The following is a 72,089-nucleotide window of genomic DNA, read 5'->3' as shown; positions in this document are numbered from 1 at the left end:
AGGTGGGAGAAACTTCTTACGAGAAGGGGCATTAATCCGGGAAATTGCCGGGTTGATGTTGCAGGAAAATATCCAAGGGTTTGGTTTACTCCAGGAGCCAATCCAAATGATGTTAAAGAATGGTATGAATTCGGGGCATTAGCTTCAGTTTATACCACTTCTCCGGCCTTCACCGAGATCAAGGGTCTACCCAAATGGATCCAGAAAACGGTGTTCGACACATGGGAGAACAACGAGTCCCTCAAAAGGGGAGATGTTCTGGAATTGTACTTCTTCAGTGCAGCTCCAGAGCCAGTAGGCAAAGGAGTCTACGAAGCCTTCCATTTCATTAAGCTTCGGAGACCAGATACAGGAGCCTTGAACCGAATCAAAGTTCCTGAGTTTAATGCCGCAATCGTCTCAACATTCACGGAGGATCAAATCTCCACGAGGCGAGCATGGGGTCTATGGGTCTGTCTCACAGAGATGGACAAAATGAAGTCCAGATTTAAGTTCTTTCAAAGCTCAGATCTGGGAACGTTCCTAGTTAACACAATGACAGGAACAACAACTCAGTTTGCTGAAAATTCTTTCGAGAATAAGAGGCAAACTATTTGGGAAAACAAGATCGCGGGGAGCAAAGAGACTCGTCGCAAATTCTGCAATATGGCTCATGTGAGCCATTGGATCGAGAGAATCTGCGACCAATGTTCGTCGCAGAAGGAGCCAGAATTCGGCAAAGGTTTCCTCCCGAAACCTGACAGAAGAAGGTTCCGGTCTGATGAACATGACGAGCGTCAGATACCAAAGGGAAGAACACCTCGGGCACCAAAAAAGTAAGGTGGCCGACAAAGCTTGGTGAATCATGTGATTCACAGCAAGGATCGCACCCACAAAAGAAACGACAAAAGTGGGTGGAAGAACAGGAGGACCACTCACCAAAAGCTTCAGGACAAAAGTGAGTGGAGAAGAAAAGTAGCCGGCCCCTACCAGCATTATCACAAGACGATAAAGCAAGGGTCCAGCACCATGTGAAGCCACTAACAAGTGTCGGCAATCAAGGCCGACAAAAGAAGGTGGATGTCATATTCAAGCAAGCTGGCCACAAAGAAGGAATCCGAGGCCAACAACCAAGCAATAATAGAGGGGTTCAAACCTCTATATAAACACAAGAGCTGGAGAGAAGAGAGTATCGGAAAATTCACAACATTTTCACACACCACTTCCTCTCTCTAGAATTATCTTTTGTAATTTTAAATTTTGTTTTCAAAGTTTTTCATTTTAAGTTTTAGTTCCTTTTTATTTTTATGTACACAAGAATTAGCTACTATGAGTAGCTAAAACAAGTTAGTCTCCTCCATTGGGGAGTTTTTATGAAATAAAATTAATTATTATATAATTCCTCTATAAACACTTAGTTTTTGTCCAACTATTCCGGTTTAGTAAAAATATTTTCTTTTCATTTTTCAACAAAAATATTTGGAGTCGACACACAGTGAAGGAGGGAAACTGATTCCTGAAGGTGACCATTCGGCGAAAGCCGGAACACAGTGAAGGGAGAAGGTTGCAACCACCACTTGCGAGCGTGTGGTTGGACGAAGGCCGAGGAGGCAAGAAGTCCGTAAAACGCGATTTAAGCTCCGGAAGGTGACCCGTCGACAAAAGGTATACTGTTGATTTATGATTTGAGCTATTTAGAAGTTGTACGGAAGCATGTTGGGCCTGATTATGTCTTAATTGAATTTTGATAATTTGAACATAAAATGGTTTAATGATGGATTTGTTGAGGATTTGTTGAGGGGTAGTTTTGGCATGAATGATGAGTTGGATATGGTTGATAGGGGTTTTGTGAAAGTGGGTATTTTTGATAGATAAGTTATGAAGGTGGGTATTTTAAATTTTGACCCTTTTTATATTGAATAATAAAAAAACAAACTATATAAAAAAGCCACAGGTTGCTGTGCTTCTGTGCTGAGGATCATTACCCAGTAGTCTAGTCACGTCGAGGGGGGCAGGTTTTGCAGAAAATGGGAAAAAGTGGAAGAGTGAGAAAATTAAAGGGGAGCAGTGAAATATCACCCCCCCGCTCCCAACCCCACCCCACCCCACCCAGCCTATACCTTGATGATGATAGTTGCAAAGACCTAGGCTATTGTACGCTGAGAAGAATTTCCCCATTATTGCTCTCTCTCTCTCTCGTTGACCCCTTGCTCTCTCTCTCTCTCCTCTTTTCTTTACTCAGAGAAAGGTGTATTCTTTTTTTATTTATTGAATTGAATTGTATTGTATTGTACAGAACAAAAAAAGAATTGGTATTGGTAGGTAGTGTAGTGTGATAAGAATTGGTATTGGTAGAATAGGTAGTGTAGTGTAGTGTAGTGTAGTGTGTTAAGCTTATAATTGTGTGCGTCTCTTTGTTATATGTGTAGCTATTTTAGCTCAGACATAACTACGTCAGGATCACAACTTTTGGAAAGAAAAAGAAGCCACTTGCTTTCAATATATATCTTGGTTTTATTTATTTATCTCTCTCGTGAATCTTGTTTGTTTTTTCTTGCTACTGATTTTACTTTGCCAGATCTCCATTGTTCGCGAGGGGAAAAGGGTCTGTTTCTCTCCCTCCTTCTCTTCTTCTTGTAGTAAAGATTGAATTTTTTGGGGTCTGAAATCAAGAAATGGGCTGTGGAGAAAACAGGGTTTCTTGAACACTAGTGTAAGCTCTGTTTTTGCTTCAAGGTTTTACTCTTTTTTTGTTCTTCATTGAATTTGTGATTAATTTGTTTTTCTTTGCATGATGTGTGCTCATGCAAAGGAATTTTATTGGATGCTGGCAAAAGATTGAATAGTTTTTAGTAAATTTTGATGATGTGAACTTGTGGTGCTTCTTGAAATTATTTTCGTGGATTTCTTTATCTCATAGTATTTCATTTTTTTCTTCTTCTTCAAATTAAGATTTTTTATATATATTTTCTCAGATTGATGCCGATTCACTTATGTTGTAATAGATGACAGTTTATATAAGCAGAAGTGGTTATGTCTAATTCTTTATACAAGAGCTTCGAAGAATAGGAGAATATTAATTGAATATAGAGCATGTGGAAGTTATGTCTTATTTAGATTAATGTATTTAATTAACAGAATTCTGCATTTCCTTTTTTTTTTAGTAACAAATAGTAAATGTTTTGTTTTTTCTTTCTCATTTTTGTATTAATTTCTTTCATATGTGAAGAGCCTCATTTCTGCAAAAGTTTGTTGGGATTTTCTGAAAAAAGACTGATCACGCATGTGATTTTTTTTTTTTCCGGAGCATTTGAGCTGTATATATATTTGATTCAGAATTTTCTTGATCATTCCTAAATTTTCAAATATGGTGGGTGCACATGAATTTTTATTCCACTCTACTTGGAAAGAAACTAAATTAGAAGCTTCACATATCTGAATCGGACTCATAATGTATGGAGAAATTGCTGAATTTAAGAGCTATAGTTGTTATTTTCATGTTTGTCACTTTTGTTGTCTTTAACTTGCTTCAAGATTGGCATATAAGTTTCAAGAATTCGTGATATTGAGATATCACATCGAACATTTTAGTTTAAAGCTGTGTTTGAGACCGAGAAAGAGCAAAATCCGTGTCATGAACAATTTAGTGATTCCATTTATTTCATTGATCGAATGAGATTGATGAACAGCTGCTTCAAGATTGACCTAATAGTTTCAATAAATCGCGTGCTGAGTAATTTACATTGAGTTTAAATGTGCGTTTGAGCTTGTTAAATGGTTTAGTGATTGTTTTGAAGAATATGTTGCCAGAAAGCATGTAGTGTAGTAAATTGTGATGTTTGTTATTTTTGATGATGCAGATAAGTATGAAGAATTTGTGGTCATGGGCAAAGTGTGTGTGGGGAGATGAAGGAAAGGCAGCGGTGGCGAGGTGAAGAGGATGCTCTGCTGCGTGCGTACGTGAAGCAATACGGGCCGAGAGAGTGGCACCTCGTCTCGGAGCGCATGAACCAGCCCCTCAACCGGGACGCGAAATCCTGTCTCGAGAGGTGGAAGAACTATCTCAAGCCGGGCATCAAGAAAGGCTCCCTCACCCAAGAGGAGCAGTCTCTCGTCATCCATCTTCAGGCGAAGCACGGCAACAAATGGAAGAAGATCGCGGCTGAGGTCCCCGGCCGCACTGCCAAGCGTCTAGGGAAGTGGTGGGAGGTCTTCAAGGACAAGCAGCAACGCGAGCACAAGGACAACAACAAGGAGGCCCTCGACCCCATACACGACTCCAAATACGACCACCTCTTGGAGACTTTTGCGGAGAAGCTCGTGAATCCCATCACAATGCCGCCAACTACCAATGGTGGTGGCGCATTCCTCCAACACACCGATCCGTCTCCTGCTCCCTCGTCTCTACCTCCGTGGCTGGCTAGTTCCAGCGCTTCATCTCCATCAGTCACACTCACCCTCTCGCCCCCGCCACCATCATCAATCCCGTGGCTGCAGACGTCTGATAACAACGCCTCTCAAGGGCTACTCCCCTTCGGGGGGATTGGTGCCCTACCCGGAGACAGCAACTTGCTCGTTCCCGATCTCATTGAATGCTGTCGGGAGCTTGAGGAAGGCCACCGGGCCTGGTCTGCACACAGAAAAGAGGCTGCTTGGAGGCTCAAGAGGGTGGAGCTGCAGCTTGAAGCAGAGAAGGCTAGTCGGAAGAGGGAGAAGATAGAAGACATCGAAGCTAAAGTGAACGCTCTAAGGGAAGAACAGAAGGCGACAATAGAGCGCATTGAGGCCGAGTACAGAGAACAGCTAGCCGGTTTGAGACGGGAGGCGGAGTTGAAGGAGCAGAAGCTGGCTGAGCAATGGACTGCCAAGCACGTCCGCCTCACAAAGTTTGTTGAGCAGATCGGCTGCCGCTCCGTTGCCTCTTCCGACACCCCCAACGCAAGATGAAGGTTTGCTTTAATACATATACTAGGAAAACCATTTCTCGGAAGAATTCAATGACTTTGTTTATTCATGTGAAAACTCAAAACTGCATAGGATATTTGGATTGGTTTATATTTGTGATCCAAATTGCTTTAACTTGGTTGAGATATTATTATGTTTCTCTACAACATTAATTGTTGCGAAATTTGCTGCCATGTTACTTATGTATCTTGAGCATTTGTTTACTATACGTTGGAATTTTCTCGCAAATGAAAAAATAGCTAGGTACTTTGGATCTACTGTACAATTATGTAACATGAGATCTCTTATAAGTATTAATGAGTATCATGCATTTGTGTGCATATTTGTGCATATGATAGTATATTATTGAGCTAATCTTTGAAAGTTTGTTTTGAAATAGTCACGATAAAAGCATAAAATGTGCCCTTCTTGTATGAAATTCATGATTTTCTTTATTTTTTCTCTTTCTCCCCCTTTGTCATTCTTGTCTCCTTTTACTCCTATCTCTCTCCTTCCTAGGCCACTCAACACTTGTAGGCTAGCCTCCTTTTCCTCCTATCTCTTACTCCCTTCGTCATGGCCTGTATTCATTTTTGAGCCGTCTCACGTAACATGGCCTGTTTCCTCTTTTGGACATAATTAAAACTTAATTACACTAACTATTTACACCTAAACCCTATTTTGTTTTCATTCTCTCTTTCTTCTCCACCGCCTCTATTTCTTCTCCCACATTTCTTCTCTCGCATTTCTTCTCCACCGCTTCCCTAGGTCGGACGGCGAGCAGCCGCAGGCACCAGGCACGCCATCAACCACCTCCTAATCTCACTAGCATTGTCCTCTTCTTTCTCCCAATTCCATGGAACCCCTAAATTCCCAATTTTTTTAAAAAAAATCCCAAGCTTTTTGCTTACCTCTCATCCGCCGCCGCCTTCCTGCGACGAAGTCGCCGCCACCAGCTACAAGAGGTTGTCGCCGATCTCTCCCTCAACTCTGGCTGATTTGCAGTATTAAAAATCGTCGTAGCCTAGTCTGCCTCCTCCACCCTCCACTTGCGCACCACCTCCACCGCTTCCACAACCTCCACCCTCACGATTCCTCGAGTAATTTTGAAACCCACGAGTAATTGTTGTTTATGTTGAGATTTTCTGCTGAAGATTGATAGGATTTGTAAAAGAAATCAGTAGATTATTGTAATTTTTGTTGCGATTTTCTGCTTGAGTGTTCCATGTTTTGCTGAGGTTTTCGCTTTCCTCAGTTTAATTTTTGTGGTTTTATTATTAGTTTATGCGTGAGATTCATAGGATTTACAAAGATTGTTGGTTTAATTTGCAATTTGTGGAATACTTGGGAAAATCATATGACGTTTGTGGAATACTTGGGAATAATTGAAATATTTGTTGGTTTAATTTGCATTTTTTGATCTCCTTAAACAATTCATTAAACTCCTCCATTCCTCTCATTTGATTCTGTGCTTTCGAGAAGTGTTGGAACAGCTTAATTAAATGAAAACAAGTAAGCAAGCACCTTTATCTTAATTCCTTAAACAAATAACTAAGCAAGCACCTTTATCTTAATTATATTCTCCTTAATCTCCGTGCCGAAAAGGCATATGCCATAAAATACTGGGACGGAGGGAGTACATTTGAGAGCCGAGCCGTTGACGTCGGCTAAGATCATAGGCCCTCCGGCTCTGCTTCCTCTCAATCAACCATGCTGCTCACAACTCCATCCTTGGTGGATTATAAAACATTGAGCTAGCACTTCTCTCCCCTTTATGATTTGCAAAGAAGACGACTGTTTTTCTTTATATAAAAGACAGTGAGTTTGGGAGATTTGTGATGTTAATATTCTTTTATTCACAATTAGATGAAAACTCGCAATTAAATCATAATTTAGATGTGAGTAACTCGTGAATGAAGATATAAAATACTTCATTCGTCCACTAAAATTACATAGTGGAGTGAAGGACACGAGTGAGTTGTAGTAATAAATAATTGGAAGATGTGTATAAAGTGTAAAAGATGGTTCACTAAAATTGAGTGGACGAAGGGATTCACTAAAATTGAGTATACCCCTGGTTTAACAAGTTCTCCCACTTAAACTTGAAGAAGGTCCTCAATGCACTTTACTCTCATCTATTCCACATAACGATTGAATGTCAGGCCTGGTAAGGCCTTCATTTAAAGATCTTCTAAGTTGTGCTCAGATGCAATCTTGGTCACCACTATGTTGCTCTTCTAACAATTTTTCTGATTATATGATACTTCCTTTCTATGTGTTTAGAAGCCTTGCGAGTTTGTGGTATCTTCGAATTTACCACTGCACATAGTTATCACAATAGATTGTAATACTCCTAGGCATATTTTGCACCCATTAAGATCCATTAACACGTTCCTGAGACAAACAACTTCTTTAGCAGCATCCGAAGCAGTCACATATTCGACCTCGATGATGGAGTCCGCGATGCTTTTCTGCATCACACTCTGCCATGTCACAACTCCACCTCTTATGGAAAATACACAGCCAAAGGTTATTTTTCTTTAGTCTTGATCAGTTTGAAAATCAGAGTCTATATAACCCAACAAACAAAGGTTGTTTAATTGATAAACCAACATCACTCCTTAGTTCTCTTAAAGTACCTTAGTATATTCTTTATGTAGTCCAATGTCCTTGACCAGGGTTAGCTTGTTATCTTGCTACCATGCCATCGACAAAGCAAATATCAGGTCTCATGCACAACACAACATACATGAGACTCTCAACTGCCAAAACATAAGGAATCTGTCTAATTTCTTCTATCTTGTTTTATATTTTAGGACACACACACACACGCACACACACACACACACATATATATATATATATATATATATATATATATAGGGGAAGGCTAAAATAAGAACGCTTCTTAAAATATAAATTAGGAACCATTTTCAGCCCTTAGATCATCAAGATCTACGGTTGATTCATCACTTTGTTGGATAAATTCATGGTCCTGAGTTCGAATCCAAAATGTAGCAAAAAATTATTTTTCGCAATTCATGCCTTTATACAGTTTATTCATGCGTGTTATACATAAAATTCATGTATTTTTGCTGGTTCGTAATTCTTAAAATAAGGGTGGTTTATTGAATAACCGCCCTATATATATATATATATATATATATATATATATATATATATATATATATATATATATAATTTTCTACAGTCATCTTCTAAGAATCTAGCATTAGAGTTAATAATAATCTTAAGATCCTTATAACTGTAAAAACTCCATCCTTTTGATCCCTTGGGATATCCTACGAGCAAACACACTTCGGTATGAGTTCATCCAGTGGACCATATGCTACCAACTTTTGAATTTTCTTGAGCCTAATATAAGGTGTCACAAATATGTTTCATTCTTGGAACTAGGAGCTTTCCTCTTTCTAGAGTCGATTGACAAGTTATATGTCAAGTTTTTTTGTTGTGTGTAGTATATAGATTATTTAACATTGTGCCAGAACAGATAACTAAGTTACTTGATAACACAATGGGTACCAAAAGAAACTGAATATTCATTCAAAACGAGTTCAGAAACTAAAATTAAATTCTTTTTAAACCTAGGTACAAATAAAACATCTCTTAAAACTAAAACTCTATCACTAAAAGATAATTGCATGTCTCCTATTGCAACGACCGTCACTCTTGTAGCATCGCCAAATGTGATGGCAATTTCGCCTTCACTAACCACCATTGTTTATAGAAATTCCTACAAGATATAACAAACATGATCAGTTGCCAATATCTACAATCCAATAATGAATTTGCATTTGTTGCAAAATATGTTTACTAAAACTAAAGGCATACCTTGACCATTTCCTCATTTTTTTAGATTTGGACCGATGGTCTTCCAATATCCTTTTTGGTCGCGCTTGACAGTTTGCTTTTTTATTTTTTAGCTCCATCTCTTTGCTTTTGTGGCACCTTTCCTTTCTTCTTACCCTGCGTCCCCTTAGGGACAAAGTTAGACGAGTCTGCCACAATCAAGGTGTTTGGTTGTATTTTGTTATAATTTTTTGGGCTTTTGCTTGTGCTATTGGATGATTTTTTGATTTGGTGCAATTATTTTACGTATTAAGTGCACTTATTTTATAAATTAGGTGTAAGATTAGTAACTTTTCATTTAAATGAGGTCTTTACTATAATTTGAAAAAGAGAACAAAAAAAAAAGATCTTTACTATAATTAATCCAAACCTAAGAGAAATGATTTACAATTATAAATTTCTTTACAAATTGGTAAATAATTGGTAAAGAATAACTAAACAAAATAAAGTATTGCGGTTACACCATAATTTAACTTCAAAAATAAATACAATTCAAAATTTTATCAATCGAGATGGGTGACATTCGTTCTATATATATTCTTAAACTTATAAATAAGCCCACGTTTGATTGGATGTTTTTAGAAGTTGGAAAGGGAATCGAGTAATTGAATCTATTACTTGTTGTTTGGTTTGGGTAATGAGATAATCATTACCCTTACTTGAGGGTAACCCAATCACCCAATTTGTTACCCCTCAAAATAGAGGGGAAACAAAAGAAATGGAATTCCTTGCTAATGTTTCCTTTCCATTATTAAACCAAACACTCAATAAAAGTAATGGTTATTGTTACCATTTCACTCCTTTATTTGATTATATTCCCTTTTCATTCTTCTACTTGAACCAAACGAGCACTAAGAGAGTATGTACTCATATAGCCATATTGGGGATTGAAACTCAATATTTGACCCTCCATCTTAAAAACACAAACTTGGGCAAATTTTTTGCAATTTCGAACTGTATTGCTCTAAATTTGGGTGGACCAGATCGCGTTGGGTGTGGATTCGGATGATACTTTTGACACTAAGGGCTCGTATGGTTTTCAGTAAAGGATTATGTAGGATAATTTGTAACCAAGATATTTAGCGTGGATAATGATAAAATATTAATACTGAGTTGGTGTTTGCTAGCATGGCTAAATACAGAATATCCTGGTTTAAGTTAATCTTAGGGGGGAGGTGGTATTATTAATCCTAAGAAATCTGGATTAATAATATTGGGTCGTGGGATTAAACTGGGTCATCCGCATTATTACTAAATAATATCAAACACTAGACTGATCTGTAATAAATTAGCTAATACAGTGTATTAACCAATATCAAACACGCCCTAATGCTATGATTTGTGCTAAAATGACCAAATTACTTAGAACAAAAAAATACCAAGTAATTTAATCCCTCCGTCCGTCAAAAGTGGATCACTTTGGCTGGACACGGAATTTAATAAAATTGGTGATAATTTTGATGTAGTGGAAAAAGGGTCCTACCACTTTATGAAATGTGTAGGGCTGTCAAACCTCGCGGGCCGGGCCGGCCCGGCCCAACCCAACGGGCCTAGGCAATTTTTTGGGCCGGGCCGGGCCGGCCCAAAATTTCAGCGGGCCTTGAACAATGAAGCCCAGCCCGGCCCTATACGGGCCGCCGGGCGGGCCGGGCCAAAACGGGCCATAAATTATAATATTTTTTCTTTTTATTTTTAGTTCCAAAAATTAATAAATTAAATCAAATTTAAAGAAAAAAATGAAGACAAATTCGATGAAACAAAAAGGGCCTTAAACAATCTACATCTAAATTACATAATTAACTAAAATTAAATGTAAACAAATATGATTAAAACTAAATGTAAATAATATGAATACAAGTAAAAAAACAAAAACTAATTGCAAAAACAACAAAAACTGAAAACGATTTATTCACAAATTAATTAATACAGTAATCAAATCAACTGGAATCAAATAACAACCACAAAAAATAATAAAAAATAAATAAATCTTTCAAGTAAAAATAATTTAATATTGATCGTTGATTGCTAATTTAAATCCTAAGTTAGACTTCGGCTCGTCATTGTCGTCAATTGAAGAAATTAACTTAGATTGGGTTGGTTTCATTGGGATTGGCCGATTGGAATTTGGGAGGAGATATAAATTTTTGAAATTTTCACCTTCTATACTGACGGGCCGATTTAGGCCCGAAAGCCCGGCGGGCTTTTTGGCCCGCGGGCTGAGTGACCCGGCGGGCCGCATGGGCCGGGCCAGGGAGGCCCGGTTTTTTTTGGGCCTTGGAAATCCTAGCCCAGCCCGGCCAAAACTACGGGCGGGCCGGGCGGGCCCATCGGGCTGGGCCATTTTCGGCCCATTTTGACAGCCCTAGAAATGTGTGGTTGAGATTGAATTTGAGGTGGTTTTTTTTGTAAATAAAGAGTGTTTGTAAGGATAAAAGATTAAAGTGGATGGTGTGACCATTTCTATAAAAGGAAAGTGGTATACTCTTTGCAGACGCCCGATATAGTAAAAATGGTCAACTTTTGGTCGACGGAGGGAGTAGTACTTTTGGCACTAATATTGTAATTTGTGCCAAAAGTACTAAATTACTCGTTTTTTTTTTTTCCATTGGTACTTTTGGCACTAATATTCTGATTTGTTCTAAGTAATTTGGTACTTTTGGCACAAATTATAACATTAGTGTCAAAAGTACTAAATTACTTAGTATTTTTTTTGTTTTACTTTATGTTGGCACTTTTGGCACAAATTATAACATTAGTGCCAAAAGTATCACCGAACCCACGCGTCCAACCTGATCTGGTCAGCCCAAATTAAGGGCAATACAGTCCAAAATTGCAAAAAATAACTAAAATTTGTGTTTTTAAGATGGATGGCCAAATATTGAGTTTCATTGCTCAATATGACTATCTTAAAAGTTGGCTCTATAAATAATATTTCATTCGTCCCCTAAATAACTTCTTATCTTTTCTTTTTGGGTCATCTTCCAAATAACTTTCTGTTCATTTTGAGACACTACACCATCACTAATAATACTTTATTTTTTTTTTTCTTATTTTTCACTTTTTCACTCTCAATACTAATTGTAACATTTTTTCACTACTTCCAATAATAATTATAACATTTTTTAACCATTTGCAATATACTCAACAATTTTGTCTTAAAATTCGTGCCCCTCCCTACTAGAAAGTTATTTGGGGAACAAAGGGAGTATATGAGAAAAGATTTTGCGAAAATGGTCAAATATGGTGAAAAATAAGAATGAATCTTCAAACGTGAGATATTCATATTTTATGACTAATATCGATTCAAATTAATCGTATGAAATGATAATACCGAATAAGTGAATATAAATATACGAATAAACAATTAGAAATGCATGAATAACGCATTTAAACTTGTATCTGATTCTTGGAGGAGGCGAAAATTTCATAATATTAAGTGAATACATCTAATCATGCATTACAAGCTAGCACTTTATATTATGTATATCAAATTTGTAGCTAACCACAAAAATTGGAAAATATGTACATACAAAATTAAATAACTCACCTAATTTTAATAAACCACATTAAATAAGATGAATGTGGCTACATCGTTCAGCGATCTGAAAGTTCGGTCTATCCTTTCATGTGAATAAAACTGAAACAAAACATATCATTAGAAAATATATTTCTATATCAACACGAAAATTTTAAACTCGTATTTATCTCAAGTGCGTAACGAGTAATGTGAAATTACCCTTTCGGTTTTCATGGACTCATTACGCTGGCGAAGCTCGACGCTCCATTTCCCTTCCAATCTTTCCTCTATTGAAAGATTACACCTATTGTCTAAATTAGGGTACATATTTCCAACCACACGAGAAATTACTCTATTCCCAATAAATATTTCTCTGGCCTCTAATTTTACTCTTCCTCGTCTCACATGCGGTAATAAAACGTAAAATGTTGTATTTATCGTGCCAACCTACAATCAAACAAAACAACACTAATTAGACTATAATTAATCATGTATGAAGACTAATAATCTTTATTCTTCATGAAGACCAATTATTAAATGTATACACTCTTATTGATCCGATGTTTTTGTGAAAAACATACTCTCAATAATAAAATTTTATTCTTTGAGTTCTAGATTAATGTGAAGTGTTCTAAACTAATTCATTTTTCTTTATATTTGCCAATTAATTTTTGGGTTAATTGCAAAAAAAAGTCCCAATATTTGTACCAAATTGCAAATTCAAATGACTTTTTAATTTATGAAACTTAATTAGCACATATTTCCACTTTTGGAAAAAATCTAATCATGCCCGATTAGATTATGATTAACAAAAAATTGGATCAACAATTTTAGTGTTCATATTGAAAATAAATCGTTACGTCAAAATTGGATCAACAAAAAATGGACATATTTAATTGGCACCATAATCAAAAGGTGGTGATAAATCATATGAAATTTAAGAGTTACGTCAAAATTTGCGATTTGGTGCAAGGTTGTGATTTTGGGTGCGGCTGGTTTTATTTTTTGTAATTGTTTTTTAACCCATATTTTTTCTAATTGTTATATACTCCCTCTGGCCAAGATATAGTTTCCACATTTATCATTTTAATATGTCCACAATATCATTTACACTTCCATTTATAGCAGTATGGTCTACAAACTCCACTCACAATAATAGTGAGATCCAAACTCTACTCACACTAATACTCATTATTATCAATTATTATCCACCATTTTCTTAAAACGCGTGTCGTCGATATCGTGGACGGAGATAGTATAATATATATCTGACATTTTAATTAGGCATAAAAGACGTGTAATTTAATTTTTTAGTTTTAGAACAAAATAATCATGAGTTCGTTGACTAGTGACTTTTTAATTATGAAATACAACTAACCTTATTCATCGCTAAAATATTCTCTTTTCTATCTTGACAATGGAAGAGATGGAAAGAAAATGTTCGTATATCTAATATCCGTGATGAAATGAGGCTTCTTCTTTTTCGTCCACGATATTGGTATACGAGGTGTGGCGGTTCCTGTAAAATAAAGGAATGATACAATAATTTATGTACGTATTTCATAAAACAAAACATGTTACTCATCTACTGAATAAAGATAAATAGATACTACTGTCTTTAGATTAAATATAATCAAAATATAATAGGTAAATCAAATTTTATAAGCAAGACTAATTATATATAAATTTAGATAGAAACGAACATGATAATGGTGCGTAGAAGGTTGCGGAGGGTGATAAGTGGTTATGGGGTCGGGGTCGAGGACGCCGTTTACCCTAAAACATTCGTATTCATGGTCCCATACATTTGCTCCTGCCTGTCAACATCAATTTCCAAAATAATTAAACTAACCCCCAACAAAATACTAGTATAATATTTCAAAGAGAATTATATTAATTAAGAGAGAAATTTCTACATATCCATTATGTGATGTTGATGCCATTTTCCTGCAAAATTAGATTGAGTTAAAGATTGTTGTTTTCAGAGAGAGAGAAAGAGATGACAGAATTATGAAAGTAGTTTCCGCTGATCATACGTAGTGTGTGTAAATGTATATCTTTATTTATAGAGAAATGGGTGAGCATTAAGACTCATTTTGTGTCGAGTGCTGAAAAAAAAAAAAAAAAAAAAAAAAAGCTTGGTGTTGAGAGTTTTGAATATGTTAGAAAGCATCGAAAGTTCAACTCTGAATATGTCTTGTGATTATGAAGAATCAAGTGGACTTGCCTCGTGTGAAAAGAAAAAGATATGCCTCGTATTCATTCTCCCCCCATCTCTCCCTCTAATTTTAAAAAAAGATAAAATAAATTTCAATGGTTTTAAAATTTCTTATGTTTTATGTGTATAATACCTGAATCGTTATTATGAGTGTTGCATGAGTGGCGGATCTAAGGCCTACCAATTTGTTTTAATATATTGTTATTATGTATCTATATGTTGTACTCCCTCCGCCCCACGAATCTTGACACGTTTGATTTCGGCACGAGAATTAAAGAGTTGTAGATTAGTGTTTTAAATGTGTAGTTAATAAAGTATAAAAGTGATAAAGTAGAAGAGAGAATGTAATAATTATTACTGTACTTTATTTAGAAATATGTCAAGATTCGTGGGACGGCCCAAAAAGGAAAAACGTGTCAAAATTCGTGGGACGGATGAAGTATATTTTGTAAGTATTTTTCTTATTTTATACATATATAAAGGGTTAATTACATCAAAATACCTAACATTTTCCCAAAATTTGGTTTTTTGACAAACTTTTTAATTGTAGCAAAATTTTTAGCTACGTTTCAATTTATTGCAATGTCCGTCCCGCGTATATTTTTGGTCAAATCCATGCTGAGGTGGACCTCCGTAAAGCTTAGGTGGCATGTCGTGCCGGGTAATGAAACATTGTCGTCTCAAATCCGTTGCAATAAATTGAAACGTAGCTAAAATAAATTGGCCGGAAATGAATGGATTTGGCCGGAAATATACGCGGGACGAACATTGCAATAAATTGAAACGTAGCTAAAATTTTTGCTACAATTAAAAAGTTTGTCAAAAAACCAAATTTTGGGAAAAAAGTCATGTATTTTGATGCAATTAACCATATATAAATATAATTTCTTCCGTCCTCTATTTGTTTACGTGAAAAAAGAAACCCGTAAATTACATGATACATATAAATTTTAAATTTTTATAACGTTAAATTTCCATTGAGTGAAAAATTTAGTTTTCATTGATGATAAAACACATATTTCCATTCCATGCAAATGCAACATCTAATGTGGAGAGTGTGAAACCGACCAAATACAAAAATCAAATCGACCCCACAATGGATTATTATTATTATTATTATTACGAGAGTCAACTTACACTTAAACTTATTCTTTATTCAAAGTAAATTTTTTTGTAATCTCATGTGTATAGACAATATATACAAAAGTGAAGACGACAATTAACATTAATTGTTTAGATTAAATTGAGTATTTGCTTAAATTTCATGTACAAGTTTTTCGTAATTTCGTAGGTGAATTATACCTTAAGAGCGTTTACTTTGAAAGATTAGACTTGATAGATTTCTTGTTTAATTATTTTATTGGATTGAAACTTTGGGATATTTCAAGGCCCTTGATTATTTTTATATATTATTTAAGATAGTTTTGCTTGATTATGATCCCCATCAAAAGAAAGAATGGAGTAATCCTACTATTAAGGATAAAATACCCAATCATCTATTTTATCAATCATACAAAGTAAATGCCCCAAATGATATTAGTAGATAATCTTGTAATAGAATTGAAGTTAATGGTTGCTTTTGTGACACAATTTTGAACACATTTTTTTGTGCTGTAATAATCATGATCAGAAAATCTAGTGAAATTAACGAAACTTTCCGTCAGATTTATGAATACATATACATGATCACATAAGTAAGATTGTGTTTAAGATTCTTTATAATTTGCTATCCATAATAGTGCAGATTACGCGGCTATTATTATTTTCTAGATTACATACTTTAATTTGCAAAATTTCTGATGAAATATTAAGTGCATATTACATCTCGTACTGCACTTTTGTCATTTAGAGTAGGATATTTTCAATCTCACATTTTCTATGGAATAAGAATCAAAGAAAAATTAGCTTGAATGATAAAAATAATCAAGAACCTTAGAATATCCAAAGTTACAATCCATCAAAATAAATAAGGGATTAGCCTTACTATTTTTATCTATCAAGCTCTAATCCTCCAATATAAACGCACGTTGAGCATGTTGAGCAAATGATATGTCACGCCAATACACCAGCATATGTTAACCATTGGAAAAAAAAATATTAAACCAATGAACATTTCTTAATTAGAAATACACGAACTTTGAGCCCATTTTGATTTTTTCCATGAATTTTGAAAATTGTCAAAAAAATACGAACTTTAATTCGTTTTATTTTTTTCCACGAACTTTAAGAATTACAAAAAATACACAAATTTTGGCTCATTTTAATTTTTTCCCACGAAATATATATAAAAAAATGATTCAGATAATTCTTTCATAATTAACAATTAATACCACTTCACATGAGATTATACATTGAAAATTTTCTCATGATTAATCACACACTCATTATATCTGGTTATCTTTTAATTAGCTAGCTTAATTAATTTAACTAATGATAGATGACAATTATTCATGGGTGACATGAATGTTTTTTTAAAGAATTAAAATATATTTCATAATCAAACGACTCAGGGACGAATCTTTAGGCCAGGCACCCTCGGCCGTCGCCGGGTCAATTTTTTTTTTAACCTATATATATATATATATATATATATATATATATATATATATATATATATATATATATAGGGTGTGGTTCTAGAGAGAACTACATTATTTGTGAGAACGGGAGAACCATCAAATCTAATGCATTCACTGTAAAAATTAATGCATCCGCTGTTAAAATTAATGCACTCAAAAAAATTAAAAAAAATGCTCCCTTCAGGATTCGAACCCAGGATCTGCATTCATCCAACAAGATGATGCATCCACCATAGATCTTGATGATCGAATGGCTGAAAATGGTTCTCCGGTCTTCTTTTATTTATGGTTCTTTCCTGAACCTCTCCCTATATATATATATATATATATATATATGAAACGACGTCGTTTTGATTAGAGTTGTGTCACGTTGACGTTATTTTAGATTCAATTTTAACTTAAATTTTATGACTACCTATCGTCAAATTGTAAAATTCTAATTAGCATTTCCCCCAATCCAATTAATGATGTGAAATTTTCATCACATAATCATATGATTGGGAATCTTTCCAATATATAATCTCAAGTGAAATGGTATTTATTGTTAATTATGAAAGAATTATTTGGATAATTTTTTATAATAGTATATTTTGTGAGAAAAAATAAAATGAGTCAAAGTTCGTGTATTTTTTAATAATTCTCAAAGTTTTTGGGAAAAATCAAAATGAGTCAAAGTTTGTGTATTTTTTGACAACTTTCAAAGTTTGTGAGAAAAATCAAAATAGGCCTAAAGTTCGTGTATTTAGGCGTCAATAACCCTTTATTTAATTTTTTTTTAAAAACTTTTTTGGCAATTTTTTTAAAAACTAGCTAGTGAGTTGTGTGGTTTGTTTTTCCGATTCTAATATTTTTATTTATTTTATTTTTATTTTTTAACTTCTTTTTGGCATTTTTTTTAAAACTAGCTAGTGAGTTGTGTGGCTTGTTTTTTCCAATTCCAATATTTTGGATGTTTAATCTAATAAACTAGGTAGGGGCTATTGCAATTGATTTCTCGCAAGATTTCAATAACTTTGTTTATTCATGTCATGATGTCAAAAACTCAAAACTGCAATATATGGAGTTTGGACTGCTTTGTATTGATGATCCAAACTGCTTTGGTTAACTTGATATTGAGGTGTTACTCCCTTCGTTCCATGAAGCATGACCTAGTTCTTTTTGGCACGAAAATTAAAAAAATGGTATTTTGTGTGTTAAGTGTGGTAGGTGAAAAAGTGAAAAGGTGAATAAATGATAATTTTTTTGCCATTTTTAGAAGCAGATCAAGCTTCGTGGGACAAACCAAAAAGAAAACTAGGTCATGCTTCGTGGGACGGAGGGAGTATTACTCTACGACATTAAGGGCGTGTCTGCTGCCCATTATTAGGCAGTATTAGCATAATAATGCAACGCTTTCTGATAGTTTGGTAGTTTTTTTTCATAACACCGACAACTCTGCATCAAGGGACGGCCATGACCAGATTTCATGGATAAATCTTGTTTACTAATCTCTCACCCCCCATCTGATACGCAATCCATCAACGTAACTAGGGCTGTCGATCGGTTCGGGTTTGGTTACTCGTACCCGAATTTTCGGTTACCCGAACCCAAAATTGTCATATTTTACTAACCGTTCCCGAACCGTTTTAGGTGTTCGGGTAACCGAAGCGGTTATTTGAGTATCCGAAATACCCATTTAAAAAATTAAAATTCAAATAATTTGCTAGATAGAGGATTTGAAGCCTAATCTCCATAAAATACATAAAGCAACTTATCCACTAAACTAAAGCTTATTCTTATACTTTAAATATATCATAATTTTATTTTACCTAAGAATCAATTTATTTAAAAAAAACAAATTAATGAATTAATAATTAAAAAGTATATAATATATATATATATATATTAAATAATTTATTAAATAATTTTCGGTTATTTCGGTTAACCCGTTTCGGTTATCGGTTTAACCGATACCCGAAATTTTTCTAAAAATGATACCTGAAACCGAATCGATAACCGAAAAATTCGGTTATTGGACACCCAAACCCGGGAATTTCGGTCCAGTTAACGAATTATCCAAAACCCGATAACCAATTAGACAGCCCTGAACATAACCTTGATTCCTAAACTTATTTTTGCCCTTGAAATTCAAATATTATCAGACCCAAAAAAAGGGCGGTCGCGTCAACTCACAAACTCACCAAAATAAATGCAAGAACTGCTGCTGTTCGGCAGATATTTGACTAGAATCGGCGAAACGGTAATGGGCAATATTTTATATCGATTTTGTTCCACAATCTATTTTTGATTTGTATTTGAGTTTGTCACATGAGATACATCGATTTTGTGTATTAGGTTCATTTAGAAAATTTGTATTTATCATCACACAATTGTGTTCTGGGATGCTATTTTGAATTGAAATCAACAAATTTCACTGTTGCATATGTTTCCATTGCTCATGCGACTGTATTCCTTTGGCACTCAATCCAATTCCATCAATTAAATTTCAAAAAATCGCAAAAACTCAGTAGACAGATCTTTTGGTGAGGCAGGATTTGGATTTTGATGCGACTTTATGTTGATTTTCACGATTTTGTTAATTCTTTTCTTCGACTTTGTGGAGATGATAAGTTCTGCAAATTTATGTCGTGCCTACAATTTCTGCAAGTGAAGCAGCTGTTGAGCACCAAAGCTTGATTTTCGAAGCTATATCAACAAAGGATTCTGCTTGGTGAGCATTCATTTATGTTCATAGAAATCTATTTTTCCACCATCTTTCTCTTATACATTGACGAGGAACCAATGTTTTTATTCCAGATGTTTTTTTCGCTCTGAAATTTGAATATGGATTTTTTCACATGCTCTTATTAATTAGTTAAATATATACTACTCCCTCCGTCTCAGCTTTTTGTATCCACTTTTAGTTGTAAATACTACTAAAAGTGGATACAAAAAGCTGGGACGGAGGGAGTATTTGTTTTGTGGAGAGCATACTGATATTGTTGAAAACATGCTCTTTTTTATATGGTTTTTGGCTCATTTGATTCATTTTAATTGTGCTGCATCGAGACATTATTCACACAGAGAAGAACTAGTTGGGATGTTCATCCATCCCATTTGACCATTTATACAGAGAGTTCCACTTTCTAATGATTTAAATGTGTTCACAAGCATTTTGTTATAAGTTTGTAAGCACTTCTTATAGCTCAAAGAATATTTGTTTGAACCCTTTTTGCATCCCTCAAGAGAATCCACAAGTGTTCTTGGCACCCCACATAATATATTAATCATAACTCCTCTCTTTAGATGTTGCTATAATTGCCCCCATTTTATTATGTATCAGGATGAATGGTGGTGATATTATCATTTATTTGTATAATATATATTCTTTCCTGAGTGGGGGTATGAAGTTGTTTGGAGATTAATATACATTGTCATGGTTAAATCTGAGTTTGTCATGCTGATGCATATTACAAACCATTAGTAGACATCATGTTAATTGTCCTTTGTTCTAGAAAATGGAAAAGGAAATTATATCACGGTTATATGAATCTTGGCAGCAATGTATTGCAGCATTTTCCTGTTGTTTTCGCTGCATCTTTCACATATTCCTTTCTTTGCCACACTATATTTTTGAAAGTTCTTTACCTTGAGAATATATTTATTTCAGCTTTTTGATAGTCCAATTTCATCTATTTTTATATTATAAAATTTTTGCTGAATTTTGTTGCTTAAACCTTTGTTGATGAAGGAGTTTCAGTGTGAGATTCAAAAATAGGTACTTGTTGTAGCGTACAAAAGGATTTAGTCTTGTGCGTGCTGCCAGATAACTATTCATGGTTTGTTGCAGATTATTCATATCAACTCAGTTTTTGGATTAAATGCCTGGAGGAGAACGAGCACGTAAATGTGATATTTTGTTTTTGCTATTGCAAGAAATAATGCTTCATCACATTCTCCAGCTGGCCATTGTAGTTGCTTATTTTGCTAAGTCTAGATCAAAAAAAGAAAAAAGAAAAAAAAAAGCGTGCGAATGGTGTATTAAAATATGACATGATTAATAGAGTGTCTGATCAAATAAAGCATTTAGGGCGGATGATAGGTACCAATGACATAGACTGCATTGTCAATTTGCGTATGGACCGTAACACATTTGGGCATTTATGCCAAATATTACGGGATCTAGGAGATTTAGTTGAGGGTCGTCATGTAAGTGTTGAAGAACAAGTAGCTATGTTCTTGTCCGTCCTACCACATCATCAAAAAAATAGGGTTGTAAGATTTGATTTTTGGAGGTCCGAGCAGACCATATCGCATTACGTACATGCGGTATTAGGGGCTATTTTGAAGTTACACCAATTTTTTTTATCAAAATCCGAGGCTGTACCCGATGACTGCACAGAGCCGCGGTGGCAATGGTTTAAGGTATGTACCACATAAAGATAGTCATATTAATGTAGGCTTCTTCCACGTCGTTTTATGTATTACTAAATCATTTTTCAATGTATATTATTCTTAGGGCTATCTAGGGGCGTTAGATGGTACCAACATTAATGTAATGGTGAGCAATTCTGACAAAGCACGTTATAGAACAAGGAAAGGACAGATTTCCACAAATATTTTAGGCGTATGTGACCGGAATATGATGTTTGTTTACACTCTATCCGGTTGGGAAGGTTCCGCCGCGGATTCTAGAATATTAAGGGACGCCCTCAACAGACCCTACGGTCTTAAAATTCCTAAGGGTAAATATACATTTATAATAATTTTTTCTTTATTTATAAAAATGTCCGTTTATAATTGGGTTTTACTAATATAGTTGTGTAATTATATCTTTTCTTTTGTTTTATTAGGACCGCTCTAGGAAATTACTATTTGTGTGACAATGGTTACGCAAAAAGTGATGGTTTTCTAACTCCTTATAAAGGTGTTAGATACCACCTGAAAGAGTGGGGTCCCAATGCTGGCAGGCCCCAAAACAAAGAAGAGCTCTTTAATTTGAGGCATAGTAAGGCACGTAATGTGATTGAAAGGGTGTTTGGAATAATGAAGATACGGTGGGGCATTCTCCGATCCACCACGTTTTATCCAATTAAACCAGAATAGATTAATAATTGCTACATTTTTACTTAATAATTTTATTTGCACTGAAATGCCAATCGATCCTCTAGAGGCACAGTTTGAAGAGACGGAAAATACTAATGCAACTAATTTTGAATTGGAACCTGATGAGTTCATTGACACAGTTGAGAATTCCCCCCAATGGAATGCCTCGAGAGACGCATTGGCTGAGGGAATGTGGCTCCAGTACGTCAATGCACACTAGGTAACAATTTAATCACTCCTTTAATCTATTTCTTTGATTTTATCTGACGGGCAGACTATTATTACGTATCTATGAGATGTTGCATGAGGTTCTGGTAACATCTTTTTTTAACACATGATTTATGAGTTGTGTATAAAATGTTGGTTCGCTACAATGAATTTGCCCTTGAAATGATGCCTGCTACACATTCGCTATTGTTAGAGACATTTTTGTCACATAAATTTTCATGTGAATTATGAATACGTATTTTCTCTAAAATGTAGGTTGTATGAGTAGGTGTATGAAATATTAGTCTCGAACAGGATGCGTTCTGTATGAGTAGGTGTAGGATTCAATTCACACATATGCATACCAAAATGAGCCTTTCAAATTTTGCTGATTGCTCCCTCATTTGATTGTTTCATCCCTCTTTTTCTTCATTTGTTTATAGGCTCATGTTAAATAGGAAATCTCCTTGAATTTTTTTCAAGTATAAATTTGACACATCTAAATGGTTGGTTTACTTCCAGTTGTTTGTGGCGTCTAGACTGAATATTCCTAGAGCATGGCAGATGCCTCAGGTAAAGCCTCACTTAATTGGTTTGAACTTTATTTCAAAGCATTAACTGTGGCCATTTTTATTTGTATTTGCACCTCATATATACTTATGTACATGACTTTGATAGGGTGGTATTGAAGAAAGAGAAGAACCAAGGTCTGCATTAGTCAGAAAATTGAGGGAAGAAACTGGAGTGGTGTTGGAAATAAGTATTGGTTGTGTATAGTATTAAACTCTTTTTTCGATATATTATCATTAGGAATCACCTCTATTATTGAATATTAACTTTGTATGAAATATTAATTTGTGGATTTTTCGCAATTAATTGTGAAACAATATTAGAAATTATTGTGAAGTGCAGTAGCTATGTATGTGTGGTATAAAATCTCTTGGGCCGGCAAAAAAAAAATTAATGTGGCTGTCAACATTTGGAATGAGCACTTTTGAGCACTTGTTGTTGTGAAATCTGTTTTATGCTTTTCAATTGCCATTTTATGACGTTGCAGCAACTTACTTAATTCTAGATGAAAATGGAAGCATAAGCACATGAAATATGATTAAGAAGCAAAAGGGAAGAATAACAACACGTAATATCTCAAACTGTTCGATGCAATCTGTTTTACCTACATTAACAAAGCTCAAAATCACCAAGCTCCTCGGCAGAGAGTGATGAAGAAACATAAGGGAAAAATAACAACACCAAGCTCAAAGTGAAGCAATATGCAAGAAGAATGACTAGATCATGCTAAGTCAAAATTCGACAAAAACATTTATGTTCAAAAAAATAAGTCTTATCTAAATTCAACCAACAAAGACATATTAAAGCAAACAAAGATGTTCCAGCGAAATACGAAATAAGTCTCTGCATGCGATACTCAATGTCATATAAAAAAACACCATGAATCCAAAATTCTTGTTCCGTTCTACTTATACTTCTCATCGAGTAAGTAGTGAACATATTTCGTCTTCGCATCAGCCGGCAGACTAGTGAACACATCTAGGCGCTCAACTTCTTTTGCTAGCAAATCTGAAATCTCGAACTTCTCTTTTTGGACCAAATCAGGGATTGAGCAAAGTTGTGCATAGACCTCCTTCCTCGCCTTGGATATATTGAAATCATACCCCATTCTGCTTGCGATTGTGTCAAGTCTTTGGTTCGTGCCGTGACTGACTTCAGCCATCATATCATACATCCTATCAGCCCCCTGGACGTTTTTTCTCTTCTTGCTCGATACACGTTTTTCAGTCTCGGGTTTTTAGTTTTGGCTGACACTGTCATCAGCATGTTTGTTCTCATACACATCATCCAGCTGGACATGATAATCACCATCGTCCTACTGTGGTTGGGTGAGATCGATGTTGTGATTGTTGGATTTGTATACTGAAAGTAAGAACGTTTTACGCTTGTATACAATGTTTCCTGTGTTCACTATTTTATCTCCTGTCTGATTGTGTTCATGATTGCATATGTATGTCCTTTATCTCTATATAAGTAGATTATATGGTGATTAACAGATCACAGAAGGTCATATAATTGGAATAAACTTAAGAGATATAAATAGATCACAGCCGAGATGACTCTAGGATGAGTCGTTGGTCTAGGCTGCAGTATATATGGAAATAGTTTGTCTTGACTATTTGTCTATACTGGTACGTCATAACGTATTGATAGGATCACAGTGAGATGTATTCTTCTATCTGACATAAGTGAAGAATCAAGATCTCGGTGACTTAATAAAATCTTAATACTAATAAGATTTCAGATATATATGTTGATTCGTGTATTACTTTGATTTACTATGGGTGAGAGTTATATATTAACTTGAGTACTCTGTATCTTGGGTGATAGCGGTCAATATATGATGTTTGGTTATTTATATTAGTACTCGTATACGTATAGGATAATGACATCCCCTTAAGGAGCTCAATAAGGTTTATTGCGTTAAACTCTGCAGGTTGATTAAGTTCAGGCACAATAATAAGGTTTGAGTGGTACGGCTTGAGGATTACAAATAGATTAATTAATTTAAGCTGTCAGAGCTTTAATTAATTAATGGATGTCGGATATTATAAATACGAAGATTTAATAAGTCTAAATACAAGCCCCGACTCATCATCGGTAATAAAGGGGTAAGTCATTATTGATTCTCTAGTGGAATAAATTAATACTTATGAATTAATTATGATCTGGGCTGGGCTGATCATAAGAATTAATTCATTAGAGGCTCATCTTTATTCCTTGTATCTGATCACCGGACTGGTCCAAAGTCTCCTGAGCCCAGTAAAGAGTAAGGGACGCCTATTATAATTATTGGAGCCTTAGGACTGTGTTTTGTCTATAAATACAGCTATCTGCTCTCAGAATAAGCCACACAAAAATTAGGGTTTTAGAGAAAGCAGTAGGGGGCGTCGATTTCAAGGTGGTCGAATTCTCTATGGGAGTTCTCATAGTTCGTTGTCCATCCAAAGTTAGGAAATGTGCGGGATACAGTTCAGAAGATCATAACTGAAGTCATTCGATTCAGCCGTCAACAACCTCTGCATCCAATTCACAAGTAAATGATTTTAACTCCAATGTGCAGCACTTAAATTCATAGCAGCATGTTAGGAATTAATCGTTGTATGGTGAATTATGATATCTGAGAAACGATCTATAGTGGGCTATATCCTTCAATTGGTATCAGAGCCTGGACTGATTTTCTTGGCTCTATCAATTAATTCGCGTACGATTAATAATATGCGTTGTTTTTTTTTTTCTGCTGCTGTTCTTTGTGGTATGTTGATTCGTGGGATACATCGTTTTGACGTTGTAATCATTTCTTCGCCACGAGAAAATCCGTGGTTAGATTAGAATTTTAATTGTGTTTGTTTTTCCGATTGTAATCTGTAATTACGAAAAACAAGACGGAGACGACGACGATTAGACGGAGAACGGAGAACAATTTTTGGAGTGGATCGTCGGGAGGACGTGCATGCACGGAGAGGTGGCGTGCACCGCAGGCACGCCGGGCTGCACTGTTGCACGCGCCTGTGCGCTGCAGTGCGCGCGCCTCCAGGTTGCTGTTGCTGCACGCCGTGCGGAATTAGTCGGCGGATGAGACGGGTAGCTAGGGCAGAAGAATGATCGGGCGACGGGGGCCGCGTGCGCTGGGGTTGCACGCGCGCACTTGCGCGTTGCATCCCCAGTCTGCGCTACGTGGCCACCGCGCTGTCGGACATTGGCTCGGGCGAGGTGGGCTGTGCGTGCTTGGGCCGCGCACCCAGATCGGCACTGCACGGTCGCCCGCGCCTGCTGCCTTCCGCTACCAAGCTGTTGCTGCTGTGTCTGCCGAAACGGGCTGGGCGCCTGGGGCTGTCGAGGCCTATCGAGCTGCCGAGGCGAGGCTGCCGGCAGGGGGCTGTCGAGGACGCCGAGGAGACGCGACGGGCGCGGGCTGCCGAGCTACGCGCCGCCACCACATGCTGCTGCTGCCGAGTGTTTGTGGTGGCACCGCCTAGGGGCACCACACTCTAGGTGGCGTAGGAATCTCGAGGCAAACCCTAGGGTTCCCAAGCCCTAGTTTCAAAGACGGGCCTGATGGAGCTGTTTCGGGCCGAGTTTTAGTTTTTGAGTGTTTCTTTTATGTTTTTAAATGTAATAGATTAGAATTGGGATTCCACGAATGGGTCACGAAGAACTTTTTTTTCTTTTATTCTATTTTTTGCATGTCGTGGGGTTTATCCGTTATGCTCTTTGCATGCTGATTTATGCCTAATTGTTCTTAATTTGGGGTTTGATTGTGCTAAATTTGAGTTAAATATTCTGGAAATTGGTGCTTTTATGGGTTTGTTGATGTTTTGTAGGAGCTTTTGATAAAATAGGAGGAAGAATGCTAAGTTGGAGTTCTGGGATCAAAAATTGATATTTTGGGCTTAAAGTGGTGCCAGCGCTGACTCTGCATACTCTGCTGCCTCGCCAGAGCTAGAGCTGACAATCCCGTGCCAGAGCCAGAGCTAACAATTCCAGAGTTGGCAGAGCTGAATTCTAAAATCGACAGAGCTAAAGTTCCAGAGCTGACCAAGTGGAGCGCCAGAACTGACCAAGCTCGACAGAGCTGAATTTCATATGCCAGGGCTGAGGCGGATCTTCCATACTTCCTTTGCCAGAGCTGGCATTCATGTGCGCAGAGCTAAATCTACAGAGCTGGCATTTATTCGTCCAAAGCTGATACATCTCCCAGCTCTACCATGACTCGCCAGAGCTGCCAAGACTTGTCGAGCAAGTTATCTAGTGCAATCCTCTGTACGTGCACGCTGCTTTGATGCTTATCTTTTAAGCCCAGTTTTGATGGGCCGTTTTGAGGGTTGTTAGGGTTGATCGGTAGTCTATATATAGGGCTTAATGTTCTTCATGAACAATAATCTTTTAGCCTTCGGATCAAGAGTAGCTTAGACCTTAGGCAATCAAAACAATCTTTAGTTTAATTCTTATTTTTCATAGTTCTTTAGCTTCGAGTTTTAGTTAGTTTTCAATTCAGTTTTAGTTAGATCTTCGTTTAGAGTTGTAATCAAGTAATCAAGCATAAAGCACGCATCAAAACAAGTCACCCCCCACACTTCAAGGATGCCATGTCCTCAGGGCAAAAGATAGAGTTAAAACTCACAGCTAAAGAACTATGAAAAACAAGAATTAAACTAAAGATTGTTTTGATTGCCTAAGGTCGAAGCTACTCTTGATCCGAAGGCTAAAAGATTATATTTCATGAAGAACATTAAGCCCTATATATAGACTACCAATCTACCCTAACAACCCTCAAAACGGCCCATCAAAACTGGGCTTAAAAGATAAGCATCAAAGCAGCGTGCGTATACAGGGGATTGCACTGGATAACTTGCTCGGCAAGTCTTGGTAGCTCTGGCGAGTCATGGCAGAGCTAGGAGATGTATCAGCTCTGGACGAATAAATGACAGCTCTGTAGATTTAGCTCTGCGCACATGAATGCCAGCTCTGGCAAAGGAAGTCTGGAAGGTCCGCCTCAGCTCTGGCATATGAAATTCAGCTCTGTCGAGCTTGGTCAGTTTTGGCGCTCCACTTGGTCAGCTCTGGAACTTTAGCTCTATCGATTTTGGAATTCAGCTATGCCAACTCTGGAATTGTTAGCTCTGGCTCTGGCACAGGATTTTCAGCTCTGGCTCTGGTGAGGCAGCAGAGTATGCAGAGTCAGCGCTTGCACCACTTTAAGCCCAAAATATCAATTTTTGTTCCAAAAACTCCGACTTAGCATTCTTCTTCCTATTTTATCAAAAGCTCCTACAAAGCATTAACAAACCCATAAACACACCAATTTCTAGAATATTTAACTCAAATTTAGCACAATCAAACCCCCAAATTAAGAACAATTAGGCATAAATCAACCCCCCACACTTAGCCTTTTGCTTGTCCTGAAGCAAAATCAGTATGAATCTGTATAAGTGGGAGATTGTTGGATTTGTATACTGAAAGCAAGAACGTTTTACGCTTGTATACAATGTTTCCTGTGTTCACTATTTTATCTCCTATCTGATTGTGTTCATGATTGCATATGTATGTCCTTTATCTCTATATAAGTAGATTATATGGTGATTAACAGATCACAGAAGGTCATATAATTGGAATAAACTTAAGAGATATAAATAGATCACAGCCGAGATGACTCTAGGACGAGTCGTTGGTCTAGGCTGCAGTATAGATGGAAATAGTTTGTCTTGACTATTTGTCTATAATGGTACGTCATAACGTATTGATAGGATCACAGTGAGATGTATTCTTCTATCTGACATAAGTGAAGAATCAAGATCTCGGTGACTTAATAAAATCTTAATACTAATAGGATTTCAGATATATATGTTGATTCGTGTATTACTTTGATTTACTATGGGTGAGAGTTATATATTAACTTGAGTACTCTGTATCTTGGGTCATAGCGGTCAAAATATGATGTTTGGTTATCTGTTTAGTACCCGTATCCGGTATAGGATAATGGCATCCCCTTATGGAGCTCAATAAGGTTTATTGCGTTAAACCCTGCAGGTTGATTAAGTTCAGGCGCAATAATAAGGTTTGAGTGGTACTGCTTAAGGATTACAAAGAGATTAATTAATTTAAGCTGTCAGAGCTTTAATTAATTAATGGATGTCGGATATTTTAAATACAGAGATTTAATAAGTCTAAATACAAGCCCCGACTCATCATCGGTAATAAATGGGTAAGTCAGTATTGATTCTCTAGTGGAATAAATTAATACTTATGAATTAATTATGATCTGGGCTGATCAAAAGAATTAATTCATTAGAGGCCCATGTTTATTCCTTGTATCTGATCTCTGGACTGACCCAAAGTCTCTTGAGCCCAGTAAGGAGTAAGGGACGCCTATTACAATTATTGGAGCCCTAGGACTGTGTTTTGTTTATAAATACAGCTATCTGCTCTCAGAATAAGACACACAAAAATTAGGGTTTTAGAGAAAGCAGTAGGGGGCGCCGATTTCAAGGTGGTCGAATTCTCTGTGGGAGTTCTCATAGTTCGTTGTCCATCCAACGTTGGAAATTGTGCGGGATACAGTTCAGAAGATCAGAACTGGAGTCATTCGATTCAGGCGTCAACAACCTCTGCATCCAATTCACAAGTAAATGATTATAACTCCAATGTACAGCACTTAAATTCATAGCAGCATGTTAGGAATTAATCGTTGTATGGTGAATTATGATATCCGAGAAACGATCTGTAGTGGGCTATATCCTTCAGTGATACACCTCACGTGCTGTCTCCATTAGATCTTCCGCAATATCTCATATGGCCCTATCCTTCCTCGAAAATCTCAGTCCATTGTTCCAAGAATGGCTAACTTTTATATCACATAGTGTGTGTACTGTTGTCTTTCTGCGATTGAAATCAGTGCGTTAGAAATTATGTACACACCCAAATATCAAAACTGAAAAAAAAATAGTTCTTCACCTTCGCAATAAGCTCCCATTGTTCATATCATGTGCGTGCCATTCAAGTTCAAGCCCACGCCACTTATCCCCAACATGGTTGATATTGAGTTGTAATTCTTCTTCCACGTCGTTGTTTTTGAATTTATATGCGGCATTGCTTTCAAGTCGGTCATTGGAAATACTTTTATCATCGCCTCCTCTAATTTATTCCAATATCCCGCACGAAATCCGTTGTCGGATTTCCAACCTTGAACAACTAACTCCTTCAACGCTGCCAAAAGAACCTCCTCCTCCCTACTTGACCAATTACGACGCATCTTGGCAGTCTTATTTATCCGACCACCGCGCGAAAAGCCACTGCTACCCGTTATGTGCAGCAACACCAAACTTGCTTATAACTTAGACAAGAGATATACTATCATGAATATTGTTATAGGCTGGACCCAATTACACATATTCACGCTATGAATGTAGAATACCATTTAGACGACAAAAAATAAACCAAAAAATTGCTTTATACAACCACACACTAATCATCGTTTTTAACCAAAAAATTATCAAAAAAATACAGCTAAACTAAGCTGGCTGGATGAAGTTTAATACACAACAAATACAGAAAATATTACCAAGCTGTTGCTCGAATGAGATATATAGCCAAAGTCAAATTACATCGATCGAAAAACAAGCATTCTCGTGCATATTCAAATATAGTACCCAAATTCACAATATCATGCAATGAATATATATTACTATTAGGATCATTTTGAACAATAACAAAATCGAATTCAAGCCAATTTCGATCTGAACTATGAGGGCTCAAAACCATCAACTGGCAACCGTTATTTATATCTTCGTGAGTGACCCTTTATGTTGTTCACTTGTTCTAAATATTTCTTTTTAACCAAAAAAACAACGGCAAGATCATGTTTGATACCAAAAAAAATACAGAAAATACTATAAAATCACCTTGAGTCGCGGAATAACTCATGTTGTAACACTTGCTATTCGGCAGAAATTTTAATATCCACAGCCAGACAGACACCCAGATTTAATCTGTAGAGGACACGCTGATAAACCCTATTCTACAACCAGAGACGAACGCGCGAACTGTGAAAGCCGATAACTGCTTCCGCGTTAATACCAGTACGTGATTTTAAAATGGAGGACAAGATGATCTATATTCGGAAAAAAAAAGGGCAAAAATGTATTTTCTGATCGTGTTATAATCTATGGAACCCTAATCCATTGTTTTTCATATACTACCAAATAAGATTCTTGTTTATCTAACTATACTATCAAATACAAAATAGGAAAAATAATCTCCTCTTATCCAGCGAAATAAACCCAATCTAATCTATATGGGTTCATCCATATAGATACACCAAGCACGCCCTAAATGTTTGAGTCGTGTTATGCAAGGGCTGGGCCAAGAGAACGCAAGTCATGTGCGAATTTTTAATTTTTTTTAAAGCAAATAGTCGAAGGGTGAGGGGTTAGGTAGACCCCCAATCTGTAAATAAAACATCTATTGAGAACTTAATGAAATATCATAATCCTAGTTTTGATGATACCAAAATCTTTAGATTTCACTTGTAATAGACTAGAACTGTTCGAACTCAAATGTTAGAGTTCTTTTTCTAGTTTAGTTGCTGTTCTGAAGACTGAAGACTAAAGCCGGAGGACTGAAGACTGAAAACTAAAGTTGCCGACTGATGTAACAATTAAGGTAAAGTCAAATATTGATATTTGACTAACCAGTCCAAGAATCAGTTACAACTGATTATTAATGCGAGTCACGTAGATTCAGCGAACTGTACTAAAGTCAAGTATCAGTTAAACATTCTTCCTCGGACTAAACCTCTAAAGTTTAAAGGAAGCCACACACTCTAGAAGTACAGCCGCATTAAATGCAGAGATCTCAGGATCGTCCTTTCTCTTCAGAGGCCATTCTTTTTTGGTGATTACCTTTTCAGAGATGTCCTATCTCCTGCTCCTGAGTAGTCGTTCTCACCAAACAAAGGAACCTCGAAGGTTGAAGCCTCAGTCCAAGTTCAAATTACTCTCTAACGGAAGAATTCTTGAAGGCCATTTCAGTCAACGGATCTATTCAAGACGTCTCCTATAAATAGAGCTCGAAGATCACTTCAATCTTCGCCGATTCAACTACATAAGCTGAAACGTTACCGAATTCGTTACTCAGCATTCAAAGCCATTCCAAAGTTTGAATCGAAGAAGAGAATCACAAAGCCAAAAATCAGTCACTGCTAATTACATACATTCTCTTAGAACTTAGGCAAATATTGTATATCCAAAGCTTAGGTATAACTGATTATAGAGAACTTGTTCTTTGTAATCTAGTTGGCAAGTTTTCGAACCTCTTTTCAATCAACCGAATTGAGAGTTTGAGTTGTAAGGAGTTCAGACCAGTGCTCTGTCTCCGAAGAGATCTTAGTGCCCAATGTGCGCTAAGAGTGAGAAATCCAACTAGGTGTATTGGTACTAAAGATAGGATCTTCAGTTGTCCAGGTTTGCTGTGCAACCGTAAGCACACGCCCAAGTTTGTTGTGCACCCGTAAGCACATGCCCAGTGAAGTTGTCGGTCTAATCAACTGACCATGGATGTAGGAAGTGTTTTCCGAACCACGTAAAAATCTCTGTGTTGTTTACAACTTTCAGTTTTTACATTCTTATTTGAGCACAAATCTACTCCAACTAAAAACTGATTAACTGCAAAGAGAAACTTAATTTCTGACAACGTGATTAATCTCACAGGCTATTTCAAAACAAAAGTTTTTCGCTGCATGTGTTATTAGTTTAATTGATTTATCTTCTGATAGTCAGTAAGTTCATAACATTTCTCTGTTCAACAAACTCGACTGAAGCTTTACGTGTATCAGTTAAAGTCTGACTTAACTGATAACTCTTTACTGAAGAGTATTCAGTATCAGTCGTCAACCTTGTTTTGATAAAACTCTTTTAACTAAAAAGGTTGAGTCAGTTTGTGTTTCAAGTTTCACCTTCAAAAATAGCCTATAGGTGTATTCTCCCCCCCCCCTCCCATACACCTATTCGAGACCCTCCGGACCTAACAACATCAACCAATATTCCATATCAACGTTATCCAAAACGCCCTGCGAAATCAACAAGTAAAAGCGGAAATCAAACTTACTAAAGATATACATAGATGTAGCCCAAATGTAACTACATCCATAAGAAAAAAGAAACAACATCAACAAGCAAACAAACAAACTATCATCTTGAAATCTGAATATAAAGTTAGAATAACCAAGTTGGTCCATCCTAACCAGAGCAAGAAAATACCGTGGAGCACAAAAACAGTCGAAAGTAATCAACGCTTGGGGAATTCTTAAATTTGAGTCATCTAATTATAATTGAGAAAAAATATATTATAAAAATATTTCATTAGATAATACATTTTTTATCAAATTACTTAATAAATATATAAAAAAATCGTCATTCACATAAAAAAAAAAAGCGTTGCTTTGCTTGCAAGTTTTGAAACAAAATCATTTATAACACTTTCATCATCAATTTTTTTATGCCAAATATCACATTCAATCCCCATCAAAGCAAGTCCATTTAATCTTTCGTGCGATATAACATTATCATTTTCATTCCCACCACCTGAAATCTCATCTAAATTATGTTCTAAATAGTCATAATTATTTATATTATTCTTATTACAATCACCGGGCACATTTTCTAATTGTTCAACATTCTCAGTTTTTCACCATCAACATTAATTTCATTTAATTAATTTTTCAGAATCAATAGATTTTTCACCTACTTGAAATTCTTTTGAAAATAACTTATCTATAGCTCCCTTTTCAGAAGGATCAATTGTTCAACTTTTTTTAGTGCATTTTTCATATCCAAATTGATATTTTCTAATCATATTAATCTTAGGGATTTAAACACTAGTGACAAGTGCATAACTAAACAAAGTAAATATATAAAAATAATAATTAAATAATAAGAATTTAGAGAGGAAAGATTGCACAAGTAATCTTTATATGAATATGATGAATTTGTATGTCCACGATTAATACATTATACATACAACCTAAATACAAAATTAGAATTCATCAATTAAAACTATTAATAATAATTAATGAAAATAAAAAATTGAAAGGTTTTAAATATAATTACTATTTTTTTTAAAGAAATCACCTTATTGTAGAATTGAAAGATAGCTGAAAATAAAAGAAAAGATGAAAGAGAAGAGAGACGTCAAATTTGATAGGCGTCTAGTTGGATACAATCGTGTGGTTTGCTACATATTTAAAGCTGATTTACATAGAAGAAAAGGGAAGGATTGAAATAAATAAAAACATTCGCAGGGATTGATCCAAGAGTGAAGTGAACTTAAGAGGAGACATTTCACCGTTAAGCTAAACAATTCAACACTAATATGTGTTTTAATTTTTATATACATATAATACATATCTGGACTTATATATTTTTGGGACCCCAATTTTTTCAGTATCTGGACTTATATATTTTTGGGACCCCAATTTTTTCAGGGCCCTATGCGGAAGACCACCCCGCACAGGGCCCGGAACCGCTCCTGGTGTTATGTATTTCAAACATTCATCACAAATATTATCTACTATATGTTGGAATTTCGTCTCAAACGAAAAATATACAATACCAAAAAAGTAGGACTAATGTAGGGCTGGTAGATCGGTTCTAGTTATCCGGTTAAAATCGTAACCGAACCGGAAAAACTGGTTATCGGTTACCGATAATCGGTTTTTACCGGTTCAAGTCGGTTTTCGGTTATTATGTTTCTAGTTAACCAGTTAAACGGCTTAACCGGTCGGTTAACCGATTAACCGGTTTAATTGTATTAAATTAATTAACAAATTTATATTTTGTATAACAAATTACAATTTAGAAAATAACTAGGGCATATTCAGATAATCGGATTTCATTCCATCCATCGCCTCCACTCGACCACTCCAGGTGCAGCCTCCTTCCCGTCTGCCTTGCCTCCCTCCAACCACCGGCACCGGTGTATTCCCTCCAGCGCTGTTGCTGCATAAGAGATTTCAAGTTTTCAGAGTTTTCAACTCTGAAATCCTCTTCCCACCGGCCACCAACGGTCCAACACCACGCCTGACGCCACAACGTCGCCTCGTACCTGGCCACCAGCTATCGCCGCCGTCTGCTACGAACCAGCGCCTCCGTCTGGAACTAATCGGATGCCACATAAACGACTCCATATTTATTGAATTCTATCATCTGCAGCTCTATTCTAAAGGACGCGCCCCCTGCTTCTTGGTGAGGCATGTTGCTATTCTCGTAGAAAGTATAGCTCATTCTCGTTGTGCTACTTTGTGGGATAATAGTCAATGGTTCTTATAGAACTGGGCTTCCCGTTTTTGGGGACTATCTTACATTATTGGGCATCTATTTAATTTAGCCTTGTACATTTTTGTCGCACATTTCCCAGAGTAAATTATACTCCATGCAACACTAGGACGAAAATTAGAGTCGACTAATTTGCTTCAATTAGTCGACTAATTTGCTTCAATTATATCTACTTGAGTTTTAGATTCAGGATTTGTTTATTGAAGAAATAGGACAGTTCGATTAGATGAAGATCAAGTTGATAACGTCACAGAGCTCAATTCAGAAATTGGGCATTAATCGGTTAATCGATTAACTGAAGTATTAATCGGTTTGGTTACCGGTTATGAAAAAGGTCCTTATCCGGTTCCGGTTAACCGGACTGGTTACCAATCCTGGACTAATGATTGAAATTACAGTTGCAAACAACCGAAAAACAATCATTAAATTGATTAACAACCGTTTTTGGGCGTTGCCGTTTGGATGGTCGTACTCAAGCCTAACAATCGAAAAACGATAGTTAAAATTAACGACCTTCTTTTAAACATAATGATCGTATTTTGGTCTTCTAAAATGGTCGAATTTTTTAGAAATTAACGACACACTTTAATCTTAACAACCATACTTTCGGTAATATTGTTTGCTACAAAATCTTCACGAATCAAATCTTTAATTTAACTTGTTCTAGAAGTAAAAATTAAATCACGATTTCAAGTAAATAATAAAATAATATTTATATCGCATATAAAATAAATAATTTTGATAAGTCAAATCATTAATTTGGAAAATAAATTATTAACTTTGCTCAATAATTTGATCGCTATTATCTAATTTAAGATTTTAAGCTAAATATATCTTTATAAATAACACAACTTTACTAAGTCAATCATTAATGTAAACAATAATTCATTAACTTGCTCAATAATTTACATTTTGCATTGCAAGAACCAATCACTTGATGCATTTGAAAGCTGGATTCTTGCAATGACCATCTCAAATTTATACATATAGCAGAAATTATTAAACTACTCCAACTTCGTAATAGATCCTAATTAAGTTTTTGCTACAGCATAAGCATAGAAAAATATTGTTCAAACTCCTTATCAATTGTCAGCTTCTGCTTACCCTCCTGCTTAGCTCCTGCACCAACCAAAATTTCAATTGAATAAAGGGAAAAGTTTCAAGTTTCATAGAGCAATCGAGTTTACCTTGACCAACAGACCACCTTCCAGATGAAAGAATAAAGCTACCACCGGGGGATGCCCCATTCGAGTAGAGCAGATCCTCAAGCTCCTTATCCGTGTATAGCTGGATCTCCGCGTGCCCATCACATCCAAATTCTGCGAATTGCCTACACTGATCATCAGGGCAGTCTTGATGCTTGCTCACAGATGACGACTCTGGTTCCGAAGTGCTTGAATTGATAGATGACCTATTCTCCGAGGAGTAAAGGCTGTCACCGGAAGAGGTGCCAGCCCAGCTAGCAGATGAGGTCGAGGGCTCATCAGATGCGCCTGATTCGTGAAATTTGCCATCAGTTTTATCTTCATCATCGCTGCACATGAACAAGTCTGCAGAGTTGCTGTGGAAGCTGTTGCTGTTTGTAGATTCGGGCTCTGATTCTGCACCTTTAGCAAATTCTTCGCCTTCTACCTTCTCTCGACAAACTTGTTTTGCTGAAGGCATCTCTAGCTGTGAATCTTGCAGCTTTCTTTTCTTTTCCAAGGATGCAATGCTGCTACGCAGAAGACATATTCAAGCAATCGAAGCAAGATTGGTTGCTCAAAGATGAATGAAATAAGATGTTACAACACCTTAGGTAGAACTCATCCCCAAAAGCCAGGCTATCAAGGAGAAGGTGCCTAAGGTGTTATAAACCACACCAATCAGCCCATACTTAACCGATGTGGGACGGAATCATGACATAAGGCCCTTTTAAACAGATAACGGGTACCAAAAACACGGTGCAAAAGAAACGCGAGCACAATTGAAAACGGCATCATCTCTAACCTGGTTTGTGTTCTCAATTGAAAAGAGAGCTGCTGTTTTCCAAAGTAAATATAAATACATGTATTCTCCATCAAGAGTTTGCAAAGTGTGAAGAGCAACATAACCTAAAATCTAGTTGTTCAATTAGCAAAATCAAAACTTTTTTCAGGCAAGATATCCGTATTCCACGCAATATTAATTTCCTAAATTTTGCCCTAATTTTACCACTTCGATTAAATGAAGACAAAGTATTGCACAATCTTCCGATCCATCTCCTCACATAATGATATCAGGCAGCTATGATTCAGATTCCTTTAAAAAAAATAAAGCTTTCTCTTTTACATTCAATAAACAATCAAATCCATGAAATTTGCACAGTAATTAAAATTCTAATAAATACTCAATGTTCAGTATATAAAGAAGCTACCTTTCAAGGTTTACATGATTGATCAATAAAGAAGAAACTAATAGAAGGCATCAAGGAAAAAGCCATGAATAAGAAGTAGTGCAAATCAAGGAACAGAAAATACCTATTTAGTTGAGCCGCGTTTTCCATGATGGAGATCTGGGTTATCACTCACTCTCTATAATTAAAGTGAAGACCAATTGCGAGGGGTAGATGGATCAGAGGAAAACTCTTATTCTGACAAGGGAGTGGGGGCGTGATGGCGCCGGTATGTCACCTTATGGCCGCTTTTTTTTTTTTTTTTCTCTCAAAAAATCATGACCATCAAAGTCAATCCACTTCACCCTTGGATGTTCGAAACGTGGACTAACCTTTTTATTTAAGCAAAGGTCGGTCAAGCAAAACTAGGGATCCCAACCAGGCCGGTCCACCTCATTTCTAATCAGCCCATTCCATTTTGAATTTCTTTTTGTTTGAGTTAATCGATTTTTTTACTTTTCGTGATAAAATATTTCGATCCTAATTTTAACTTATTCAGTTTCAGAAAATGCTCGTAAGTAATTTCTTTTACGTATACTTCCTCCGTCAACGAAAGAATTTCTTATCTTTCCTTTTTGAGACGTCCACAAAAGAACTTACTACCTATTTATGGACTATACTCCACCACTTATAATCCTCTTACTTTTCACTTTTCACAACTCTCAATATTAATTATGACATCTTTTCACCACTCCCAATACACTCAACTACCTTTTATTCACTTTCAATACACTCAACTACCTTTTATTCACTTTCAATACACTCAACTACCTTTTATTCACTTTCAATACACTCAACAATATTTTTTCTTAAAATCCATGTCACTCCCTCCTAGGAAGTTCTTTCATGGACGGAGGGAGTATAATTTTTTATTGATAAATACTTCTTTCGTCCCGCAAATCTTGAGTTACGTTCCTTTTTCTCGGCCGTCCTACGAATCTTGAGTCATTTCCTTATATAGAAAAAAAAATCTCTTTATTGACCTTTTTCCATTTTCACCTACCACACTTAACACACTAAATATTATTTTCTTAATTCTCGTACCGAAAAGAATTACCTCAAAATTCGCGGGACGTAGGGATTATATTTTTTTTAATGAACATACTTCGTCTCGTTTCAAAAAAAAGAAAAAATTTGTGTTATTTCAACATAAATTTACCTTATATCTAATATACGCTAACTTCATTACTAATAAAAATTAGGGGTGGTAAAACGGTTCCGGTTAATCGGTTTTAACCGTAAACGAACCGAAAAATCGGTTTTCGGTTAATCGATAACCGGTTTTTACCGGTTCGGTTCGGTTATCGGTTAGTGTGTTCATCACTAATCGATTAATAGGTTTAACCGGTCGGTTAACCGGTTAAATCGATTAACCGGTTTATTTTATATTAAATTAATTAATTTATATTTTAATATTTTAATTTAAATAATACATTAATATTTCAAGTATCTATAATTTTTTTTTGTTCTAAATTATCATAAGTTATGAATTGGTGCAGCGGATAACACCTTATTCTTTCTTTCAAAGGTCAAGAGTACGAATCCTATTGCACACATTCTACAAATTTGAATTTTTTAAAATAAAAACTGGTTAACCGGTTAACCAATTAACCGAATTAACCGGTTAAATTCGGACAAATTGAGAAATTATGAATTAATCGGTTTGATCGGTTAACCGGTCCAATAACCGGTTCGGTTATCGATTAGGGAAATGACCCTTAATCAGTTCCGGTTAACCAGTAAACCGGTTCGGTTTTTAAACGAACCAACCGGTTTACCAGCCCTAATAAAAATCGAATATATATTTAAGATGAATGACTATCTTTATGTGATTTTTATGTTATAAATGTTTTTTATTAACCTGTGTGGAGAAAATCAAAATATATTCTACAAGCATCAATATCTTATTATCTAATTAAAAAAGTAAAGTAGTAATAAAGTTTGAAAGTCAATTACTAAGAAAAAGTCTGATTAATCGGGTCAACTTACTCGATTTTTGGGTCATTTGAGCTTAATTTTTTTTGTTCAAGCTCAAGTTATTTTTGATTCAGGTTGTTCGAGCTTAATTTTTTCGAGATAAATTTTTTTTGTCATAATTCTCATTTTTTATCAGCCTATTCAAATTGATCCTTTGATTTCGAGCTTTATTGACATTTCTAAGCAAATCCGTTGCTCCAAGATTTTAAATCTATTACTCTGTTTTGTTCACGCTCATTTCAATTGGTTAATAGGCGCTTTCCTGAAATTCATCCATTAATTTCTACACTTTCTATACAAAAGGTATGGAAGCACCCTCCAATACAAAATTAAGGGAGGGGGAGGGGTGTATTAGTTGTAGAGTTTGTAGGATTGTTTTGAACTTTGAAAGTCTTGGGGTATTTAATTTAGACTTTTAAAAGTTTTAAAAATTTAGAGGTATTCAATATGGATTTTAAAAAGTCTTAAAAAATCTTTAGGTATCCAAAAGTCCATAGATTTTAAAACTCTATGGATTTTGATGGATTCTACTTCAAAAATACAAAGAGAGAAATTTCACCTCATCACATGAGATTTATGTGGATTCTTTCACCTCTCTTCCGTGACTACCGATATTGTGCCATCCGGATTGGGTGTAGTGCCCCAAATTTTTCTTATTAGCTGTGTCGCTTAATTTCTATAGGGAAACAAAAATGACAGTTGGATGCTGCAAGTGAATGGAATGTATTTGTGGCTTGATTGCTTTAATTGAGTCTTTTATTTAGATTGAAGAGAGTAAGATTTTTTATTTATCAAGTAAGTCTAAGAATGACTATTGTTCTATTAATGTCAAGGCTCGCAATTATTCGATTGAAACTTTGTTTTTTTTTTCTTTTCTTTTTTAAATAAAGATTAATTTGCATCAACTATATATTTGTTAAAACCTATGAAACAATCAACTTTTTTATTCTCTTGTTTATATTTTAAATATAATCATTTTATCTCTGATAAATGTGGTGCATATGGATGTTACATATTTTAATACTCCCTCCGTCCCAATATTGTTGACCACATTTCCTTTTTAGTTTGTCCCACTATTGTTGGCCACTTTCCTAAAATGGAAATATTTATCACATTCAATCTCTTACTTTATCACATTATCTCTCCTACTTTATCATTTTATTACATTCTCTCTCATACTTTATCATTTTATTACCTTCTCTCTCATACTTTATTACTTTTATACTATATTACCCACACACTTAAAATACTAATCTACAACTCCTTAATTCCCATGCTGAAACCAAATGTGGCCAACAATATTGGGACGGAGGGAGTATTTGATTGATAGGTGTGTTTTGAGTGAAGACCTATTAAATATTTTTTCCATGAGAACTATTATATATGGATTCATTTATACTATTCAGATTCCAAAATATTTTCTAAAATTTTAGTTATCAAAATCAATCTATTGTTAATCAAATAGTTAATATAATAATTTATTTTAGTTTTTGGTAATACCAATAATTAGTTCGAAAATATCCTTAGAAATATTTACTTAAGATTCATAAGTGAGCATCAAACTCGAAAATATTTAGTTTTTAATTCCAGCGGTCGCTGGGTTGCTCTGGTTCCAGCGGTAGCTGGGCTCCAGTCGACTCTAAGTTGCTATCTCCCTAATTTCTATCAAGTCTATGAAAATCCATAAAAATCAATTAAAAAAAGTCAGTCAAACTCTGCATAGAGTTTATAGATTTTCTAAACTCACGAAAATTCATGGACCTTTTAAAGACCAAAAAAATTCAACAAATTCCCAAACCAATACACACCCGAGTTCTTTTACCTCACCTATTTAGTTTCTTAAAAAACTAGTTTCGAATTAAGTTATGCCTCATTTGTTAGAATGTTCAATTTTAATCAAATTAAGTTTAAGGTTTCAGCTTAATTAATGAATTAATTAGAAAAACAAATATATTAAACAAGTTGCTTAATTGCTTATTTAATTAGGCAGCTTAGACCTTTGGCCCAATTTCTTGATTATAAGTAGCATATTTATTTAGTTGGCAAACCCAATAATTGAGTTAAATAAGCCAAGCTCAATTAAAAACAATGAATGGCCCAAGCCACTTATTTATCTCACTTATACATTCTCTATTAAGTAAATTTGCAGAAAAGGGCTTTTGCTATGTACTACTCCCTCCGTCTCTGAAATAACTTTCTCTTTTTCCATTTTGGGACGTCCCCCAAATAAGTTCCTCTTTCTTTCTTTCTATTTTTGGACAACTACCCCACCACTAATAATACTTTATTTATTCTTACTTTTCACTTTTTCACCACTCCCAATACTAATTATACCACTTTTTCACATTTTCACCACTCTCAATACTAATTACTAGTATAACATATTTTTCTCCACTATCAATACACTTTACCATTTTTTTCTTAAAACTCGTGCCGTCCTCAAAGAGGAACTTATTTTGGGGACGGAGGGAGTATTTTCTTTTAAAGCCATTTTATTATCATCTCAATTACACTTTAGTTCTTAAATGATAGTAAATACATTCTCTGACACCAACGCTAGCCCGCAGCGCCGCCTATTCCCTTCTTCATCCATCTTATTCCGACGACCTCCTCACAACCGAAGAAACTCAGCTGCTGCGGCGCCGAATCGCTCCACCCTCCTCTCATAGAGGTACATCTGTTTCATCTCAATTTGTTTAGTAAAATTCCTCCTTCACCGTTTCTTTATTAGGCGATTTCTGCCACCAAATTCTTTTCGGGGCTAATTGGGTTCGTCGGGCTGCAGTTAAATTAGTTCATTTAGAGATAATTTTAAGCTTCATATTGCAGCTTATGTTAGTTCATTTTTTTAAGCTTCATATTGCAGCTGATTTTAGTTCATTTTAGAGTTCGTTTTAAGCTTCATATTGCAGCTGATTTTAGTTCATTTTAGAGATAATACAAGCTTCATATTTCAGCTTATTTTAGTTCATTTTAAGCTTCATATAGCAGCTGATTTTAGTTCATTTTAGAGTAAATTTTGAGCTTCATATTGCAGCGGGTTTCAGTTCATTTTAAGCTTCGTATTTCAGCTTATTTTAGTTATCTTCAGAGTTCATTTTAAGCTTCATATTGCAGCTGATTTTAGTTCATTTTAGAGAATCATATTCTCAGCTATTCTGCCTTGAAAATTTGGATATGGCGGCTTATGGTGCAGCCACTTCTCTCGGGAATACAATTCAGCGTATTCTACAATCCTCTCGCATTTCTCTTGTTTCCTCTCTCCACAAATCTTATCAAAACCAGCTGCCGCCGCCGCCGACTTTCGCCAACTCCACCACGAGATCAGGTACAGCAGAGAGCTAAAGATCTATCATTTGTTTCTTCTCTATTTGCTTATTATTATAATTCTTCTTCTTCTTCTTCTCCGTTTCTTTCTTAGGCGATTTCTAACACACAGTTTTGGAAGAAAATTTCTGAAATTGTATCAAAACCAGCTGCCGCCGCCGTCGACTTGCGCCAACTCCTCCACGGGAGGTACAACAGAGAGCTAAAGATCTATCATTTGTTTCATCTGCATTTGCTTATTATAATTTCTTCTTCTTCTTCTTCTCTGTTTCTTTCTTAGGCGACTGAATTTTATTCTGGGCTAATTGCTGTGTAGTTTAAGCTTCATTTTGGAGAGCTCTAAGCAAATTCATTTCAACAATCGTATTCTGAGCTGATAATTTGGGTATGGTGGCTTATGGTGCAGCCACTTCTCTAAAGAATACGATTGAGCGTATTCTACAATCGTCTCGCATTTCTCTCGTTTCCCTCTCTCCACAAATAGTACCCTCAGCTGATTATGGTGCAGAGACTTTTCTCAAGAATACGATTCAGTGTATTCTACAATCGTTTTGCATTTCCCTCGTTTCCCACTCTCCACAAATCTTACAACCTGCCTACGACGAGGTGGATCGCTTGCAGATAGTTCTGCTAAGATTGGACAACACCAGCTGCAGCAAGATCAGGATGACGGTGAATGCTGTGGATGAACGAATCAAAGAGGCAGTTTGGGAATTTGAAGATTTACTCGAATCCCATGTCTTACATCAGATTCTTCCACAACTCGAAAGCGAGAGAGACAGCTTGTCATTCCCTGTAGAGCTACAGAGTCTGCAAGACCATGTTGATTGCTTTGTCGAGAAGATGAAGATGATGGAAGAGGAATACGCTTATGAAATGGAGAATATGCCTGAAGAAGAAGGGGAGCCTATTTCCTCAAGAATCAATTTTGGTGGAATCAACTCGAAGATGGTTTGATTATCTGATGAATTTCAAAAAGCCAGAGATTATCTTCTTGAAGATAAAAACTATTCGATTTTTGGGATGGCGGGTGTTGGAAAGACAACTCTTGCTAAGCATATTTTTGAAGATCCATCAATTCGGAGCCATTTTGAGTTTCGAGCATGGGTCAAAGTGGGCAGAGAATGTGAATCTAATGAACTATTACGATGTGTTCTAGCTCAAGTGGATCCCAACGCTTACCAAATGCTTATCCAAGGAGATGATGAGGAGGAGGAATTAGTTGGACGATTGAAAGAAACATTGAAGCATAAGAAATGTCTCATCGTGTTGGATGATGTTTGGGAGGAATAAGCAACTCATCGCTTGACAAGTTGCTTACGAGAAAACAAAATTGGTAGAAGGATTCGATTCTTACTTCCAAGTAGACAAGATATAATATTCTCGCAGCATGGATCTGAAAGAGTGCGCTTGTTGAATGAAGAAGAAAGTAAGGAACTACTTGGTGAGAAGGTGTTTGGTGAAGAGGGATTCCCTCTTCAGCTTGAGGAACTGGGAGAGAAGATTGCTAAGAAATGTGAAGGCCTTCCTCTTATGATAATCACGGTTGCAAAGCTCTTATCAAAATCTGACAAGACCCTAGAACACTGGACTGAGGTACTCGTCAAACAATGTAGTTCAGTTTTTGTGGATGCATATAATCAAATATCAGAGGTACTTTTCCTAAGCTATGATTACATACCCCAATATTTAAAAATGTTTTTTCTATACATGGGAGCTTTCTGTCCATATTTGGATATCCACCTAAACCCGCTCGACGCTATGTTGAGTGCTGATGTGTTTCTTCAACTGAGTGGAGAAGAAAGTTTTGATTACTTTTGGGGAATAAAAAGTATCGTGTGCATTCTTGTTGGCAGCACGTGTGTAGAGTAGAAGCTAGTAGGATCAAGTTTCTGCATGTCTTACAAAGTTGTGATGATGTTATAAAAGACCAGCGCCGCTTATGTGCCCATTGGAACAGTTTATTATGCTTCAAACAAGTGTGTGATTCGATAAAAAGTGATTGTACATCCACTGTCCGTTCTCTCCTTTGTTATGGACCTTATCACCCATATCCACTGCCAATACATGCCATGGGTTTCAAGTTGCTCAGGGTTCTACATGCTATTAATGTTCGATTTTACCATATCCCAACTGAAATTTTCAAAACTAGTTTGTCTACGATATCTTGCCATAACTTACAACGGTGACCTCTCTGATTCCATATCCAACCTTTTTCACCTTCAATTCTTGATTATTCATAGACATATGTACATTTAAAAGCGTAGAGTTCAATCATATATGCCTCTGCAAATTTGGGACATGCAAGAACTACAGCATCTTGAGGTAGAGGGAAGGGACCTACCAACCCCTAACTCTGATGCTGCCTTCAACAAACTCACCAGACTTATTGGTGTGAGTGCAAACAGTTGTACTAGGGAAGTTCTCAAAAGAATTCCTAATTTAAAGATATTAGGAATTGATGTGGAGTTGAAGCCTTATGATGATGATGAAACCAACCCATTGAGTTCCTTGAGTTATATCTCACAACTCCAGAATTTGGCCGCACTTTACTATACAATCAGGAATCCCGAGATAAAACATGAGTTTCCTACTATTATTCATCTTTCAATGTTCCCATCAAGTCTCTCTAATTTAGAATTGAGTGGCGTTGGATATCCTTGGGAGTCTCTAAATGATATTAGTTCGCTGCTACCAAAACTCAAGCTTCTCGAATCAAAATGCTATACCTTTCGAGGCCCAGAGTGGGAAATAAAACCGGGGAGTTTCTTGAAACTTATTGAACTTGTAATTGAAGACACCGATTTGGTGCAATGGAGACCTCAACGTGGAAGCCTCTCGAGCCTTCGTATACTAAGGATAAAGCACTGCTACAAATTGCAACAACTCGATTTTGCAATCCTTTAGCTGTCGTTTGTGCCGATGAATTAGAAGGCGAGGTTTCCATCGAACTTATCACTCGTTCTTCTTTTTGAGCTCAAGTGACTCTGCAACTTGCTCGACAGGTTAGTCTTACTACTTTGCAATATATATCACTTCTTAATGTTTCTTCCCTGCTTCTTCTCTTTTTTTAACAGACAAAACCAAATCAATTCATGTCATAAATATATATCTTCTGTTATAGTCATAGTTCTATCAATTTTCATGCAAATGAGAGCGTTGAAGGGCTTAGACGCCGCGTTATCCCATAATTTCAATTGTTGTATTACCACATTATTGTTTGAATTTAAGGATTGTGACTTGCTTTGGATTTTGTTGGGGATTATGAAACCTGAGTGTTGAATTGTGTATGTAGTTTCTAACCGAAATTGTTGTAAGTTGGATTTGTGTGAAAGCATTAATTGTGAAGCATGATTTTCACTTGGTTTTGACATTGTGTTTAATCAGTTGATGTGTTTTTTAAATAGATTAAAAATCTCAAATTCTGGCAGTATAATATAATTAATTTCTGGCTCCATATTTCAAAATTTTAATATGAGGATGAAACAAGGTGTTAGAATCATAGCAGAGCAGTTGAGTTAAATCCACGAGTAACTTATTTTTGTTTCCATTTCTCAGAGATTGATAATTCATATTAGCAGAAATGTCTGGCTTGTTTATTACTTACGGCCATTGCTCTATTTTTGCATTTGAGATAAATTTTGGCTTCCTATGCCATTACTATGTCTATAGATCTGTCTTACAACAAATCACAATAGGCTTTATTTAAATTTTGATGTGTTTTTGTTATATTTAAATTTTCAGGCAAATGAGAGAGCCGAATGGATCAGACGCCGCGTCATCCCTTGATTTCAATTCAATTGTTGTATTACCACATTGTTGTATGAATTTAAGGATTGTGACTTGTTTTGGATTTTGTTGAGGATTATGAAACCTCAGTGCTAAATGGTGTTTGTAACTAAAATTGTTGTAAGTTGAATTTGTGTGAAAACATTAGTCTCTTACTTAAGGACTGCAATTTTTGCTTTGTGCATGAATTTTATGTGTTCTTAGTGTGCTAGTTCAGTTTGTGAATGCTTTAGTTTGCAAGCAAGAATGACTCTTTACTGCTCTATCTGTGTTTAGTGCATGTACAGATTGTGGAAACGAGATGCGTTTGGTGCATGCAATTAATCTGAATGAATGAATATATCAAAGCTTTATTTACCTATATCTGCGATGCCATGTTTTCCTTTTTTGTCTCATTTTCTTTATGGAGTGTCGAAATGCAGGAGAGCTGGTTGAGTAGTTGGCTTTATTTATTTATTTTTCATAAAAGTTGTCTCATAGTTCTATAAGATGCTATGAATGCTGCATGAAGATCATCTCTCATGTCTAGGACTCTAGGGCTCAGAAAAATCGAGTTGACACTAAAATTACTTGTAAATTAAATATTAATCGAAATACTATTTTATTAAACAGGAAAAAAAAACACTAAAAGGGCCGAGAAAGGATCCAAACAACATAAGGTCGAAGGACCCAAAAAAGAAAGCATGGGCCGACCTTATAATCCCAAGCCCAGAAAGAAAGAAATCGTGGGTAACTTTAAAATCCCTAAATTCGTTAGCGTCATGGATAATTTAGTATAAGCAGACAATTACAATATGGATACAAGGATAATTAAGAAGAAAAAAAGACAATAAAATAATTTTGAAAGGAGAATCGATAACAAAAATATGTTTAGATCAATATGTTAAAATGTGAACAACTATTATAATAAAACTATAAATAACATATGAAGATACAAAGACAAGGCTTTAATTTGATATCCGTATTAAATATTTTATAATTAGTCGAATTTCACAATTTTAAAAAGAAATAAAACAGCAAAATTAAGAAGATAAAAAAAGAAAATAAAAAGAAAATATATAATTTATAAATATACCTTCAATTTTATTATAACTACAAAATTGCCACTCAATTTTGAAATTGATTTCAAATTGGAAGTTGCCTTTTTAATATATTATACATCACACAAAATTCAATTTTGTTGACGTATAATTTATAAGTAAAAAATTGAATGAATTGCATGTAAATATAAATGATCAAACTTTTCAAAAGATAAGTTAATCTAATGGGGGTGTATTCGTTGTGGATTTCCACAGACTTTAAAAAGTCCATGGAATTTAAATTCCATGGAATTCATATAGATTCCAGACGACTTTCAAAGAATTCGTGGTTGGATTTCACCCCGATTTTCACTGATTTTCGAAGACTTTACGGGATAATTTTGGAATTGAATTCCATGAAACCAACGCCCGCGGAGTCCCAGCACCGCTGAGTTCCAGCGAGCGCTGTAAACTCAGCGACCGCTGGGTTCCAGCGAGCCGCTGACCATCGGACGAGCAGCAGCAACTCCAGGTCGTCGATCTCAGGCAGCTCCAGGCTGCGACTCCAGCGAAGCAGCAGCAGTAGTCGGCGGCGATCTCTACTCCGGGCGAGCAGCAGCAGCTCCAGCGGCGCTCGTCGGCCCAAGCGACGGCGGCGACGTTGGACTTCGCCGGAGTCAGAGATGGAGGGAGAAAGAGCCGAACCGTGTGAGAGAGGAATATGAGATCCAACTACAGTGATTGATTGAAGTTTGATTGAACGATTGCTGAGTTCCAGCGCTCGCTGGCTTCTTGGCCGCGGGCGCTGGAACTCAGCGCTCGCTTAAAATTTCATGGATTTCAATTCTCGTGGTTCTTGGCCGGATTTCGTCGTGTGTATTTTTGGATGAAATCCATGAAAGTCATTCTGGATTTTAAGTCAATGGAATAACGAATACACCTAGATTTGTATGGAGTTTAAAAAGTCTTGAACGAATACACCTAGATTTATATGGACTTTTAAAAGTCTTGAACGAATACACCCAGATTTCTGCAGACTTTCAAAAGTCTTGAACGAATACACCCAGACTTTTAAAAAATCCAAAGAAATCCATCAAATTCCACAATGAATACACCCCCCTAAGTCTATACACATGTCAAACACGATAATTCATAATCCAAATAAATTAAATAGAGTTACACCTTGAATGTAGCAAATTAATGTTTGCAAATTGCAATCTATCAATATTTTCAATTAATGTACGCTACGGATCACTATATATATATATATATATATATATATATATATATATATATATATATATATATATATATGGGAAGGCTAAAATAAAAATCAAAGTTAGACTATAAAATAGGAACCATTTTCAGCCATTAGATCATCAAGATCTACGGTTAATTCATCACCTTGTTGGAATAATTCATGGTCCTGCGTTCGAATCCCATAGGTAGCAAAAAATTTAATTTTCATAATTCATACATTTACACATCGGATTCATGGGTGTTCTACATATAATTCATACATTTTAATTAGTTTATAGTTTATAGTCTAAGAGGAGTTTTCTGAATAGCCCTCCCCTATATATATATATATATATATATATATATATATATATAGGGTTAGATTATATGGAAACACAAAGTTAGATGGAGAAAGGAGACGCAATGTGGTTCGTTAGATCAATCTTGATCAAAGGCTGAGATTAAAAGTTAATATAATTAAAATTGGTAAGATTCATATATCCCTAAAATTACTCACTTTCCATTCTCTCTCCCTCATCTCTCTCTCTCTCTCGTCCCCTCTCTCATCTCTCTCTCTCTCTCATCTCCCTCTGTAAATTCTGCCGCCCCCTTCATCTTCTCTGGCGAATATTCAAGGTACGGACAAGGGGGCGGTGGCCGGAGTTCAGAAGTTCAATACCACAAATTCAAAAGTTCATAGAATTATATGTATAAGTTCAATAAAATTATCTGTAAAATCTGCCGCTCCCTTCCTCTTCTCCGGCGAATGTTCAATGTACGGAGAAGGGGGCGGCCGCCGGAGTTCAGAATACCAGAAAATCAAAAGTTCACATAAATATATGTACAAGTTCAATAAAATTATATGTATAAGTTCACAGAATTATATGTACAAGTTCAAAAGTTCTCCGGCTGAACTTGGGTGGCGGTGGCTCTGAACTTGAGGGCGGTCGAAGGCGGCGGTGGTTGAAGGCGGCGATGGTGGTGTGGAGAACATAGAGAGGACGGAGGGAGGCGGCGGTTGAAGATTCCGATGGCTGAACTTGGGCGGCGGTGGCTCTGAACTTGGGGGTTGAACTTGGGCGACGGTGGCTGAACTTGAGGGCGATCGAAGGCGGCGGTGGTGGTGTGGACGAATCGAGGCGGCGGCGATTGAAGGCGGCGATGGTGGTGTGGAGAACGTAGAGAGGACGGAGAGAGGCGGCGGTCGAAGTGGCTCTGAACTTGGGCGACGGTGGCTCTGAACTTGGGCGCCGGTGGCTGAACTTGAGGTCGGTCGAAGGCGGCGGTGGTGGTGTGGAGAACAGAGAGAGGACGGAGGGAGGCGGCGATCGAAGGCGGCGCGGGTTGGGGTGTTCACGGTGACAGGGGGCGGCAGAGAGGGAGAAGAAGAGATAGTGGAGAAGGCGGCGCCGCGCTGAGGGATTCGAACCCTAGGCGGCGCGGGTTTGGGTGGTTCACGGTGACAGGGAAAGGGAGAGGGAGAGAAAGAGAGATGAGAGAGGGGATGGGCAGAACGTGAGAGAGAGAGATGAGGGAGAGAGAAAGTGGAAATGAGTAATTTTAGGGATATTTGAATCTTACCAAATTTAATTATATTCACTTTTAATCTCAGCCTTTGATCAAGATTGATCTAACGAACCAGATTGCGTCTCCTTTCTCCATCTAACTTTGTGTTTCCATAGAACTTTACCCTATATATATATATATATATATATATATATATATATATATATATATATATTTATAAAAATTTAAATTATGCAAAAATGTCAAAATGCCATTATTTATGTGTTAAATTATTTGGTAACAAAAAATTATGTTAATTTGAATATTAGTATTTGATTTAAATAGTGTATGATAACAATATTATCAATTTAATGAGTATAATATTAAATTTAATGAAATTTTATAATAATAATAATAAAATTATAGATTGTAAAGAAAATAATTGAAGTCAATCTCATTTTGAACAAATAACACTAAACCATTAATATGACAAAATGAATAACCGTCATTTAATATAACAATCTTGGGCTTTTAAAAGTCCAAACTGTATTATTATTAAAAATTTATATTTAAATTGCCCAGATATATAATTATGTTTATATAAATAAATTATTAATTCGTACACATAATAAATAAAGTTATATAATATTTTAAATTCTAATTTTAAGATATATAACTAATTTAGTTAACTATGCAGCTTAGTTCTTTAGCTCATTTTTTTTTATTATAAGTACCATATTTATTTCGTTGACAGGCCTAATAATCTAGTTAATTAAGCCCAATTCAATTAAGTAAATCTGCAGGGAGGGCTGTGATTAAGGGCATCATATTAATGAGGGGATAACCCTTTTCACCTTCAAATATGGATTATTGTAATTAATGAGTATTTTAAGAATAAATGATTGGGAAAAATGTACATGGTCATGTCCTAAAAATAAAAGTAGCATGCTTTTCACATACGTTAAAAATGATAAAAGTGGCATACTTTTGGCGGACGGAGAAAGTTTTATTAAAATTGACAATTTTTTGAATTGGCCCAAGTTAGAACATAAGAAATCTATTAATTTATAGAATCAATATATCAAACTAGCTTATTTGTTATAGTAAACTTAAAATTTATCCATTCAAATAAAAATTATTACCTATTTTTGTGTTAAATGACTAAACTATCACTCCTAAAATTAAAATTAAAAAATTACCCATCCCTAATCTCTCTCTACGCGAAGAATCCTAACAGACAACTATCCCAATTCCTTGCACGAACAATCAATGATGTGGGCCCTGCCAACGCAAATAGGATCATCAGGAGATCAAAACTTCATCAACTAATGAAATCTTATTTAGAAGATGAACACCTTTTAATTCATCAAGTGAGGCTGCATCGCGCTTTATTCTGGATCAACATCTTTGATCTCTCTCTCTCTGCGAAGTCAAGGGATAAAGTTGAACAGAGATCTAACAGGGAAGCGTAGATCTGATGCATATACGCTCTGACGTTGATTTCTTCATTTTTTTTTCAGTGACGATTTGTGAATTTTGTTGGAGAGATTTGATCGATTGAATTTACAATCAAATTTATGAATTTATAACTTAATGTTTTTGAATTCACAATTAGATTTATGAATTTCACAATCAGCTCAATGAATTTACAACTGAATCGTTAGTGTTAGTTGTGAATTCGTTGTGAATCATCTTTTATTTTATTTTATTTTATTTTTAAAAACTCTTCAGCTTTTTTGGATAATTAATTAATGTTTTTGAATTTGTAAACAGATCTATGAATTCACAACTTATTGTTGTTGAAATCATGATCACAGCTATGAATTCACAACCAAATCTATGAATTCACAACTAAAACTATAATTCACAACCAGCTGGATTAATTCACAACTGAATCGTTAGTGTTGGTTATGAATTCAAGTTTTAAAGCTCGAATTCATAACTAGTTGTTTTGGTTGTGAATTCGAGTTTTAAAATTAGAATTCACAACCAGTTTGATGAATTTAGGATTGAATTGAATTTAGTGTTAGTTGTGAATTCGAGTTTTAAATCTCGAATTAACAACTAACTCTATTGCTAGTTGTGAATTCAAGTAGTCATAAATTTGAGTTTTAAAGGTTGAATTTACGACTAATAATATTTCTAGTTGTTAATTCGCGCGAATTCACGACTAAGATTATTTTTAGGTGTGAATTCAAACTTTAAAACTCAAATTCACGATTACTTGGATTCATAACCAAAATAAATTCTGGTTGTGAATTTGACTGGGTGTGAAATGTGCGAATTTTTAAAGGGTAATTTTTAAATTTTTATATGTAAGGGTAAAATGATAAGTGTAGCTATTTTTTAAAGCTTTTATGTTAGTGGACAATTTTTAAATTTATTATTTAAAAGTAACTATTTTCAAAATTCACTCTTATATATATATATATATATATATATATATATATATGTAGTATAGAAAATATACAAATTATGATTATGAGATGCCCTTAAAAGCTCAATCTGACTTAGAGCATTCACAGTGGGTGACTCGATGGGGTTACTCGAGTCACCACCAACGAGTCACCCCACTACAGAGGCCTCTTACTTGAGTCTTACTCGAATTTTTGGGTAAGACTCGTTCGCTTTTTTCCTCCATGCGTGTAGTACACACGCAAAAAATAGAAAAAAAAATCTGAATATTACCTGGATTGCGGCGCCATTGAAGGAGGAGGAAGAAATGAAGATGGAGCGCATATGCCAAGGAGTAGGAGGATGAGTAGTTTAGGGTTTTAAAATTATAATTGGCTAAAAATATTTGGACTTCTATTTTAATTAGTTTTAATTTAAAATTATAATTAGGCTAATGAGTAGTAAAAAAAACTGAAAATGTTTGGGCTTGTATTTTTTTATTGTAATTTTTTTTTATTTTTTAAGTATTAAATTTATATTTAAATTTTAGTAATTTAAATTAATGTAATTTTAGTTTGAACTAATTGTATTATTTAAATTTGTGCCATTAAAATTAAATGAAAAATACAAAAATAAAAAATAAAAAAATAAAATAAGAGAATGAATCATCTCACTATTGCCTCCTTACTCATAGTGTTTTGATAAGTTTCTTACTCAATAACGGTGGGTGGATACTCTTATAATTAATTCCCGCCCATGAAATCTCATTTGGGTTAATATTTCTAGATTCAAACATGAATAAGTAGTTCTTAATATCGAATCGCACGGCAGTTTACAACCACGATGCAAAATCGGATTTCTTTGGACAATGAAATTGATTAGAGAGATAAGGTGTTGATATTGCACAACTACGTCATGTGACAGGATAACCTTAAAATATTTTTAGTTTTATAACCAATTTTCGCAGGAAACGAAATGCCAAATATTAAATACCTTGAAAACGACGACACCTAGTTATTTTTCCAATATTTGGTTGCTCCCTCGATCCGCTAAACGATAGCTGTTCAAATTTTCTATCCCAAAATCTTCAACTCTAAATTCTCTAATAAAGTAAACTAGCATCTAACCCGTCGAAATTCGACGGAAATTATTTTATGTCATAATTTATAATTATTTTATGTTATTTTTATTATTATAATATATGAAATAATTTATATATAAATTATTTTTTTAATTAATTTGATATGATCAGTACAATATTTGAAATAATATTAATCTTAATTACTTTCGCCAATTAAATGTAGGTTGTGATAATAGAAATACATTTTCATATAAATATTCATTTGATGAAGTTTATAAAAAGTTGATGTGGGATTGAATATTTTAGAAGAAAAAATATGTAAATTTGAAGTATGATATGATGTGTCGCATCTACTATTAATTGTATATCGATAATATTTACTCTCTCCGTCTCTCAAACATTTTCCTTTTTTTTTTTTTTTTTTTTTTTTTTTTCTATTTTGGGTCGTCCCCAAAACATCTTCCTAACCTATTTTTGGAAACAATTTCACTAATTATTATTCTTACAATTTCACTTTTTGTGGAACTCGTTCTCCACTTTCACTAACTATCACTCTTACAATTTCACTTTTTGTGGGACCCATTCTCCACTTATCAAATACATAACTAACTTTTATTAAAACACGTGTCATCATCTCTTAGGAAGATGTTTGGGGGACGGAGGGAGTATTAAGTTTGTTCATCAAATTCTTTAAATTTGACGGATAAGAAATAATTTAATTAAACATATGTCATCTGAGTATCATCTCATATGGACCTAATAAGACCAGATAATCATATGAAGCTCTAAAGACCGCATATGACATTTGAACGTCAAAATTTTGAAAACCATATTATTTGGAGTTTGAAATACCACATCTGAATTTTGAGCATTATCTTGTATGGAGCTTGAAGATTATAACTTACTTGTGAGTATCATTTTATCTAGAGTTTGTGAAACTATAATTAAGTTATGAGAATAATCTCGTTTGGAGCTTGAGATGCCATCTCTAATGGTTCCGATAATCAAATGGATATGTAGGATTTATAATTAAATGAATATGTTGGATTTATCTTATAGTTTTATATCATTATTTAATAGTACATACTTTATCTAATAGTTTTATACGATTATTTAATAGTATAGAATTTATCTAAAAATTTATATGATTATTTCATAATTTTTAAATGTAAAAATTGATTAGAAATGTATAAATAAATAAGAATGACTGAGAATTGAGGAAAATTAGAATAAAGTGATTATACGATGCCACGTATTAATGTAGTTATATAACGGTTCTGATAATCAAATGGATATGTAGGATTCATAATTAAATGGATATGTTGGATTTATCTAATAGTTTTATACGATTATTTAATAGTATAGGGTTTATCTATAAATTTATATGATTATTTAATAATTTTTACATTTATTAGAAATGTATAAATAAATAAGAATGAATGAGAATTGAGGAAAATTAGAATGAAGTGATTATATGATGCCACGTAGGATATGATTTATTTTGCTATAATGTAAAAATTGATTAGAAATGTATAAATAAATAAGAATGAATAAGAATTGAGAAAAATTAGAATAGAGTGATTATACGATGTCACGTAGGATAAGATTTATTTAGTACAGTACAGACTTAATCTAATAGTTTTATAGGATTATTTAATAGTATATAATTTATCTATAAATTTATATGATTATTTCATAGTTTTTAAATGTAAAAATTGATTAGAAATGTATAAATAAATAAGAATTAATGAGAGTTGAGGAAAATTAGAATGAAGTGATTATACGAAGCCACATACTAATGTAGTTATCTAATGGTTCTGATAATCAAATGGATATGTAGGATTTATAATTAAATGGATATGTTGGATTTATCTAATAGTTTTATACGATTATTTAATAGTACAAAATTTATATAATAGTTTTATACGATTATTTAATAGTATAGAATTTATCTATAAATTTATATGATTATTTAATAATTTTAAATGTAAAAATTGATTAGAAATGTATAGATAAATAAGAATGAATGAGAATTGAGGAAGATTCGAATGGAGTGATTATACGATGCCACGTAGGATATGATTTATTTTGCTATAATGTAAAAATTGATTAGAAATGTATGAATAAATAAGAATGAATGAGAATTGAGAAAAATTAGAATGAAGTGATTATACGATGCCACGTAGAATAAGATTTATTTTGCTATAATAAATAGATTGGTTTACCTACATATGGATTATTTCTTTTTCTTTTATCTTTTTTTACTGTAATAAGTAAATGAATTACTAGGATATACTCCCTTCATTTTTTTTAAGTGTCCTATTAAGATAAATTTATTGTTCATTTTTAAGTGTCCTATTTCAAAATTTGAGAATAAAAAATGACAAAGTTCCTACTTTATACCCTTTTTCTTTAATATCACAAGTTAGCAATTATTTTTGTGCATTAGCCATTAATCCAATGCAACTCCATTAATGTTAATAACGTATTGGATTCTTTTTTGCTATATGCATTTTTCATCTTTAATTTGTTAGATTTTTTCATAATAATCTTTTCTTTTGAAGTTCAAAGAGTTAAAAAAACATATTTGAAATCTTCCAAATTCTTCATGCTTCGTAATAATTACATACATGTATCTAAAAGAATGGATTAATAGTTCATGTATTTTTGTAACATTACAAATTCTTCTATTTTTTTATTAAATATTTCTACATGGTATTGTTAATTAGTTATAGTTTCGTACATATATCTAAACACAAAATGACGCTCATTATTTTTCCATTTAACACTTGCAATCCTATTTAAGATAAGTTAATTCTTATCCACCTGCACATTTTGTTTAAAAAAAGTATGAGTACGAAGCAAGAAATTTCAGGCGAGAATCAAGAAAATTCTGGCGAGAATAAAGAAATTAAAGAAGAAAATGCCCCAACAAAAGGCGAACATAAACCACCATTACCTTTCGACCTCAATCTGCCGACGGATGGTGGTTTTGATTTAAACACCATTCCTGATGATGAAGAGAAAAGAGAAATGTCTTTCCATAAGATACTTAAGATTTTTTTTTTCCTGAGCATTACTAATTTGTGCTGTTGGTTAAATTTTATTATGGATTTGATGCAATATTATGATTTAATATATTATTGAAGTTCAAAGATATATATCAATTTCTTTTCCATTTTAGTTTTCAATGTGCTTCATTTCGTTGGATATTTGGTACCATAGCAAAACAGACAAACTAACGTGCATTCATGCACCAACTAAGAATTGACCAATGTAGATAGAAGGAGAAATTTTCATGTAATTAGAAAATACATTAACAACAATTCTGAATAAACAGTAAACACTTGATTACCGAGAAGGAATTCAAAACAAATTAATATGCGCAAACCCCTTATCATCATGTATTAATCGCCCTAGAAACTTCATTGACTAACTCACGATCACATTTTAAATTCAAGGGAAGACGTTCTTCTTTCTTCAAGTGAGGAATTTTGTAGTCATTAGATCCCCTTGCTTTCATTATCTCAACCATACACGAGTGTAAATTTGTAATGTTAAAAAGATCCGATTGGACATTACCGGTGGCGGTGAATATTCCTCGAACGCCTTCTCCACTACATTAACGAGTTCAGCAACGGTCTTAGGACATTGCTTGTACTGAATAACTTGAATAGCACGAAAAAATCCAAGATCCAAGATGTTTAGGTTCGGAGAATTCGGAGGTTGACATATGAGCCGGATATCAAAATTAACCATCTTGCTTGGCAACTTCCTGAAAGTGTTTGTCCGATGGATCAATCATTATCTTGCTGAATGAATATTGTGTTATGCATGTCTTCTCTTGGCCACGTAGCTCGAACAACAGGAACAATTTTCTCAATCATAAAACTTCTCATGACCTCTTTAGTTATCGATGTGACTTCATCTCCAATGTTCCGGCAGCCCGATTTGCACTGCTTCTTTGAGCTACTACGTGATTAACTAATGGAAAACAACCAATTTTCCCATCAAAAATACAATTGCCGTCTTCATCCATCCTAGGACGAGTCATCGCAGCCGAAAACAATATATTCATGACCTTATTGAATAAATTCATGGCCCCGAGTTCGAATTTCAGATGTAGCAAAAATTTATTTTTCGCAATTTATACAGTTACACAGCGAATTATACGTGTTCTACATAAAAATCATGCATTTTAGCTAGTTCATATTTTATATGTTAAGAAATGTTTATACCCTAGCTCTCCCCTATATATATACACACACATAATAATAAAACCACTATATATCTCATGTAGCGAAACTCCATATATAATTCTCGTGTGAAATATCAAATAATAACTTGACTTAACATATTTATATTTCCTTTAGCTGGCGTACTATATAGCTATATACACTTTGATTATACAAACTCAAAAGGAAAGTTAACAAATCTGAGTTTCGATGGAACTTTTGCCACAACAATGGCATACATTCACATTCATATTCGAATCCGCATTTAATCTTTCGTTGTATTTGTTTTGGGAATTGGGATCCCACAAAAGATATTAAAACTACGCAATTTCTCCTGTGCGACGGGTCGACCCGCTCCAAACCCGCGCTCCTGACCCGAGTGTTGTCAGCTCTGGCAATGGAAATCTACTCTGGCGAGTGTTGTCATCTCTGACAATGGAAATCTACTCTGGCGAGTGTTGTCAGATCTGGCAATGGAAAGCTACTCTCGCGAGTGGTGTCAGCTCTAGCAATGAAAATCTACTCTGACGAGTATTGTCATATCTGGCAATGTGTTAGGTCCGGGGGGGTCTCGAATAGGTGTATGGGGGGAATACACCTATAGGCTATTTTTGACTATCTACCGACCTCAATCAGAGGGATCTCAGTCAGAGATAGAAAAGAAACTTTGCATGCAAACCAGACACCTGTTTAACCGAAATTAGTTTTGACCAATAGGGTTGACGACTGATACTGAAAGCTCTTCAGTAAAGAGTTATCAGTTAAGTCACTAGAACTTAACTGATCCACGTAAGGGCTTCAGTCGTGTTTGCAAAGATGAAGATGATATCTCTCTTCCTTACTATCAGAGGATAGTGAGTCAGATTGATATCATACGCAGCGGAAATTAAACTTAGTTTCGAATAGCCTCAGTGGAGCAGATAGTTGGATTTCGGTTTCTCTTTGCTGTTAGTCAGTGTTCAGTTTTATCAATTGAAATAGCACAGTTATGAATGTAAAACTGAAAGCTGTAAATAACACAGAGACTTTTACGTGGTTCGGAAAAACTCTTTCCTACATCCACGGCTGGTTGATCAGACCAACAATCCACTCCGCAAGTGCTTGCCAGGTGCACTGCAAACCGTAAACTGAAGATAAACTCTCTTCAGCACCTACACACCTCGCGTAGGATTTCCCCACCTACACACCTCGTGTAGGATTTCAGCACCTACACAACTCGCGTAGGATTTCCCTGCTAAGCACACCTCGTGCTCAGACTTCCCTTTCAGAGTTCAGAGTACCTTCATGAACTCCGAGTCACTCAAACACTCTTATGGGGGAGAGGTTTAAACGAGTGCCAACTATACTTACAAAGAACAAGTTCTTTGAAGCAAGTTTGACCTTTGGCTTCTGGGTACACAGATATATGCCTAGGGTCTAAGAGAATGTATGTAATCAGCAGTGACTGATTTTGGCTTTGGAATTCTCTTCTTCGATTCAAGCTTTGAGCGGTTAAGCTTCAGCTTATGTCGTTGAATCGGTGAAGATTGAAGTGATCCTCGAGCGCTATTTGTAGGAGAACTCTTGAATAGATCCGTTGGCGTAAATCGTCCTCAAGATTTCTTCCGTTGGAGAGCAATTCGAATTTGGGCTGAGGCTTCAATCTTCGAGGTTCATTGTCTGTGTGGAAACGGCTCTCTTTGAAGGACAGGAGATGTGACATCTCTGAAAAGTAGCCACCAGATAGGAATGACCTCCGCAGAGATAAGATATTGAGATATCTCTGCATTTAATGCGGCTGTACTTTGAGCGTACGTGGCTTCCTCTGAACGTTGGAAGATCAGTCCTAGGAGGAATGTTCAACTGATACTTGACTTTAGTATCAGTCTATGGCGCGCATTAAATAATCAGTCTTCAACTGATTCTTCAACTGACACTTCAGTTGGTAACTCCAGTCTTCAGTCTTCAGTCTTCATTCTTCAGTCTTTAGTCTTCAGTCTTCGACACCGCAACTAAACTAGAAACGAACTCTAACACTTGAGTTCAAAACGATTCTAGTCTATTACATTTAAGTCCTATGAATTTTGGTATCATCAAAACAAGGGTTAGGATATTCCACAAGGTTCCCAACAATTTCCCCCTTTTTGATGATGCCAAAACCACACAGCAGTTCTAGACAATAAAAAGACTGAGCTCTCAGTACAAGTTCTAGACAAGGAGAGAAAACAGTTCCCCCTTAACAATAGAACCTAAACAACTTGTACTTAGAGCAAGAACAAAAACAGTTCTAAACACAGAACTTAAAGAAGACAGAAAAACCATAAATCAGAGCCTGGACAAAGAGTCATTGTCTTCAGGGTGAGATCAATAAGAAGTTGTTCTTTTTATAAAGGAGAGACTGATAAAGCATCAGTCTAAGATTACATCTTGGGAACATAAAAAGAACATTACAGAGTATTGCCATCTTACTTAAGGTACTTGATTGTAGAGTTTGAATACTGCTTCCCATACCTTTCTGGCTTCTTTATAGTCTGGATGGAAGTTCCAGATTCTGCAGACGGCTCTGAATTCTTTCTTGATCTTCTCTCTGTCAACACCATTCCTGAACCTTGGTGGAGCTGCTACTTTCTTCTGAGGGTCAGGTATGCTTTGTCCATAAGCCTTCTGAGCTTCCAACATTTGATGAACAGGTTTTTGTTCTTGTAAATGCATCAGGAAGTACTTCCAGGCTTCATACCTGCGCTCCTTTTCGCCTTGAATATTCGCAAACACCATCCATTTGGTGTAGCGTTCCTTGAGTTGTTCCCACCAATCATTCAGCTTTGATGGTATCCATTTATCTGGTCGCTCAAACTTTTCCAGATGAGATACAATCAGTCCACTCTTGAGATAATGCTCAAGCTTTTGACTTTCCTTCAGAGTTGAGATGAATTCGACAGTTTTCTTCTTCTTCAGTTCTAATTCACTTGAAGAGCTTTCTCTGCCTCTCTTTCTGCTAGCTTCAACTGAGGCGAAAGTGGGGGCGACTCTTGCCGTGATTTCCTCGGCCCTGTTTTCCACCCTGTTGAAAACAGCGGGGAGCATGTCCGCTTCTTTTTGCATACGCCTCAATATATCCTCTTCCCCCTTTTTGGCATCAGTTGGATGAAGTCGGCTCTGTAGCTCTTGAAAATCAGTGAGCATTTTCTGAACGAGAGCGGTGTCAGGAGATTCTTTGGTTTGTTGGAGTTCCCTTTCCACCTTTGCTAGTCGTTCCATTATAGGCTGTACCGTCGTTGCAACGAGTTCCTGGACCTCGGTTCTTGGCATGAACGTCTTTAGGAACTCAAGTTCCATTTTCTCGAGCTGTGTAGTTAGACGAACATAGTGTGTCTTCCTTTCAATCTCTGCTTCGAGAAAGAGAGTGTAGAGTTCCTCGTGCCCCTTCTGAACTTTGGGGAAGCCAATCTTTGTATCAATCATTTCAAGCTTGTAATTGATCAGAGAATCTTTCTGTGCCTTTATCTTCAGCTTGATCTCATTGATTAACCCGGCATGATGGACCATATCAGCGGTTGCCTGTTCTCCGACTACTTTGAGCTTTTTCACAAACTTTTCACCATAGATTTGTTGTCATTCGAGCTCGTGTTTAAGCGAGTCAATTTCAAGCCGTTGATCAGCAAGCTGATTCAGCAGTACATCCATTGGTCTTTCTTCATCATCAATGATCCTTAATAGATGTCTGCGTGGCCGATTATGTTTCCAGAGGGTAAGGCGCACATCAGTTTCTTCATCCGAATCAAATAGAACAGGTCCTTCTGGGCGAGGATGCTCGACGTGTTCTATTGGAATATCTGATTCGTCAGGAAAGTTCTGCTCTTGCTGACGCTCTTCATCAGTCTTGGATGTGGAGGCCTCAGCTTGATTGGATGAGGCAGGGCAATCTATTCTTTCTTCAATAGATTGCAGAATCTCTTGTTCTTGACTGATGTTTTGGCCTTCAGGTGGAATTGCCTCATCAGTGTTTAAGAGTGTTGATGAAGTCGGCGGAGACTTCAAGATGTCGTCAACTCGTTCTGGATCAGCATTGTCTGCTGATCTCTCCTCTTCTACTGGAGAAGGAGCATCAACTACAGTGATGCTTGTCAGGTCCGTTTCAGCAGTCAATGTCGAATGAGTGGATGGTAGCTCCGATTGACTGATTGAGTCAGTCATTGGTTGATCATTAAAGGCAGAATCAACAGCAGCTTCCTCCGGTTGTGAATTTTCATTAAAAGGAGAGTTGTGAGCTGCAATCACTTCCTCTATGACGAGAGGCTCGTCCAATACCTTTGATGTCCCGGCATCGTTGTTTAGTGGCAGAAGGCGTCTGAATTGTTTGGACGAGTTCAAGTAATTCATGGCAAAACTGTCAAAGTCATGAATTACGTCCCAAACATGTTCAATTTGAAAGAGGCTGATTAAAGTAGCCTCTTCCATCTCAAACGAGTCTTCAGCTTCAGGGCAGCAGAGACTTTTGATTTTTGGACATGGCGCTGTCTTCAGAAGAGTAAACGTGAGAAGTCTATGAAGATCCCGGTAGACTTCTAGAGACGTATCAACATCACCAATTATGCGTCGTAGGCGATTGGTGGCAATTTGTTGAACTTCAGACTGAAGTTCAACAGCTTCTTGAGTACCTTTGAAGATGAAGGTGGAGGCTGGTTCTGGTGCAGTTTCCATAACTGCTTTGCCTTTGGATCTTGGAGAGAATTTCCAAGGCATCTCAGTTGGTATAAATGGTTTCTTGGGGAGGATTGTACGAACACGTCGTGGCACATTTGTGCGAGGATTTGAAGGAGGTGAATCAGGGGCTTCAGAATCAGATGATGGAGGAGAAGAGATGTCGATTACCTTTGCCTTCAAGGAAGGTTTGGTATCTCTTCTGGCAATTTTGAAGAGACGCAGGCTGTCTGTGAATTTGATCATCTTAGGCCATTGCACATACTTGTGCGTCTTTGTCCCCTTGATGATGATCTGGGATACCCTGTTCCCCTGTCGGACCATCGTTGCCGGTCTAGTGTTGTGGGCTTCATTGTAAAGAAGCTTCAGGTAAGCTTCTTCCCAGTTGAAGCATTCCTTCTTCATAAGAGCAGCCATGACATTCTTCTGCGGTTGAGAGGCTTTGTCTGGAGTTCCTGTAGCACCTATCCAGCACTTCTGGATAATTTTGCCCAACGTGGCAAATTCTGGATGAAGATGAGATAGAGTGATCTGACTCTTTGTTGATTCAGATTTATCCTTCAGTGCAGTCTTGAGGGTTTCATTTGCTTCATCATCAGTCAGTGAAGAGAGTAGAAATCCGTTGTTTGGGAGATTGAACAATTCCCTGACAATTTCAGAGACGTTGAGAGTCTCTTCAAAGCATTTTGCTCCATCGATGATGCTGACCTTTGAGATAAGTACTCCGGACTTGATGAATTTGAGATTTTTGTAGAATTCTCTGACAGCTTCATCGAGTAAGTAATTTGGTTCACTTGTGACAAACTTCTTCCAACCATTCTGGCGAAGTATTTCTACTCTTTGTTGATTCAGATTTATCCTTCAGTGCAGTCTTGAGGGTTTCATTTGTTTCATCATCAGTCAGTGAAGAGAGTAGAAATCCGTTGTTTGGGAGATTGAACAATTCCCTAACAATTTCAGAGACGTTGAGAGTCTCTTCAAAGCATTTTGCTCCATCGATGATGCTGACCTTTGAGATAAGTACTCCGGACTTGATGAATTTGAGATTTTTGTAGAATTCTCTGACAGCTTCATCGAGTAAGTAATTTGGTTCACTTGTGACAAACTTCTTCCAACCATTCTGGCGAAGTATTTCAGAGACCTTCGTAAATTCCGGCTTCTTTTCAAATGATTCCTCATGCACTGTCTGTTCATATCTGACTTCTTTCTTCATTGAAGCTTCCTTCTCGTTGTCAGTCTTCTTCATGTTAGTATTGGCCATCTTGAATAGAATATCTGTGAAGAGAAATTTTGCAGAAAGCGATCTCACAGTAGATTGCTGTGGATTTAGAAAGTTAGAGAGAAAGTGCAAAAAAATGATGGAGAAAGTGGAATAGCAGTAGTAATGGAGAAAGTGTGATCGTGGGAGATGAACAGTTTCCTAGGGTAATCGAAAAGACGTGGGCGCGGTTTGAAATATGCGCGCTAAATCAATTATAATAAATTTTGACGTCCGTAGTAAGTGCATGACAGTAAAATGCCTAGAAAGATGAGATATGCACTGATATAGAATATTTGTCATAATCACTTGCCGTAAATAGGCGGCGAATAGTGCCTGCAATGATTTGAAAAGATATGCATAAAAGGAGATTTTGGAAATTAAAAGATTAAAGAAGAACGCAATATCACCAGTTAACCAAAATCACACCTAGGCCCTATTTTCATTTAGTCCAAGAAAATGATACGAACAAGTTCCCAACAAATAGTAAGGACAATCAGTCAAGTACTGAAAAAGCTTAAACAGTGTTCCCCCTAAATAAGATAACCTATATTCATCGAGTGTAAAATAGGCAAAGAACAAAAACTGGATAAGCATGAATCTTTATGAACAAAGTACAAATCAATATGAACCAAGAATGCAGAAGATCATAACAAGGAAGGGCAAGCTAAGACAAACTAAGAACATCATATACAAAATAATGAGTTTCTGTTAAGATGACATTCCTTGTTCTTTCTTAGTCCTTAGTTGATGCGGAGTTGTTTGCTTGGCTTCCTTGGAGGACTTCCTTTTGGTTCTTCAGTCAGCTTCCCTTTTCCTTTCCTGTCCACTTCTAGTGTGTCCTTGTCATCAGACTCGGGGACATTGCTGACTTTGTCCTGGATGTCCAGTTGTTGTTGAAGATGAGTGACAGTTGATTCCAGAATCGCGATCTTGACTCTTAGCTCATATGAAATTTCTTCTTGAATGAGCATCCTTTCTTCCAGCATCTGGACTCTTTCATCAGTGGTAGTTTCAGTAGGCTCTTGTTCTTCAGCTTGCTTTTCTTCTTCTGTTGCTTTGGCTGAAGCCGACTGATGAGGTGGAATTTCATGGTGGACTTCAAAGTCCTCATCATTGTCTTCTTTGAGAAGATCTCTGGAAGTGAGGTACAGTCTGAAGTTGGGTGCCCAGTCGTGGATGCCATCCCAAACATTTGTGACTCTGAACTTCTCAAAGATGCTGTTCTCCAAAGCTTCTATCTCACCATCAGTGAGAACTTCATCAATCTCTTTGTATTGTGATTTGGGTAGGGTTTTGATGAAGATATAGAAGAAATAGCTGACGAGTGCTTGAAACTCTTCAGGATTCAGGGAGGCAAAAACTGTGGGAAAAAGGGTTGTGACACAGTGTTCGAACAGTTGTGTCACGAAGCTTTTGAGAAGGGCCTTTTGATTGACAAAGATTGAGGATGTGGATGCAGCATTGTCGTTAGAGACTTCATCAAACTTTGCCTTCTTGTTGAACCCTTCAAGACAGTAATGGAAGAAACCTCTGAGAGGAAGTTCTTCAGATTCTGTTTTTCTGTCAAAGGTTGCTCGAGTCTCCTCTGACGGTTGATTTTCTTCATCTGCTGGAGTGACAGATGGAGTCTGTTGTTGAGGAGTTTCTGTGCTCGGCATTGGAACTTCTTCAGAAGATTTTGGAGCATCTTCTTCATGTTCCTCATTGTGGGATTTCTGAGGGGTGTCCAATGAGATCTTGACTGGAGACGACACGCTTTCGAACTTTCTTTTGGTTGAGCCTCGAGTCTTGTATCGTGGCTCGGAAGAAAGGAGAGGAATTTCAGTCGAGATGCTGAAATTTCCTCTGAGTGAACTTTTCTGTTTTTCAAACAGATGGATGGTGGAAGACACTTGAGTAGTGTTCTTCCAGTAGAAAGGAGTCCCCTTAGCACTATGGAGGATGAGTGCTGAGACTCTTGTTCCTTGACGCAGATGTCTGGTGGAGTGAGACTCTTTCTTCTCTTCAGTGAGGATCTGAATGTAGGCCTTCTCCCAGTTGAATGGGACTTTCTGCATCAGGGCGATCAACACAAGTTTGTGTGGTCTTGAGAGGTGACCATGGGATCCAAGAGTGCCAAACCAGCATCTCTTGATCATCTTCGCAATGGGTCTGAGATGAGTATGAATTTTTGAAATGCTCATTACATTTGTGATGACGCGATCAGTAGGTGCATTGCTTGTCAGTGTTTCCCTCATGTGCTCAGTGGCTTCTTCGTCGTTGAAGAATGGGGCTGGTCCATCAGTTGGGAGATTGAACATATCTCTCACTGCTTCAGATATGTTGATGGACATCTTGGTTGATTCTGAGAAATCTTCACTTGTAAACACAGAAATCTCTGTTTTGAGTTCACCAGTCGATTCATCGGTCTTGATGTTGTCGTAGAACTCTCGGATGATCGGTTTGTCGAGAAGGAAACTTGGTGAGCATTAGACGAACTTCATCCATCCATGTCGTCCTAAGATCTCATCGATCTTTTTGAAATCAGCAAACTGTTGAAGTGACTCCAGTGTTGCTACAGATTCGTAACACACAACTTGTTGTGATGTTGATTTTCCCATATGGATTTTCTGAGAGGTTTTCTGCAAAAGTCTTGAAGATTGATTCTCACAGAGAAGAAACTGTGGATTTTTGCTGTTAGTCTTGCAGAAAAAGGCACACTCAAAAATTTTGCACACAAAGATTTCTCTGAGATTGAGTAAATCTTTGGTCGAAAATGAAACGTTTTTGAAGAAGGTGTGAGAAGACGTGCAAGAGGCGGTTTCAATAAACGTTTGAAATTCGTGCAAATGGAATCGTGCCACGTGGATCACTCCGCTTGTTAGTAAAAAGGGCGGGTTCGTGTGACAACCGTTCTTAACGCAAATGTGCACGTGTCTATATAAAAAAAATTGAGGAGAAAGGCATTTAGACAAGTCAAATTTAAGCACAATACAGCCAAGAGTATTAAAGAGAAGTAGTCATAGATACAAATGAAATGTTGAGGGAGGCTTACACAGTGATTGACACTAGTTTTGTCATTGATTGAAGTGTAAGTTCCCCCTGAGTTTTATGACTGATTCTCCTTGGATTTTGAGTCCGTTGGCTACTGTTGCACGCTTATTTCTCGTTCCATCTTTCTTCTGTGCAGTAGTGATTCCTCACGAATCACTCTTTCAAAAACTTCTGACGTCGCTTTGAATTCTGTCTCTGTTTCCTTGAGACGTTGAAGAAGTTCTTGTTTCTGAGACTGAAGAAGTTTCAGTCTGTTGATCAGTCTGTGCTCATGTACATCTCTTTTGTCTGCTTCGTCTTCATCTGAAACGAAGTGGAGCCTGACGATCATTCGAGCATCTTGCACACGATCAATCTCTTTGAGGATCTGTCTGTGCTCCCTAAGGAGATCTTCAAATCTCGATCTTAGGTGTTGATACTCTAGTCGCATTTGATCATATCTGCTTGAATCTTCTGGTTGTGAGTGAGTTGGACTTATGTTCTCTTCTGGAAAGATGAATCTTTCTTCTTCATCGGAGTCCAATGATCCTAACTCTAATCCGCTGATTCCTCGAAAATATGTATGAACATAATCGCTGGAGGAATCCTTCTTGTTCCTGTACATGGTTAGAGAAAGCAGGAGAAGCACACAGGAAACAGGAAAAGGACACAACCAAGCAGATACAAGAGTAATCTCGAGAAGAGATTTTTGATCAAAAACAACGTCACCCCCAAGAGGATCTAGTTCAAGTAGGAACTAGTCAGATACAGATAGTTCTTGCGAACAACCTGCTCTGATACCAATTGTTAGGTCCGGGGGGGTCTCGAATAGGTGTATGGGGGGGAATACACCTATAGGCTATTTTTGACTATCTACCGACCTCAATCAGAGGGATCTCAGTCAGAGATAGAAAAGAAACTTTGCATGCAAACCAGACACCTGTTTAACCGAAATTAGTTTTGACCAACAGGGTTGACGACTGATATTGAAAGCTCTTCAGTAAAGAGTTATCAGTTAAGTCACTAGAACTTAACTGATCCACGTAAGGGCTTCAGTCGTGTTTGCAAAGATGAAGATGATATCTCTTTTCCTTACTATCAGAGGATAGTGAGTCAGATTGATATCATACGCAGCGGAAATTAAACTTAGTTTCGAATAGCCTCAGTGGAGCAGATAGTTGGATTAGGGTTTCTCTTTGCTGTTAGTCAGTGTTCAGTTTTATCAATTGAAATAGCACAGTTATGAATGTAAAACTGAAAGCTGTAAATAACACAGAGACTTTTACGTGGTTCGGAAAAACTCTTTCCTACATCCACGGCTGGTTGATCAGACCAACAATCCACTCCGCAAGTGCTTGCCAGGTGCACTGCAAACCGTAAACTGAAGATAAACTCTCTTCAGCACCTACACACCTCGCGTAGGATTTCCCCACCTACACACCTCGTGTAGGATTTCAGCACCTACACAACTCGCGTAGGATTTCCCTGCTAAGCACACCTCGTGCTCATACTTCTCTTTCAGAGTTCAGAGTACCTTCCTGAACTCCGAGTCACTCAAACACTCTTATGGGGGAGAGGTTTAAACGAGTGCCAACTATACTTACAAAGAACAAGTTCTTTGAAGCAAGTTTGACCTTTGGCTTCTGGGTACACAGATATATGCCTAGGGTCTAAGAGAATGTATGTAATCAGCAGTGACAGATTTTGGCTTTGGAATTCTCTTCTTCGATTCAAGCTTTGAGCGGTTAAGCTTTAGGCTGAGTAGCTATTTCGGCAGAGCTTCAGCTTATGTCGTTGAATCGGTGAAGATTGAAGTGATCCTCGAGCGCTATTTGTAGGAGAACTCTTGAATAGATCCGTTGGCGTAAATCGTCCTCAAGATTTCTTCCGTTGGAGAGCAATTCGAATTTGGGCTGAGGCTTCAATCTTCGAGGTTCCTTGTTTGTGTGGAAACGGCTCTCTTTGAAGGACAAGAGATGTGACATCTCTGAAAAGTAGCCACCAGATAGGAGTGACCTCCGCAGAGATAAGATATTGAGATATCTCTGCATTTAATGCGGCTATACTTTGAGCGTACATGGCTTCCTCTGAACGTTGGAAGATCAGTCCTAGGAGGAATGTTCAACTGATACTTGACTTTAGTATCAGTCTATGGCGCGCATTAAATAATCAGTCTTCAATTGATTCTTCAACTAACACTTCAGTTGGTAACTCCAGTCTTCAGTCTTCATTCTTCAGTCTTTAGTCTTCAGTCTTCGACACCGCAACTAAACTAGAAACGAACTCTAACACTTGAGTTCAAAACGATTCTAGTCTATTACATTTAAGTCCTATGAATTTTGGTATCATCAAAACAAGGGTTAGGATATTCCACAAGGTTCCCAACACAATGGAAATCTATTCTGGGATGCGGGCCGGGTCAGGTCGGGCGCGGGTCGGGGCGGACCCGTCACACTGGAGTGCAACCGCCGCATGCAAGACCGACTGTTAAAACTAAACTCAGCGTATTTTTACTTAATACTCTTATTATATAACTAAAATAAAAACTAATTTTAAAATATAAATTAAGAATTATTTTACAATAAATATAATAACTAAAACTAATTATAATATATAGGAAAAAAAATGTACTCCCTCTGTCCACGAAAAAGTGCCCTACTTACCCCCTTTTTTTTGTCCACGAAAAAGTGCCATGTTTACCTTTTTGTACATTCATACCCTTTACTTTTCAATTTATTTACAACTTATGTCATTAATAAATCCACACTTTTATTTAATCTATGCAATTAATCCACACAATTAACTCACTAATGAAAACTACAAAACCAACTCCCCACGCCTAATCAAATCCGATTTCCCCCAAAATTAAATTACTCTTTCTTTGGACTCAAACAAGTGGAAGAAATACACACAAACCCTCCAAATTGTATCTCCAATTGTATCTACAACCCGATTTAATGGCTTTTGGGCTATGTGTGTTTGTTGATTAGCTCAATTGAATAATAAATATGTTCTGAAAATTAACTCCACTTCACGTGTGAATTCCGCACTATAAGAAATTGAGTTTTTACCCACACATAATTATCCACACATAATAATGTATGGTAGTTTGACACACACCCGTCGTGCGGTGCGGACAAAATACCTGTGTATGCCCAGTACAGACAATACACGCTCCTACTTCTCGCAATAAGAACTTAGCCTTAGCGGTAAGTGTAGGGTCGAATCCCACAGGGAGTGAGGAACCACTTTGTTCTCCTACGACAAACTGAGGTGTCACAATTCTCAATCTGTATACTCTGCACAAGAAATAAACAAGATCAATAATAACAAAGGGGTGAGGTTATTCGGTTAGGTCATAACTGTTGTTAACATTCGTTTCGGTCATAGGCACACTGATGATCCTTCTACGATCCATACAAGCCCAAGGCATGGCCCAAAGACATTGGGGCGTTTCAAGGGGTTGCACTTCACATATAGGATGGTTGATCTCATTGTGGTCACTTGGTCCGAAGGTCACACAATCCCCGGTCACAAGGCAGTGCTTCACTCCTCCTTAGATAGTAGTCATACCCGTTACTCACCAAGTATGACCCTCACCAACCTTCTCTCCCGAGATCCCTAACTCCACGCTTTTAGTGACACATGCCTCCTGGACTCAACTATTTCCGGCTTTGTCAGCCGACCAGTCATAGACATGCTACGGCGCCGAGATTGCTTTCCTCGTTTGATAACCATGGCTTTATGCCTCGTCACAGTTGATGGATAGTCTCTAGAGAAGCCCAAGACTGAGGAAGGGCAGTGTATCCCATCAACCCTTTCCCCACCTTCTGGATCTACAACGCCTTTTGTTGACGCTGCTCAGCTACTCGGTCTTGGGCATACTGATTGTTGTACCTTGGTATACCCTGGCCTTTGCTTAACATGGACAGCGTTTTACCGAACGGAGATCACCCGTTAGGCCCCTACTGCCCATGGTTTCGAACAGATCCTTCCGGAACCACGAGATTCAACCGAAAGAACAAGTGCCTCACGAATGTTTACATGTTAACAACAATTATTTCCACCCCTAAAACCTCACCAAGGGAATTACTCACACATAACACAATTCATAAATGCAAAAAGGATTAAACACATTATAGAACGAAAAGAAATACTGGATTAGATAAATAGTACCTAGGTTTCAAGCCTTCGAACTTGTTCAAAAGTAGAAACACAACGGAAAAGAAGAAAAACACGAGAATGTAAATTGTTTTGGATGCCACACACGGCGAACTTAATTGAATGCTAAAAGTAAAAACAAGAGTTTCAAGGTGTCAAGAGCTTCTTCACGCTGCACACCGTTAGTCTTTTATACTGCCGGATGGTAGAGGCCTAACCCTAGCTGGGCCGGTTCCAAATCTTCGCCGGGATCTTCTTTCCTTAATTAGCTCGATCTTTGATTGATCCTGATTGAAGATGGCGTCCAGCTGCAAGCTTAGTCAACCTTTCATATTCCTTCGATCCTCCCAGTTTCTTCGAGATCTCCGAGATTTACCTTCCTTTTATGGCTCTGGCTGTCTGCTTCTCATGGTAACGATCAGACGGATTGCTCTCTTTGGTATGACTTATACCAGGTGGGTTGCTCCAGGTTCCCATGCCCCAAGTTGAATTGGAGGGGTACTTGTTGGCCGAAGCTCCATGCTGGTAAACATGACTTAGCAATCCAGGCTCGGTAATGCCCATTCTGACCGCATTTCTTCTGTTTCCGCTCTACTGACCTTTCTTCCTTTACAACTTCGTTTTTCCCCCTGACAGACCTGTACCGACGCAAATAAAGAGAAAAATAGGGCCAAATGGCCCAAAAGTCGAAGACGCA

The 72,089-nt window shown here is 36.4% G+C and overlaps 2 protein-coding genes and 1 long non-coding RNA gene across 9 annotated transcripts; 2 read left to right on the top strand and 1 right to left on the bottom strand.

Annotated features, from left to right (window-relative positions):
- The first annotated feature begins 1,931 nt into the window (after positions 1-1,931).
- On the top strand, positions 1,932-5,096 carry LOC131016653 (transcription factor AS1-like). 3 transcript variants are annotated; one of them, XM_057945352.1, is made up of 2 exons: positions 1,932-2,692; positions 3,840-5,096. In XM_057945352.1, exon 2 carries the CDS (start codon positions 3,886-3,888, stop codon positions 4,924-4,926), a length of 1,041 nt encoding a protein of 346 aa, XP_057801335.1. In that variant the 5' UTR covers positions 1,932-2,692; positions 3,840-3,885; the 3' UTR covers positions 4,927-5,096. The 3 variants fall into 3 exon arrangements, with proteins under 3 accessions (XP_057801335.1, XP_057801337.1, XP_057801336.1); XM_057945354.1 differs by having other exon boundaries at positions 1,954-2,584; XM_057945353.1 differs by having other exon boundaries at positions 1,954-2,715.
- A 31,070-nt stretch (positions 5,097-36,166) lies between these two features.
- LOC131016652 (protein FAR-RED-ELONGATED HYPOCOTYL 1-LIKE-like) lies at positions 36,167-38,121 on the bottom strand. Of its 3 annotated transcripts, XM_057945350.1 has the most exons (3): positions 37,797-38,121; positions 36,486-37,012; positions 36,167-36,417 (listed from the first exon to the last, which is right to left on the bottom strand). In XM_057945350.1, the coding sequence occupies exons 1-3, from the start codon at positions 37,820-37,822 to the stop codon at positions 36,341-36,343; spliced, it is 630 nt and encodes a 209-aa protein (XP_057801333.1). In that variant the 5' UTR covers positions 37,823-38,121; the 3' UTR covers positions 36,167-36,340. The 3 variants fall into 3 exon arrangements, with proteins under 3 accessions (XP_057801333.1, XP_057801332.1, XP_057801334.1); XM_057945349.1 differs by having other exon boundaries at positions 36,167-37,012; positions 37,797-38,024; XM_057945351.1 differs by lacking the exon at positions 37,797-38,121 and adding an exon at positions 37,694-37,790 and having other exon boundaries at positions 36,167-37,012.
- Positions 38,122-42,226: 4,105 nt separating this feature from the next.
- LOC131016651 (uncharacterized) lies at positions 42,227-46,992 on the top strand. Of its 3 annotated transcripts, none has more exons than XR_009099166.1 (5): positions 42,227-42,359; positions 42,826-43,016; positions 43,110-43,204; positions 43,296-46,020; positions 46,760-46,992. It is a non-coding gene; the product is annotated as an uncharacterized LOC131016651 (long non-coding RNA). The 3 variants fall into 3 exon arrangements; XR_009099167.1 differs by having other exon boundaries at positions 42,806-43,016; positions 43,332-46,020; XR_009099165.1 differs by having other exon boundaries at positions 42,806-43,016.
- The last annotated feature ends 25,097 nt before the right edge of the window (positions 46,993-72,089 follow it).

The sequence above is a fragment of the Salvia miltiorrhiza genome, chromosome 3 (genome assembly GCF_028751815.1).
Source record: "Salvia miltiorrhiza cultivar Shanhuang (shh) chromosome 3, IMPLAD_Smil_shh, whole genome shotgun sequence".
Lineage (NCBI taxonomy): Eukaryota > Viridiplantae > Streptophyta > Magnoliopsida > Lamiales > Lamiaceae > Salvia > Salvia miltiorrhiza.
The sequence above is the reverse complement of the archived record's forward strand: the minus strand, read 5'-3'. Positions and strand labels throughout refer to the sequence as shown.

What these genes read in the sequence shown, in the direction of transcription:
- LOC131016653 (XM_057945352.1), top strand. Translation starts at nt 3,886, where the DNA reads ATGAAGGAAAGGCAGCGGTGGCGAGGTGAAGAGGATGCTCTGCTGCGT.
- LOC131016652 (XM_057945349.1), bottom strand. Translation starts at nt 37,822, where the DNA reads ATGGAAAACGCGGCTCAACTAAATAG. An exon ending in AACGCGGCTCAACTAAATAG is followed by an intron (nt 37,013 to 37,796) that starts GTATTTTCTGTT and finishes TCTGCGTAGCAG; the next exon opens with CATTGCATCCTTGGAAAAGA.